The 65,547-nt window shown below is 38.7% G+C and overlaps 2 protein-coding genes and 1 pseudogene across 2 annotated transcripts; all 3 read left to right on the top strand.

Annotated features, from left to right (window-relative positions):
• The first annotated feature begins 15,596 nt into the window (after window positions 1-15,596).
• Window positions 15,597-40,886, top strand: LOC103718951 (protein YIF1B-B-like). Its single transcript, XM_008807967.4, has 5 exons — window positions 15,597-15,720; window positions 39,513-39,695; window positions 39,816-39,914; window positions 40,013-40,164; window positions 40,235-40,886. The coding sequence occupies exons 2-5, from the start codon at window positions 39,537-39,539 to the stop codon at window positions 40,614-40,616; spliced, it is 792 nt and encodes a 263-aa protein (XP_008806189.1). The 5' UTR covers window positions 15,597-15,720; window positions 39,513-39,536; the 3' UTR covers window positions 40,617-40,886.
• Window positions 40,887-50,585: 9,699 nt separating this feature from the next.
• Window positions 50,586-57,068, top strand: LOC120108628 (UDP-rhamnose/UDP-galactose transporter 2-like). Its single transcript, XM_039122284.1, has 5 exons — window positions 50,586-50,814; window positions 51,386-51,570; window positions 51,666-51,866; window positions 54,953-55,114; window positions 56,462-57,068. The coding sequence occupies exons 1-5, from the start codon at window positions 50,688-50,690 to the stop codon at window positions 56,819-56,821; spliced, it is 1,035 nt and encodes a 344-aa protein (XP_038978212.1). The 5' UTR covers window positions 50,586-50,687; the 3' UTR covers window positions 56,822-57,068.
• Window positions 57,069-61,950: 4,882 nt separating this feature from the next.
• LOC120108627 lies at window positions 61,951-63,107 on the top strand (annotated as a pseudogene).
• Window positions 63,108-65,547: the final 2,440 nt, after the last annotated feature.

The following is a 65,547-nucleotide window of genomic DNA, read 5'->3' on the forward strand; positions in this document are numbered from 1 at the left end:
ACTATGCTAGGCCCATGAGCATAATTCACACAATACCAACATTTAAACTAATCGACCTATATTAATTCTTCAATAGTTCAATTACAAATTTTCCAATTTTCGTCTGTTTTAGCAAAATAAAATAACTAACTGGTTAACTAATGACTAGCTGCACGAACTCCACATCCCTTCCATTCGAGTGTATGCCTCCTGTGACTTTGAGGAAAAAGTAAGAAGAATATGAACTTTGTCCAGCCTAGTAAGAATCCTAAACTATTACACCATAAGTAATAAAAAATAATCAATTAATAATTCCAAACGAATATTGTATCAATAGTCAAAAAACTCATAAATAATGAACACATAAGGTCTCATTATCATCTTTTCAAGAAGCATATATATACATATATATCACTAATTGTTCAATAGTAATCTTTTACATCATGTTATTCGTTTCTCATTAACTTGATTTTCAGATTTTTTATTTTTTTTTTTTCTTTCGGCTTTGGATTAACCAAGATCATGACCTAGCTCGAGACTAATACTGTATCATGTTATAGCCCATGATGGCTATCCGACCCATGTTATAGCCTGTGATGACTTTATAACCGAACTTGAGGCTAATACCACAGGTAAGCCCGTGGTGGCTTTATGACCCAGTTCGAGGCTGATACAACGTGTAAGTCCATGGTGGTTATCCAACCCACGTTATAGCATATGGTGGCTTCCCATGTGTTAGCAAGATTAGTCAAAATCATATTTTATCCGTCTGATTTGCCTGTTACTCTTGTCAAATCAATTATTACATAAACAATGATTTTTTTTTCCAAATTCAAGATATCTTTGTTCATATAATTATCTTTTCAACATTTGATGCATATAATAACCACATAAATATATTTGTACTAAAAATCATATAAAAGCATATCATCATATGCCAAACTGAAACAAATCACGATGCAATTCAACAATACAAACCAATAAATATGTATGTATGTATGTATATGTATATATATGTATATATATATATATGTATATGGTGATTCAAGTACAGAGATTCTTATCATTACCGAAGACTAACTAACACAATGATCACTGACCCACTTCAGGGTCTACAAGTGAGGGTGAAGAATACACTGATAAGAATCTTCTTGCACAGACAACTTTTTCTTTATAGAATTAAACTGGATTATCAAAAATAAGTTAAACAGCGGACTAGTAACCTAGACCACCTACTTGCATCCACTAGGGGTCCATCACCCGATTTTTCGAGTACCCGTCACTATCTACATCGTTCAACTAGAGAGAGAAAGACATCAAGAGAGAGAAAGAATGAAGAGAGAAACTAGAGAGTGAAAATAGAGAGAGAAGAGAGAAAGAGAGGAGGAGATAGGAGAAAGGAGAAGAGAGAGAAACTCTCTCTTCCGACCCTCCTCCCTTCCCTCTCGCAAGACTAAGGGGGTGGTAGCCACGGCGGCCCATCCCCACTCGATGGCGGCCACGACGGCTGCAGCCTCTGTTAGGATCTCATGCATGCCGTAGAAAAATTTCAAAAATTTTCAGATCTGCAGTGGAAGGGCATGCACAGATCCCGTTCATCGCATGAATGTATTTTAAAATTATTTGTAGATAGATTAGGATTAAATTCTTTTAAACCATTTAAAAATTAATATAAAGATCAGATCTTCACCTTGTGCGGGTAGATGGTCTCCGCAAATCTGATTTACGTGGATTTGTTGAAGGTTCGATGGAAGCCACACACGCGTCCGACCTCTACTGGTATCCACACGAAGTAATGAGTCGATCGAAGCCTTTGGATCTTCGCAGGATGCTAGCTCCCTTGCAGAGATGGCTATTGATGGCTGATATCCTCTCCCTTGAATCAACTTTTGATTGCCTTGAGAGGAGGAAGAAGAAGGAAAGATCTAGGAAGAAGAAAACAAGGCCCTTCGCAGCCTTTTCTTTTTCCTTGCGCTAGAACCAAAAAGAGGAGGAAGAAGGCCACGCCAAGGCTTCCTATTCCCCTTGTTTGCTTGCTGATCAATGGAGGAATGGGAGAGAGGTGTTCACGGCTGAAAGGAGGTGATTTTTTATCTGATTTTCGCAGCCCCTTGAAGCCCCTTTCTTATGGTGTGTGGATAGAGATGAGCTCCTAAATTTTAGGAGCTCATCTTTATCCCTTTGTGAATTCAAAATAGGAGGGGCATGGCCCCTCCTTTTTCCTTCACACCACCAGCCAAGGGAGGAGCGTAGGCCCCTCCCTCTTCTCCCATTTGGTTAGCCCCCACTTAATCTAATTAAGTGGGGAGGGTTGGGTCCAAGTGCTAGGATTTAGGCCCTGCTTGGGGGAGCTGTTGACAGTAGAGCTGTTAGAAATAGAGCTGTTGGAAGTAGAGCTGTCTGAAGTAGAGCTGTTATAAAAAGCTGTTTGCTGTTTGGTAACTACATTCGTAAAGTGCTGTGGTACTTTGTTTTGTGTTTGGTAAACAAACTGAGAAAGTACTTTTGTATGACAAAATTACCATAAAGGACATTGCATAGTATTATACAACAGAACATAATAAAACATAACATAAATTAATACATAAATATACGATATAGTATAATATTATTGTAATATAAAATAATATTATGTTGATATAGCATAATAGTAATATAATTATTAGAGTAAATTAATATTTGGTAATATAACATAATATTAAATTATTTAACATAACATATTAATGTATTATGATATAATGTAATATATATTATATTTATAGTATAATACAATAATAAAAGTATAAAATATTATAATTATTAGTATAAATTAATTTCTCATAACATAACATAATATTAAATTATTTAAAATAACATATTAATGGATGAGGTCATAGCACCGGAACATCAGACCATATTTTTGAAACTTTGATAATTGTTCCGATCCGGCCTAAGTGACAGCATTCCTTTCTATTGCGCCTAATATCTCTATTTCTGCAAATATGTCACGTGTTTCTATCCAAATCTGGATCAATACCAGCAAAAATATCTCTGAACAAGGTTAATAGGCTCTCTCTTTTGCGTCACGGGGGAGAAAGCACCCACAGTCTGGAAATATTTATATTCAATCTCCATTGTCCGTTGAACTCTGATCTTTGCCTTCCATTCATTCATCTGCCCTCTTCGCGATAAAGCTTTGCCTTACAATATAATGTAATATATTACAATATTTATAGTATAATACAATAATAAAGGTATAAAATATTATAATTATTATTATAAATTAATTTTTCATAATATAACATAATATTAAATTATTTAAAATAACATATTAATGTATTATAATGTAATGTAATATAATATAATATTTATAGTATAATACAATAATAAAGTTATAAAATATTATAATTATTAGTATAAATTAATTTTCCATAATATAACATAATATTAAATTATTTAACATAACATATTAATGTATTATGATATAATATAATATGATATTATATTTATAGTATAATACAAAAATAAAGGTATAAAATATTATAATTATTAGTATAAATTAATTTTCCATAATATAACATAATATTAAATTATTTAACATAACATATTAATATATTATGATATAATATAATATGATATTATATTTATAGTATAACACAAAAATAAAGGTATAAAATATTATAATTATTAGTATGAAATAATTTTTCATAATTTTTCATAAAATAATTTTTCGCGGTCCAGGGGCTCTTCTTCGTGGTCCATGCTCGAGGAGGACCTTAGCGTGGGCCGCGAGGTTGATGATAAAAAAAAAATAATAGATTGATTTTGGAAGGTATGGAAAAGGATTAAAATTTTTTTCTTCTAAAATGTGGTTCAAGAGATACATACAAAAATTGAAAAGAAAAATACCTTTTCTTATGGAAGGGAGTCTGACGGCTAGGGTTCTTGGCTCCAACAGATTTTTAGGTTTATAAAGGGACAAACTATGTAATTATGTTATTTTAATATGGGCATTTTTGTCAAAAATACAGCTTTCCAAAAAAGCTGAAATAGCTTCCTCCCAAAAACTCCAAATTGGAGCTTCCTTCCAAAAGCTATTTTCAGCTTCCCGCAAAAGCTGAAACAGCTTTTTGAAAAATTTACCAAACATAGTTTTTCATCTAAAAGTACTTTTGGAGGGCCAGAAAGTGCTTTCTGGCCCTCCAAAAGCTCCCCCAAACAGGGCCTTAATCCTATTCAAAATAGGATTTGCACCCATTTCAATTTTCTTCAAATTCTAATCTAATTAGGATTTAATTGAACTATGACTCAATTGAACTCTACAATCCTAATCCAATTAGGAGTCTTTTAATTAATTAGATTAAAATTAAAATTAATTAGAATTTAAGAAAATTCTAATCTAATTAGGACTTATTAAATTTCAGCCCTAAGACAATTAGGACTTTAGAAATCCTACTTCAAATAGGACTCTAATTTAATTTGAAATCCTAATCCAATTAGGACTCCAAGGATCCTACTCCAAGTAGGACTTATGATCAAGTCTAATTAATTAAATCTAATTAATTAAATTAAATTGCAATCCGATTGCAATTATTCCTTTTCCAACTCACTAACTCTTAGCGAATTAACCAATTATCAATCAAATTGATTATTTGTGATTTCTAATCATAATTCAACCATCGGATCGGTCAATACTTCTAATGTGTGTGACCCCATAGGTTCTATTCTGACTGGTAGTGAGATATATTGCGATCTCTATCATAATATCATTGAAAACTCTTTTCAATGGGTTGAAACAATTCCAACTCAACTCATCAGGGATCATCGACCATCAAGATGGTCTCTATGAGTCTCACCATCCACCAGTGACACCTAGCGGTATGTAGTGGCAACCCAGTAGAATGGAATGATGAACCTCTAGGTGCAGTTATCGTATGATACAGTCCTTCTATCGTAGATCCCTACAGAACGGAGGTCATGGATAACTCGTCAAACCCCGTCGTCTGTCATATGTCTAGATTTATTCGACTTGAGTTCGAGAGTGGAAAACTCTTTTTCCACTATATATACTGCCCTGGCCAAGGTCTTAGAACTCAGTCTTATAAATCACATAGGATCACTCCTCATCTATCAAGATCGATAGATTTCATGTAGGTGCATACCCTACTCCTACACTAAACCTACTGCAGCCAATCTACACTATAAGGACCCATATGACTAGAGACCATGTATATGTGTAGTCAAACTACAATAACCTCACTGTGAGTAGCCGAATCACTGCAGGTCAAAGGACCAGTCACACTACTGCAACATCAAGCAAGTCACTAACGAGTGGATAGACATCCAAGTGACTTCTTGTCTTGGTCACGCTCAGTACCCTTGTTCTCTAATAAGCACCTACACTATCACTTCAGTATCTCTACACTGTGAACTCGAGTCTCATCCATCCATAAGGAAAGCGATCTGTGCACTGATTTTATCGGATCGATCACCGTCCTCGTGATGATCCATTGATCAAGAGCATTTAGAAATTAATCACCAATGATACATGGCTCAAATTTTCAACTCTTGAGAATATGTATTATCATCTTATTAATTTCTTGGACGATTCACAGACACATAAACAATATGAATGAAAAAGATGCCCATTTATTATTCAATACTAATAAATTCAAGTACAAAACAATGTCCTAGAATTAATAATGTGTCAGCCAGATTGGCTTCTCGGGCATATATCTAACAGCCTCGGCCAACTGGCTGCCAGCAATGGCGAAATAGGGCGATGAAGACCGAAACAGAGGTACCTATTTTGGATGCAAATTCGGCAATTGCCGGCTCAAATTAAAGCAAAACAAAATTCAAAACATAGTTAGAAGAAGAAGGAGGGCTCTTACCTTGTTCCCGTGAAGATCTGGCGATGTTTCCAGTGAGGAATCGAGGGAAGAACTTGGAGAGAAACACTTAAATCGGAGGATTTCTAGCTTATTTTTCGATGGATCTCAAGGAGGATGGGGGATTTTAAATAGGCAAGACTTCTAGTTCGATTCACCTTGAATCGCCGGAATCGGCAAGAAGAAGACTCCGGCCGGAAGTCATCTTCCTTATTTCCTCACGGGCCGCGCACGTGAGGTATCATGGGTTGTGGGCCTAGCCACTCCGGGCCGGCCCATGATCTAGTAGGTTGGCATGACATTTTGGGTCAGGCTTGGCTGCTCTGAGCCGGCCCAGAAGCTCAAAAAAAATTGTTTATTATAAGAATAGAGAAGCTGGTGTGTGCGTGAGTGAGAGCCAGTGTGAGGGAGAGACTGACTTTGCTAATTCTCTCAATTTGTATACAGACTGATACGTGGGATATATATTTTATTATTACTATTATTTATGAATCGAATATATTATACCATACGTGACTAGATATATCTCTGAGAATCAGGATGTAAACTATTAAAAAAATAAACAGGCTGTATACTTTATAAAAAATGAAAACGGGGGACCTACCAATGTTCGCACTCGCTTCCGCGCACACCTGCTTTCGGAGAGCAATGCATGGGTTTTACGCCTTGCGTGCCGCACAAGTCGGCGGGTGGTACGATGGACCCATCCATCTGGAGATTCTGTCGGACGCCAACTTTGTCTGTTATTATAACTTCTTCGCTCGCAAAATCTAACTCCACAACTCTGGCCGACACAGCAATGGCACGATAGTGTCCGGGTTTAATTTTATGTCTTTTTAATTTTTATTTTTTTATATACATATCTCTCTAAATATTAAAATTTTTATAAAATATTTTTTTTAAAATTAATATATATATATATCCTTATAAAATATTTATTTTGCATGTATATCTTTCATTTTTCTTTTTTCTTGCATATATATCCATCCCATTTAACGTCGTTAAAAAATTAACGGTTTAAAATTTAAAATGACTGAAATATCCTTAATAGGTAGATATGCAAAAAAAAATCTAATTTTATTTTTTTTATTTCAACTCATTTTAGTTTTCAGTGAAATCTGTTAACCTGTTACCCACTTTAGAAATAAAAAGATACTTTCATAATTTTAATTAAAATTTAATTTAAATAAGTATAATTTTGGCTAATTATGTTAGCTGAATTGTTATGTCAAAAGTATTTATACAAAAATAGTATTTTGTGAAGGCAGGCAAGTAAATATCAATTTGGAGGGCATTCGTGCAAATTTTAATATTTAGAAGGGTATTTATGCAAAAATCTAAGAATTTTTTTTGCATATATACCTTCCTAAGTATATTAAATTGTACGAATACCCTTCAAAATTGCTATTTCATGTATACCCTTATGAACGTTTTTTTTTTTGGTATGTTTACCCATTAATGGTATTTTCGTTATTTTAATTTTAAACTGCTAACTTTTTAATGGCATTAGATGACATGGGTATACATACAAAACAAGTAATTGATGAGGGTATACATGTAAATATTAATTTTAGAAGGGTATTCACGTAAATTTCAATATTTAGGAGGGTATGTACGCAAAAAAATTTCTTTTTTTTTTTGTGGATAGTTAACGGCTATTATAACAGTTCGAACCTGGTTTAACACAAAATGATGGCCATCATATATATTTCTAAAGTTTTTAAGACAGAATAATACTTTTCAATTTTTTTAGCATTTTTTTCCTCTAAAAGACTAGAAGAATTATCCCTTTAAAAAATCTTTAAAGAACCCCTTCAATGTAGTCCCATCCCAATGAAAATCTCACCATGTACTAATGCTTCACAACAGCTCCAACATGAAGGTTCAACCATACTAGCTGATGTGGATGTTCTTTTCAATCCATTTCAACATTAAGCTTTTCCACAAGTTCAGAAGAGACTACATTCTCCGTTTTGTCACCATCGATAATAAGCCCACACAACTTCCCTTGACAAATCTGAATATATTCTCTCCCATAATTGATACTTTTCCATATAACTCATGTCCTTCAGTTTGCTTTCAAATACCTTGCAGGGCAACTTGGGAGTAGTCAGGCTCACTTTAGGATGACCTCTTCATGATGTGCGGTCACGGATCCTTCCTCTATTTAATTTTTCTTCTATTTTCTCGAATCATGGGCTAATAAGTTCTTGGAGTCTTATCTTCAGCCCTGAACAATTTTGAGATGCCAAGATGCCGTTAGTCTCATTGGTGCCTGTCCTGGTGGCTAATTCAAAGAACTTTTTAGCATAGACTGTGACTGTTGGTGTGGTCCCTCCTCATGGGACCCACATCGTTTGGGACAGTTTCAAACTGGTTGGCGTGGGGATGAGGCCATTGTCAAAAGAAAAAAGAAAAAAGTTTTACATTGTTAGATGCTCTCATGTTAATTTTATTTAAATTTAATTAAAATTTTAGTATATTATTTTTAATATTGAGAGCTACATATTAAACAGTTTGGATCTTTAAAAAGATTTTTTTTTTGATTATTTCGAGTATCAATACTTTGTAAGATACATCATCTATTTTGCTGCTTATTATTGAAATCCATCTTATTGGTGAAGAATGTTCTTGTTGTGGAAGCCAAGATTAAATCTTGTCGATGTTTATGCAGCCTCTAGTTGAATTAGGAAGGATCTATTATAGTCTCATTATTCTAAATAGTAAAATTTTTTAGCTCGATTAGGTTCCATAGTTTTTTTTCTTTTTATCGAAGGATTTTTCATATTAAAAAAATTATATTGTCTCTTATTTATGGATTGCTTGATTATTTTACTTGTTAATTGCTTGAGTAGATGGTAGAGATTATTGTTGATTGTTGAGTGATATCCCATTTAATTATACAAAGAGGGAAAAGAAGTTTGCGGCATCATTATTTCTTGATTGCATTTTTCCAACAAAGTGGTATCAGAGCAGGTTGCTAGTGGTTGAATTTTCCTTGTGTTGATTAAATGAAAAAACATTCATGTGGCAATATGGTTAAACTCATATATTTCAATTATTTAATTTGGAAGTCCCAAATGGAAAATTTACTAATTTGCAAAAAAATTGTTTGATTCTATTGAATGAGATAGTGCCAAACTAAGTGACAAAACTTGAAAAGAGTGGGAGAAAATGAATAAGAAGATGGTTGGATTAATCAGATAGTGGATAGATAATAGTGTTTTTAATCATATTGCTATGGAGACTAATTTTCAAAGTTTATGAAAGAAATTAGAGTCTCTATGAGCAGAAGATTGCAAATAACAAGACATTCATGATTAAAAAGCTTGTGAATATGAAGTATAAGAAAGGAAGTTCAGTGGCCGAGCATTTGAGTAGATTTCAGAATGTGGTAAATCAACCAAATACTATGAAAATGATATTAGATGATGAGTTGCAAATATTATTGTTGCTCAGCTTCTCACCTGATAGTTGGAAAATTCTAGTTGTATCACTTAGTAATTCAGCTCCTAACGGTGTGGTAACATTGAGAATGGTAAAAAATAGTATATTGAAAGAGAAGACCGAAAGAAGAGAATATGGTGTGACTGTACAATCAGAGGCATTGGTTACAGAAAGGCGAAGGAGGAGTAAAACTAGAATCTTGCAAAATTCTAACAATCATGATAAGTCAAAAAGAATGTCCAAGTTCAAAAAAAAGATCAATATTTTTATTGTGGCAAGCCAGGGCACATGAAAAGAAAGTGCAGAAAATTTAAAAAGGAGCAATCAAGAAAAAGAGGTAAAGAAAAGAAGGAAGAAAATGATATAACAACAATTGCATCTAATGGTGATGTCGGTATTATTTGTGATGATGCTTGTGTAAACCTTACAGGCCAGCATTTTACTTAAATTGTTGACCCAGATGCCTCTTTTCATGTTACTTCTTGGTGGGACTTCTTCACATCCTACACTAGTGGTGATTTTGGCAGTATCATGATGTAAAATATATGCTTTATTGTGACAGTCAAAGTGCCATCCATCTCTCAAAAAATTCAACATTTCATTTGAGATCCAAGCACATTGATGTGATATATCATTAAATTCAGGATGCTTTGGAGATAAAGTTACTGTGTCTTGGAAAAACCTATACTGATGATAATGGGTCAGATATCATGACTAAAACTTTGTCCATGAAAAAAATTGTTGCTTGTAGAGAGAAAATGGGCTTGGTGGAACCTCCTACATAACTCGGGAGGGGGAGATTTGTTGGTGTGGTCCCTCCTCATGTGGGACCCATATCATTTGAAATTTAAAAAAAGGGGATAAGAAGGCAGTTTCAAACCACATGGCTTGGGGGTGAGATAATTGCGCGAAAACTGTGAGTCTCCAAGTCTATGAAAAGCGGTGAAAAACAGAAAACCAAAGAAGAAAAGAATGTGCTACTTTATTGGATGATCGGATGGTTGATTTTATCTAGATTTGGTTGAAATTTTAGTATATTGTTTCCAACATTGAGAGCTATAGATTGAACGGTTTGGATTTTTAGAAAGCCTTCTCTATTGATTATTTGAAGCATCAACATTTGGTGAGATCTATTCTCTATTTTGTTATTTATTGTTAAAATCCGCCTTATTGGTGAAGAATCTTCTTGTTGTGAAAGCCAAAATTAAATCTTGTTGATGTTTGTGCAGCCTCTAGTTGAACTAGAGAGGATCTATTATAATTTTACTATTTTAAATAGTGAAAATTTTTGGCTGGACTAGGTCCCATGGTTTTTTTCCTTCACATCGAAGGACTTTTCACATTAAAAAAATTGTGGTCTCTTATTTCTAGATTGCTCGATTATTTTGCTTGTTAATTGTTTGAGTAGATGATAGAGATTATTGTTGCTTGGTGAGTGTTATCCCATTTAATTATATAAATAGAAAAAAGAAATTTGTGGCATCATTATTTTTTGATTGCATTTTTTCAACAATGACAGACTTCCTGTTCTGATGAAACCTAATGTATAATTTTTGGTTCCGGTCAACAAGAAGAAATCTAGTTCGTATGTGGTCTTTCATCTCCAACCAAGTTGTAGGCTCTCCTCGACCAGAGCATTGATTCTGTTGCTGGAAATTGGACCCGGGGGCGGCCGTCGGCTGAGGAGGAGGGGCTCCGGCGAACACTGACGGGCGGCGATCTGTCGGCGAGCGGTGTCCTCCGTGGGGGGGCCTGCAAAAAGCCGGTGGCCGGGGTTTCCGGCGCCGGCCCTCCGATGCTTAAGTCAGAGGGGGGCTTAGTTTTAAAAAGAAGAGAGGAGGAAGATATATTCTTGCTGAGTTTTCTGAGTCCAACCCCCTCTGGGAAGGAAGGGTCCCATTTTTATAGGGGGTCGGATTACCTGTGATGTGATAGGGCGAGGTCGCCGTACGACTTAGCACATTGCTTGAGTTGGTGCGCGATCAGGTGAATTAATGCCTTGATGTCGAAGGTGAGGCCGGGATCAGAGAGTTGTCACAGCTGACTGAACGCTGCCGAGCCGATTTGCCGTGGAGGACTGAGGATCCGTAGATAACAGGAGCCATGCACATTGATTGTTGAGTGAGCCGGCGATACACATTAATTGTTGAGTGAGTCGGAGATACATATTAATTGTTGAGTGAGTCGGGGTTTTGCAGAGGTCATGCGCATTAAATGCCGGAGGCGGTGGCAGGGTATGGCCCCTGACCAGACTTTGGCAGGATGCAACCGTAGCAGGTGGGCGGCGAGGGCAGATCTCCGAGGTCGGGAGCTCTTCGGGTCAGATGTTCCGGGGTCGGGCACCGAGCTCGGTCGGCCGTCATCCGGTCCTCTGACGGCAAGGTTCTCATGCACTCAGGGGGGGGGGGGGGGAGCTGCGCTCCCCCAACAGATTCAATTCTTTGAATCAACTTCACCAAATATGAGCAACACGTTTTAATTTTACTATAGCAAGTCGAACTTTTCTTTCCTCGGTTAATACTATGAAAATAATTGATCATAATTGGCAAGCCAATCAAGAAAGCTTTCGAGATTCATACTCTATAAAAATCTGTTGCTTCAAGCTTAGTAGGGTCTGTTGTGCTCTACACTCCAAACTTTCTAAGTAGTCATAATTATACTACAATAAATTTCATCAAGAAATTGTGGACAATAAGTTGTGATCCTCATATTTTTTGTAATTTGCAACAAATTGGCAACTGGCAGCATGAAGATCTAATTTCATAATGGAAGACTGCAGAGTTACTTGCATGCAAAACCAATCCTAGCCAAGAATTCCAACTATGTATAATTGTGAGGATCCATGCGGGCGTGTGTTTAGTCCCACATCAATTATTTACCGAGAAGATTTTGAGTATTTATATAGGACTAAGAAATCCAAAAATACCTTCTAGCTAGCCATTTTGGATGAGGTCTCGAGTTGTTATAAATGATATCAGAGCGGAGCTAGCCTATGATCTATGTGGACTAGAGAATATCGGAGCACAGATTCGTTAAAATTGACCACGGGCTGATTATGGTACTTATGATTAGATTTGAATGGAACCCTTAGCCTGATGAGGATGTTAGTGCTTAAACGAAAAAAGTATGTGAGGATCCGTGCGGACGTATATTTAGTCTCACATCGGTTATTCGTTGGAAAAATATTGGATACTTATAGAGGACTAAGGAATCCAAAAAATACATTGCAGCTAGCTATTTTGGATAAGGTCCTAGATTGTTAGGATGATATTAATCTAGCCTCAAGTCTTTGACTCAAGGGATTCAATGTCCATGACTAATAGAAACTCATAACAAGATTTCGAATGATCATGTAACCTTTTCATGGGCACCTTAAACCGGTGGCAACTCATGCTAGCCTGTAAAATATCTGGAACAGAGGCAACGTGAGCTCCCAATAGGTACAAACTGAGCTGCGCATCAGTGGAGCCACTGTGGAGGCACTAAAATAGCATAGATCCACACAGTCTTGCTTCAAGCAAAAGGTTAGTCACTTTCATGGAACTGATCTACTGATTGAGGAGGATCGTATAGTATCAAACCCATCACAAAAATTGCAGCACCAATGATGAAGTATGCATTCAAGCTTGTGCCTTGTGGGATGTAAGGTAATAGCAGCGAGAGAATATAGATGCAGGACACTAAGGGCTCGTTTGGTTCGCAGGAAAAGGAGAGGGGAAAGTGTGGTCAACGGAAAAGTAATGAAATGCCTCTTGTTTGGTTGGAGTTTTCAAAGGAGAGAGATGGGAAAGTTGTATTTCCATGGGAATATGATTCCCATATTTCATGGGAAAGTCTTTCCCATGAGAAACATGGGAAAGTTACTTTCCCATGAGGTGGGAATCACTCCTTTTTTATTTTTTCCCAAAAAGACCCTTCAACATTAAAGAAGCATTAAAGAGGCATTAAAGAACTAATTTTTATTAAGGGCATAATAGGAATTATACATAACTTTCCTAGGAAAGTAGATGGTCAACCAAACATAAGCACTTTGGAAATTTGTCACTTTCCCATGGTTAACCAAACATGCCAAAAGTACTTTTCTAGGTATCCTCTTCCTAGGAATCTGATTCTCAGGAATCATATTCCTAGGAGGGAAAATACTTCCCGCGAACCAAACGAGCCCTAAGAGGAAAACAAAACCAACCTTTTAGTCCAAGAAAGGAACTTGTTTTTTGATAGCATATCATGCCATTCAAAAAAGCCAATTCCAGTGTTTCATGTCTCGTATTTGTCTATGCAATAAGCAACCTGTTGGAGTTTTTTCTTCTTTATTTGAAAATATTTTAATTAAAAAAAACCAACCCTACCCTCTAAATTTTAAATTTTAGTTGGTTCTAATATTTTAAAATATTTTATTTATATATTTTATATTTTCTTACACTTCTCTTCATATGTGGGCCGGACTTTTCTTTAATGGGTAAGCCCAATATGTAAAATTTTTTTAATAATAGGGTTAAAGAGTGGGGAGACAGTGTTCGAACTCAAGACGTCTTCTTTGATACCATGTTGAAATCACTACTTGTCCCAAAAGCTCAAGTTGATAGGATGAGGTAGATTTATTTATATATTTTATATTTTTTACATTTTACTTAAATAAAATTTTGGATGCTTTGGGGAAGTACGCTAGTAACCGTGCACACACGCTGCGGCCAAAACAATTGCATCAATCTCTTGATTTCTTTTTATAATTTTTTTAAAATATTACTTTAAAAATATAAAAAATTCAATATAGCAATTTCTAGGTGTCCTTCCCCGAACACAATCCCCATATAAGAATATTCGTTTCATTTGAAAGTTTCATTCTTCTACAGGTGATGCACTTCACTTCTTTGGGTGACACGCACACAAACCTATAGCCTTTTTCAGCAAATTGGCTTTAGAAACCGGCAACGAGTGCATTTTTGTTCTTAGCGTATCAAATGTGTGCTTTGTGTCTGTGTGAGTGTGTTTGGAGGCAACAATGTAGTTCCTTCACAACCCGAACAACAATGTTAACAATCCGAGCCAGATAAATTTATCAAAAAAAGAAAAGGATGTCAACTAATAAATAATATAATAAATTTATTTATAATAATTAATATATGAAAATATGAATAATATTATTGATAAATAATAAATATAATTCTTATATTAAAATATTTATTAGTAAATATTAATTATTAATAAATAATTAACAAACATTTATTAATTATTAATAAATAAATCATGGAATTTATTAATAATAAGTATATTTATTTATTGATAAATAAATTTATAAAATTTATAATTAATATTTATTTATATACCAAAGAAATACTAAAATTTATTTATAATAAGATATATATTTTTTAGTATATGTACATTTAATTTAAAAATATTTATTAACTTATGTAAATATATTTTAATATTTAAAATAGTCAATATTGACCGCTTTTATGTAAGTAGACCATAGATAGCTAATAAATAGATTTAACAAAAAAATATCATTACTTAAATTATTTATTCAAAAATATTGTTGAAAATTTGGTAATATTTCTTAGAGCATTACCTCCAACTAAATATAATAATTATTTTATGGTGCTATTTTTTAGAGTAATTCTTCCATTAATCAAACATGTTAAAAATTATTTTCCTTCGCATTTATTTGCAAAGATAAATGATTTTCAAAAAATTCAAAGATTACAGGATCTGACATACTCAAATCGAACGAACCCTAAAGATCTAATCGACAGTCAGAAATTATCTTTAAAAAAAATATAATCGTTCTTTTTCTTAAAAAAATTGTTGAATTATTTTTTTTCTTAACGACACCATTAAATACTACAACTATCTACATTTTGTGTTTCCATTATTTTTCTTTAACAAAGCTGTTTGCTATGCCATTGATTTCTCACTTTCTCATTCCATTGAGAACATCAGTGCAGAAGCTAAGCAGGTTAAATCTGTTATACAGCTAAACAAGTTGACTTGATCTACTTATTAAATAAGTTAAGCAGGTTGGATCAAATTATTTGCTTATTAAACATAATAAATTTAAATTTTAAATGTTATCTATTTAATAAATAGAGCAGATTGAAATTTGGGATTTTCTGATTCAACTTTTTCACCCATATAGGATATAGCAGAGGCTGAAGATATCTGAATAGTATCTTGAAACTAACCTTTTGGGATGAGGCGTTGTTACAATTTATATGATAAATATGTAGGCCAACATTTTTATAGGCGTATATAAAAGCATACTTATACGCAAAGTCTGGAAAAAAAAGTTATTTATTAACTCGTAAAATATCAATTAAACGACCTCGTTCGAAACCGCTCTAACTATAAACGTCGGCCTCCGCTTTCCCCTTTCTTTCGGTATCATCTTTGTTAGAGCTCCGATCGGGATCTTCTTCTTCTCGAGGTATCAATCTCCCCCTGATTGTCTTACTCGCAGAAGCATTGATTCATCGAAGATCCGAGCTTCGAACAATCTTTTCTTTCTTCGATGCTCTCTTACATTTGCCTTCATCCAGATCTGCGAGCATTCTTCTTCTTATATACCGAATCTTGTTTTCAAGTTATCTTTTTGTTTATCTCCATTTCTTTCTCAACGATTTGATCAGTTCTATAACAATAAGCATGAGATTTATTATGCTGAAGGACAGAACAAGAGGAATGGTTTTTTTTTTTAACTCTTTTGGATCCAAACCGCATAAATTTCCAAGAAAAAGAGGGTTTATTGTAGCAGGTTAAGAATCTAGCAGTGGATGGAATATTCATGAATTTTGATGAATGAATTGGGTGGAAAATGGTTCATTTTATGTCATGTTATGTCTTTGAGGAACTCGGAAAAATGTGATTAGATTAATGCTAAGTCATTCAATGCCTGTCATTAGTAACTACGGTGGATGGCAGGAATACAGGATTTCTGTTCTGGCTTTTTTATGAATTATTGCATCTTGATTGTACCGTCTGAATCCCTGGGTGAACAGTCGATGCTCCGCGCATTTAGAAAGAAAAATACTTACCTGCATGTTTGTCCCTCTTGATGATAAGGTTTAAGGAGACTTCTGGTTATGTAGAAAGAATTTCTGCAGCTAAGGGCTGTCGACAGATATCCTGTTGGCATAGGCAGGAGGATGGATCACCTAATTATCCATTTAGTATTTTATTTACCTTTCAAAGGCATATATGTGTGGAGTGGTCTCCGGTCAATGTTGAAGAAGCTTCACCATTGAAATGCAAAGATGGTAAGATCTATGCCACTAATGAGATATGTATATGTGGCTAATTGATATTGAGACTTCAAAACCATATTTGATGAACTCATTGGTTTCACTCAAACCTTACATTGGAGCAAATTATTAAAAGAACATTGATGCAGTCATTCCATTTTTAACCGATTTTTTATTTGTAATAGTAATTTTCTTCTTTGGAACCATGGTTGTTCAGTTTAAGCTAGCACAGCAGACAAGGTGTGTCACTTGAGTTGAGTCCAAGATTTGGCCAAGTCAAACAGTATATCAGGGGTTATGAATCTAAGCCAAGGTGTTGCCCAAATAGACAACCCAAGAGGGGGGGGTGAATTGGGTTTTAAAATAATTTTGCAATTAAAACGTTGTGGATGACTAATTAATACTTTACCAAGATGGTTAATTAATTGCTATGTGCTGTGAATGAAATGAGAGTAAAAGAAAGAGACAAACAATCACAAACACAAGGCTTTTATAGTGGTTCGGAGCTAACCCTTGCTCCTACGTCCACTCCTCAAGTCTCACTTGGGAATTCACTATAACCCCTTGGATTACAGCCGGTTGTTTTACAAGCTCACAACCAAACTTGTTGTTTTACGAGCTCACAACGAACTCGGTCGGTTTTCCCTGGCTCACCGACTAGAACCACCCCGATTGTTTTTCCGGGATCACAATCGAACCCTTACACGTTGGTTTTACACTCGGCTCACCAACCAACCTCTACACCCTTGATTCAATCCCCCGATTGAACCAAGCAAAGACAATATGGAAAGAATAAGAAACAAACAGAAAAACTGAGCTTCTTAAAAAGCAGATTTGCTACAATATAAACTAGAGAGAAGTTAAGAGCCCTCAAACACTTTTGAGTTGGAGTAGAGTAGGGCTTCTTGAACTTTGAGTCTCCTCTGGAATGTCTGGTCGACTTGAATGCAGGAGGAGGATTCTTTAAAATGCTGGGAAGAGGAAGTTGGATGGAGTTAATGGCGCTCTTCCTTCTTTTCGTTGAAGACAAGTATGCAGAGAATGAATGTTTGATTTCTTTGAATGGAATGGTGCTTCTCTGCCTTGCTACAGTCCTCTGTGGCTATTTAAGCCATCCCCCACGGAAACTAGCCGTTAGACACCTTTTTCTGCCCGTTCTGCACACTCTGCACAACCTGACAATATGTCCGTTGGGGGTCGGAGTCGACTCGCGCGATCAGGAGTCGACTCGGCTGTAGCGGGAGTCGACTCATGCTTTTCTGGAGTCGACTCGGCAACTGTTCCGGATTTGAATTAAAGTGGCCTCTTCGACTGGGAGTCGACTCGACTTGACCCGGAGTCGACTCGCCAACTTCTGGAGCTGACTTGGCATTTTCGGAGTCGGCTCATCCCATGAAGTCCACGGAGCCAATTTTCAACCTGGCCCACTCGAGTCGACTCGACAATCCTGGGAGTCGACTCGGCGCTCAGAGCCCGAACTCCCGATCTTCTGTCTTTTGGCTCGTCCAGTCTTGGAGTCGACTCGGACTGTTCTGGAGTCGACTCGGCTCTCAGTTTCCGAAACATGGCCTTCTGCCTTTTTGGTGTAGCGCTGCCTTGGGGTCGACTCGAGCTGTCTGGGAGTCGACTCGGCTCTTAGAGACAATAATTCGGTCTTCTGTCTTTTTGGGGTCGCGCTGTCTCGGAGTCGACTCGCGCATTGCGGGAGTCGACTCGAATCTCAGAGTCCGAAAACTGCTCTCTGACTTTTGCCTTGTGAACCACTGAGAGTCGACTCTCGCTTTCTTTGGAGTCGACCTACCAACCATCGGAGTCGACTCGCGTTCCACAGGAGTCGACTCGAATCTCAGGGTCGAAATTCGCTCTCTGACTTTTCTGTCTGTAACTCCTTAGAGTCGACTCATACTACTCCGGAGTCGACTCGGTAAACATCGGAGTCGACTCGCGCACTTCAGGAGTCGACTCGCTGACAGGTTTTGAGTTGATGCTTTCTGCTCGTCTGTCTGTTCTCAGTCGGAGTCGACTCGTAATGATCCGGAGTCGACTCGAGCCCGTGCCAGTGATTCTGATACGCTTGGAGTCGACTCGTAATACTCTGGAGTCGACTCGAGTCTCAGACTTTGGTTCAAACTGACTTCTTAACTTATCCAAAATATTATGAACCAAGTCTAGAAACACTTTAGACAAGATTTTCACTGAAACACTCAATTGAATTCATTAGTAAACAAGAGATATACTCAGATGCTTTGAGCTCATCAAAATCAAATAGGGTTATGATCAATCACTCCACACAAGGCTAGGCAAAGGTTATCATGAAAGGTCTTATTAAGATAATGGGCATAGCTAGTTTCAGGACTAGGAATCTATTAAGGTGAAGTATAGGGCTTATGATGACATTTACAATAAGTTAAACAGGAAAGGGCTCATGGTAGATTTCAATCACAATGGTTGTTGCATTAGAGGAAAAAGATTTTAATCCACTGGTTGCATAAGATTGGTTGATTCTCATGATAGGGTATATGTGCTGAGGAAGATTAGATTTCCGGGAGCTGTTGAATGAGAATGATGCTATAAGCATATAAGAGGGAAAGGTTCATTATAGAAGGGGGACAATAGAGGAAATTCAACCAATTAAATTATAACAGCAGGGGGCAGATATAACATGGGGAAAACAAAACAAAATCTTTTAGCATGTTTTGGCCCATCAGACATAGTACGGAAATTAAACAAAGATATTTAGTTGACTTCATCAAAATATGTAGTAAATGAGATAACAATGACCAGGAGATTGGCAAAACATTGAGTATATGTAAAGTGAATTGCTCAATAAACAAGGAAATAAAATCCATAAATGAATTCAAGTGTCTGGTTATTTAATTTATCCAAGCTTGAAAGGTGTGAAACAATAAATTTTGGAATTAAAGCTCCCCCTTTCATTTGGAATTATATAAGCCTTCATATCATGCAATCAATTGTTTGGCTTATATATATTTAATGATTTAGCTTTCTTAAAAATTCAGATTCTCCCCCTCAACATATGCATTCAACTTTGTTTTGATTCTCTGAATTTCCTTTTAATGCATTGCAGTTTTTGAACTGAAATTTTTGGTTTTTAGAGGGAAAATCTGTCAATTTGTTCTTGAGTAGGATTCAGCTAATCTCCGAATATCCCTTGAATAGATTCTGGAGATTACTCCATTAGGAGCCCCAACAGAGAGATAATGAGCCTCGAGGTACCAAATCCACTAAGAACAAATTATGTTTTAAATTTTGATTCTCATTTTGAGTTCTTTTATGTTGATTCCATTTACATATCTACTAAATATTTCTCCCCCTTTTTGTCATCATATCAAAAAGGAGGTAAGCAGAACAAACAATCACTTAGAGATCAAATTGCACACAATTGAAGAGAATATGTCTACTCATTGTATTGATGTGTATGTAAATACATTTTAGAATACAATACGTAAAGCAAAAAAGTACATGTCAAAATAACACAAAATGATCTAAGGCTTCCTCGAGGAGGATGCGGGTCCCCGGGGCATGCGCTCTGCAAGTAGTGTGACTGCATTGGTGACGTGCTCGAGCTGTCGGATAATGGCCGAGGTGGCCCTGCTATGTGTCGTATCGAGCTCGGTCACCGACTTCTGAAGTGTGTCCAGCTTGTCGATGAGCACATTCGCCAAGCGCTCGGCCCCCTGGGTAGTGGTGCCCATATCCTGTCGGACGTTATCGCGCATCTTCCGAGTGGTGCTCGAGACTTCGCTCATGCTATGGAACTGGGCTTGGACTAGGAACCGTACATTGTCGATCTCTTCCCGCACATGGGCCGTCATCTCAGTCACGGCTGTCAAGGAAGGGACCAACGCTGAAGATGGTACAGGAGAGGGAGCAGGCACTGAACCCCGGAGCTCCCGAAGTAGATCATCCCGCAGGTCTCTAACTATCTCCTGGCGCAACTCCCGGAGCTGCTCAGGAGCGATCCGGACCTCCATGGGCTGAGGAGCTGAGGAGGAGGGTCCGGCTGAGGTGGTAGGAGCAGAAGTGGAGGGAAAGTCAGGATAATCTGAGTCTGGCTCAGGACTAGGGGAATGTCTGGTGGTATGTGTGGAGGTGGAAGACTTCCTAACCCAGGTCCCCTCTACCTTCCGAAACCCCATCCTGTGTAGGGTCCCCGGACGCATGCGATCTGTCCATCGCAATGCGCGAGAGGGTTCCCCCTCAGGAATAGGGATCTCGGCCTCCCTAAAGATAAGGGTGAACATCATGCCATAGGGGAGGGTGAGCCTAGGTCTATCTAGTGGCTCACATAGGTATCTATATATCATCTTGGGAAAGTTTATGGGGGTATCCTGAAGAATGTAGTACATGAGGGCTAGGTCCCTCTCAGACACAAAATCGAACCGTCCGGTCTTTGGGAACAAAGACCGAGAAATGATGCTCAAGAGGAGCCGCATCTCAATTGAAAGTGAGCTGGCGGACACCTCATCTAAAGGGGACTGGGGTGGATGCCCTAGAATGGCCGTAAGGGCCTCAGTCCTATCTTCGGGGTGTGTGGGAGCCACCCCTAACTGTGGAAGGTGGAGGATTTGGGCTATGAAATCCTCGGAAATAAACAATGGGACACCGGCTACGGTTCCCTCTATTCCCCCATTCCCCCTATGGACAGTACCATAGAACTCTCTAATTAGGCTAGGGTATGTGGGGAGGTCTAGGGAACAAAAGTACTCTAAACCCTGGGCCTTAAGTCTATCTCCTATAGTGAAGCCCTCCCGGGAGAGATAGTCGAAATCGACGTATCTCCCGGTGGAGACCGCCTTCCCGGTACACGGCCTCGAGGGAACGGCCCTCGGCGGGGAACGAGCCGGAGGTTGTGGCCTCACGGGGTCGTTCCGAGCCTTGGAACGCCGCTCGGCACCGGTCGCGGAATGGGGCCTCTTCCGGCTTGGGACAGTGGCTTTGCGAGGCATGGTTGACCTAGAATGGTATGAAATCCTAATGGACGATGAAGGATCAACGGGAAAAGGACCTAGGGGCGGCCGGAGACGTTCTAGGAGTCGGCTCTAGGGTTTTGAACAGTGGCGGCGGTGAAAATAAGTGTTTTCTAAACGATGGAGTTAGGGTTAAAAAGTCGGATCCCGACTGCGAGTCGACTCCACTGAGTCGCGAGTCGACTCGACCTCGAGTCGACTCCAAAATATGCGCGAGTCGACTCTCCTTAGGCGCCTGTTGACCTCGAGTCGACTCCTTACTGTATGCGAGTCGACTCCCCCTCTGCTGCCATTGTTTTCGAGTCGACTCCCGTAAATGTGCGAGTCGACTCCCCCTTACGAGCCGACTCTGAAACTTACTCGAGTCGTCTTGAACTCTGGCACGCACCTTAAAATCATGCTATGTTTGTGCCGAATGAGGGAAAATCACTAAGTTATGATCTGATTTGATGATCATTGTAAAGAAACTCTAAATTAACCACAATCTAATCATCAAAATCAATGAACTAGTGGAAAACACCACTAGCATGGATCAATCACTCCTAATCCCCTCCTAAGCACACTAAATCTCTCTTCACTTAGGAGTTTTGTAAAAATGTCAGCTAATTGATCATCAGTACAAACAAATTGTAGTGTCACATCACCATTCAGTACATGATCTCTTATGAAGTGATATCTTATCTCAATATGTTTAGTTCTTGAATGCTGAATTGGATTCTTAGTTAGATTAATGGCACTTGTATTATCACAATTAATGGGTATTTTATCTTGTTTAATGCCATAATCTTCTAATTGTTGTTTGATCCATAAGATTTAAGCACAACAACTCCCGGCTGCAACATATTCAGCTTCAGCAGTAGATAATGCAACCGAGTTTTGTTTCTTGCTAAACCATGAGATTAAGTTTTCTCCTAGAAATTGACAAGACCCGCTGGTACTTTTTCTATCAAGTTTACATCCAGCAAAGTCTGAATCTGTGTATCCTATTAATTTTAGGCTAGATTCTTTAGAATACCATAAACCTATATTCTTAGTTCCTATTAGGTATTTAAAGATTCTCTTAACTGCAATTAGATGTGATTCCTTAGGATTAGACTGATATCTAGCACACATGCAAATACTAAACATGATATCAGGTCTACTTACAGTAAGATACAATAAAGATCCTATCATACCTCTATATAGTTTCTGATCTACAGATTTACCTGATTCATCTTGGTCTAATTTGCATGATGAGCTCATGGGGGTGCTGATTGACTTGTTCCCCTCCATATCAAACTTTTTAAGCATCTCCTTGATATATTTGGCTTGATTGATGAAGATGCCTCCTTCAGACTGTTTGATTTGAAGCTCGAGGAAGTAGTTCAGCTCTCCCATCATGCTCATCTCAAATTCACTCTGCATCAAATCAGCAAATTCTTCGCAGAGGCGATTGTTAGTAGCACCGAAAATAATATCATCAACGTAAATCTGCACTAATAACATATCTTTTTTTTGCTTTTTCAGAAATAGTGTTGTATCTACATTACCCCTAGAGAACTCATGTTCTAATAGGAATTTGCTAAGCCTCTCATACCATGCTCTAGGTGCTTGTTTCAAACCATAAAGTGCTTTGTTCAATTTATATACATGATTAGGGTATTGATGATTTTCAAAACCAGGAGGTTGTTCTACATATACCTCCTCATTAATATACCCATTTAAAAATGCACTTTTTACATTCATTTGAAATAGTTTGAAGTCCTTAGAGCATGCATATGCTAATAATAATCTAATAGCCTCAAGTCTAGCTACAGGAGCAAAGGTTTCATCAAAATCTATACCTTCTTCTTGATTATAGCCCTTTGCTACTAGTCTAGCCTTATTCCTTATGACAATTCCATTTTCATCAAGTTTATTTTTATAAATCCATTTGGTACCTATAATTGGATATTCAGAAGGTCTTTCAACTAGATTCCATACTTTGTTTCTAGTAAATTGGTTTAATTCTTCTTGCATTGCATTTATCCAATTTACATCTTTTTCAGCTTCTTCTATGCGTTTAGGCTCAAAATGTGAAACGAAAGCTAGATGATTGTTTAAGTTCCTAAGGGATGCTCTAGTCCTAATAGGTTGAGACGGATCATCTAGAATTAATTCCTTAGGATGCCCGTGAGCATACCTCCAAGCTTTAGTTAGCCCATGATCTACTATAGTCTCTTGGCTTGATGATGCATCTTCAATTAATTTTTGACTGTTATCTTGTAATGTCATCTCGTCAATCTTTTCTTCAAGAATTTCCGTATCATCATCAAAATTAACTCTCTTACTAGAAGAGATATCACTAGAATCATCGAAGACAACATGTATGGATTCTTCTATAACTAGGGTTCTTTTATTAAAGACTCTATATGCTTTACTAGTTGTAGAGTACCCTAAGAATATGCCCTCATCAGATTTAGAATCAAATTTTTCTAGATTATCTTTCCCATTATTATGAACAAAACACCTACATCCAAAGATATGAAAATAGTTTACCTTTGGTTTTCTGTTTTTCCAAAGTTCATAAGGTGTTTTCTTTATAATAGGTCTCAATAAAACTCTATTTAATATATGACAAGAAGTATTAATGGCTTCTCCCCAAAAGTACTTAGGGAGGTTACTTTCACATAACATAGTTCTAGCCATTTCCTCTAGAGTTCTGTTTTTCCTCTCCACAACTCCATTTTGTTGTGGTGTCCTAGGTGCAGAAAAATTGTGTGTTATCCCCTTTTTACTACAAAACTCATCAAATAAATGATTTTCGAATTCGGTACCATGGTCACTTCTAATAGCTATTACTGAAGTATCTCTAGCATTAGTTACTTCTTTATGAAATTTCTTGAAAACTGAAAAAGCTTGATCCTTATGAGCTAAGAACATGACCCAAGTGTATCTAGAATAATCATCTACAATAACTAGACCATATTTATTTCCATCTAGGCTTGTGGTTCTAGTTGGTCCGAATAGGTCCATGTGTAGTAGTTCTAGAGGTCTAGAGGTTGAGACACAATTTATAGATTTAAAGGAGTTCTTTGATTATTTGCCAAATTGACATGCTTCACATATTTTATTCTTTTCAAACTTTAATTTTGGCAAACCTATCACCGAATCTCTTTTAACTAGGTTAGATATTGTGTCCATGCTTGCATGACCTAACTTACGGTGCCATAACCAACTAGCATCATTGTCCTTAGTTTCATTAACAACTAAGCATGGGTTGTGTTTGGCAAGATCCTCAAGGTCTACAACATACACATTTCCACGTCTTATTCCTTTAAAAACTAAACTATTGTCATTTGGGTTTGTTACGATGCATAGTGATGGTTTAAACATAACATCATAACCTTTATCACATAATTGACTAATGCTTAATAAATTATGCTTAAGACCGTCAACATATCTAACATTATCAATAAAAGTAGAAGGGGTAATTTGTACTTTACCTATACCAATGATGTGACCTTGGTTATTGTCTCCAAAAGTCACAGCACCTCCCTTCTTAGCTTCAAGGGTGAAGAATTGATCCTTGTCACCCGTCATGTGTCTTGAACAGCCACTATCCAAGTACCAACAATTTTTGTTGACCTTGGCTGCAAGACACTCCTACACAAGCAGATCATATAATTTTAGGTACCCAAGTTTTCTTGGGTCCTTCATGGTTAGTCATGTTGGTTCCTTTTGGAACCCATACCCTTTTGATTTTTCTTTTAGTTTTTCCTTTTCTATAGTCACATACATTTGCTTTATGTCCTACAGTTCCACAACAAAAATATGTTATTTTCTTAATTTTACTTTCTCCTGCTTTAACAAAGAAGTTACTAAGAAGTTTTTACTTGTTTTTAGGTTTGTATCCTAGACCTGCTCTATTGAATACAGCTCGTTGACTATTAAGTATCATATTTAATTTTTCAGAACTATATGTAAATTTTTCAACCAAGGGTTTGTATTTCTCAAGTTCTTTAGTTAGTGTCTGTTTTTCTGCTTTTAGATCATTTAGTTCTTTTGTGATACTCTCATTTATATGTTTATAGTTTTTGGGTTCTAATGTTTCTTTGTTCAGCCTTTCATTTTCTTTAGTTAAGGTATTATTCTTTTGTATCAAGATTTGGTTGCTTGTTTTAAGTTCTACATTTTCTTTGATAAGAACATCTTTATCCTTAACTAATGAATCATACTTACGGAGATGAGTTTGGTTAGTTACTTTTAGTTCTTTGTTTTTAACGTTTATCATTTTGTATTCATCCATTAATTCATTGAAAGCATCATACAGTTCATCGAAAGTAAAATCTAAATGTGGTGCGGATGTTACCTCATTTTCATTGGCCATGAAGCAGAAGTTGGCCTTTTCTACTTGTTCCTCATCCGATGAGGATGATGATGTGTCGAAGTCCAATAGGGTGGTGACAAGGGCTTTCTTCTTCTTGTACTTGCTCCCCTTCTTTGGTAGAGGACACTCAGCTCTGATGTGTCCCGGCTTCTTGAACTCATAGCATCCAATCCCCTCATTTTCCCTTTCCTTACCTTTATCCTTCCGATAGGAATTTGAGGGGCCTCTCCTCTGATGAAAGGTCTTCTTTTGATTGATGAATCTTCTGAATTTGCGCACGAGAAGAGCCTCATCATCGTCTCCCTCATGATTCTCTTCTTCACTGCTGCTACTGCAAGACAAGTCTTTGTTAGATGATGTAGATTTAAGAGCTATTACCTTTTTCTTATGGGAGGACTCTTCTTCGCTGTGCTGCTTCATTGTCAGCTCGTGCGTCATTAGGGATCCAAGAAGCTCTTCAAGTGGAAGTTTGTTCAAGTCCTTAGCTTCTTGGATTGCCGTCACCTTGGCTTCCCATGACCTTGGTAAGCAGCGAAGAATTTTCCTGACAAGATCACTGTTAGTATAGTTTTTGCCAAGGTTTTTTAGGCCATTGACAATGTCAGTGAATCTAGTGAACATGCAAGTGATTGTTTCATTAGGATCCATTTTAAATAGTTCATACTTATGAACCAATATATTTATTTTGGATTCTTTGACTTGATTCGTGCCCTCATGGGTCACTTCAAGTCTATCCCAAATCTCTTTTGCAGAATTGCAAGTAGAGACCCTATTGAATTCATTCCTATCTAATGCACAGTAAAGCACATTTATTGCTTTGGCATTGAGTTGTGCTTTCCTAAAGTCATGGTCATCCCAATCCTTTTCTAGTTTGGGTACATTGACACCCTCTACATAGATGGATGGGATGTATGGTCCATTCACTATGATGGTCCACATCTCATAATCTTAGGCTTGGATAAATATCCTCATCCTAGCCTTCCAATATGAGTAATCGGATCCATTAAAGAATGGGGGTCTTTGGGTGGACTGACCCTCGATGTGGGAAGATCCAAATGGGGTTGTCATTTTGATCTTTGACTCTTAGGGTAGAAGAGTTTAGGCTCTGATACCACTTGTTGCCCAGATAGACAACCCAAGAGGGGGGGTGAATTGGGTTTTAAAATAATTTTGCAATTAAAACGTTGTGGATGACTAATTAATGCTTTACCAAGATGGTTAATTAATTGCTATGTGCTGTGAATGAAATGAGAGTAAAAGAAAGAGACAAACAATCACAAACACAAGGCTTTTATAGTGGTTCGGAGCTAACCCTTGCTCCTACGTCCACTCCTCAAGTCTCACTTGGGAATTCACTATAACCCCTTGGATTACAGCCGGTTGTTTTATAAGCTCACAACCAAACTTGTTGTTTTACGAGCTCACAACGAACTCGGTCGGTTTTTCCTGGCTCACCGACTAGAACCACCCCGATTGTTTTTCCGGGATCACAATCGAACCCTTACACGTTGGTTTTACACTCGGCTCACCAACCAACCTCTACACCCTTGATTCAATCCCTCGATTGAACCAAGTAAAGATAATATGGAAAGAATAAGAAACAAACAGAAAAACTGAGCTTCTTAAAAAGCAGATTTGCTACAATATAAACTAGAGAGAAGTTAAAAGCCCTCAAACACTTTTGAGTTGGAGTAGAGTAGGGCTTCTTGAACTTTGAGTCTCCTCTGGAATGTCTGGTCGACTTGAATGCAGGAGGAGGCTTCTTTAAAATGCTGGAAAGAGGAAGTTGGATGGAGTTAATGGCGCTCTTCCTTCTTTTCGTTGAAGACAAGTATGCAGAGAATGAATGCTTGATTTCTTTGAATGGAATGGTGCTTCTCTGCCTTGCTACAGTCCTCTGTGGCTATTTAAGCCATCCCCCACGGAAACTAGCCGTTAGACACCTTTTTCTGCCCGTTCTGCACACTCTGCACAACCTGACAATATGTCCGTTGGGGGTCGGAGTCGACTCGCGCGATCAGGAGTCGACTCGGCTGTAGCGGGAGTCGACTCATGCTTTTCTGGAGTCGACTCGGCAACTGTTCCGGATTTGAATTAAAGTGGCCTCTTCGACTGGGAGTCGACTCGACTTGACCCGGAGTCGACTCGCCAACTTCTGGAGCTGACTTGGCATTTTCGGAGTCGGCTCATCCCATGAAGTCCACGGAGCCAATTTTCAACCTGGCCCACTCGAGTCGACTCGACAATCCTGGGAGTCGACTCGGCGCTCAGAGCCCGAACTCCCGATCTTCTGTCTTTTGGCTCGTCCAGTCTTGGAGTCGACTCGGACTGTTCTGGAGTCGACTCGGCTCTCAGTTTCCGAAACATGGCCTTCTGCCTTTTTGGTGTAGCGCTGCCTTGGGGTCGACTCGAGCTGTCTGGGAGTCGACTCGGCTCTTAGAGACAATAATTCGGTCTTCTGTCTTTTTGGGGTCGCGCTGTCTCGGAGTCGACTCGCGCATTGCGGGAGTCGACTCGAATCTCAGAGTCCGAAAACTGCTCTCTGACTTTTGCCTTGTGAACCACTGAGAGTCGACTCTCGCTTTCTTTGGAGTCGACCTACCAACCATCGGAGTCGACTCGCGTTCCACAGGAGTCGACTCGAATCTCAGGGTCGAAATTCGCTCTCTGACTTTTCTGTCTGTAACTCCTTAGAGTCGACTCATACTACTCCGGAGTCGACTCGGTAAACATCGGAGTTGACTCGCGCACTTCAGGAGTCGACTCGCTGACAGGTTTTGAGTTGATGCTTTCTGCTCGTCTGTCTGTTCTCAGTCGGAGTCGACTCGTAATGATCCGGAGTCGACTCGAGCCCGTGCCAGTGATTCTGATACGCTTGGAGTCGACTCGTAATACTCTGGAGTCGACTCGAGTCTCAGACTTTGGTTCAAACTGACTTCTTAACTTATCCAAAATATTATGAACCAAGTCTAGAAACACTTTAGACAAGATTTTCACTGAAACACTCAATTGAATTCATTAGTAAACAAGAGATATACTCAGATGCTTTGAGCTCATCAAAATCAAATAGGGTTATGATCAATCACTCCACACAAGGCTAGGCAAAGGTTATCATGAAAGGTCTTATTAAGATAATGGGCATAGCTAGTTTCAGGACTAGGAATCTATTAAGGTGAAGTATAGGGCTTATGATGACATTTACAATAAGTTAAACAGGAAAGGGCTCATGGTAGATTTCAATCACAATGGTTGTTGCATTAGAGGAAAAAGATTTTAATCCACTGGTTGCATAAGATTGGTTGATTCTCATGATAGGGTATATGTGCTGAGGAAGATTAGATTTCCGGGAGCTGTTGAATGAGAATGATGCTATAAGCATATAAGAGGGAAAGGTTCATTATAGAAGGGGGACAATAGAGGAAATTCAACCAATTAAATTATAACAGCAGGGGGCAGATATAACATGGGGAAAACAAAACAAAATCTTTTAGCATGTTTTGGCCCATCAGACATAGTACGGAAATTAAACAAAGATATTTAGTTGACTTCATCAAAATATGTAGTAAATGAGATAACAATGACCAGGAGATTGGCAAATAAATGGAGGGAAAGTAGGGCTAGTAATGAAAGCTGAGCTGAATATTGGGCTGTTTTAGCTTCACTCTAATGCTAAGAGTGTGCTCAATCCTGGCTAGGCTTTAGACAAGCTTATACATATATGTGCATGTCTAATTAATAAGATGAGCATAAAATGCGGCTTAGGTTCCTCTATTGTGATCAAACAAGCATGGTAATCTGATTTCCAAGCCAAGCCATGCTAAGAGAGCTAGCTAAGAAATGCAGTTTATTACCAAGGATTTACTAAAGTCGTATGATTAATTCATTTTTCTTTTCTTTTCAAGCTATAGAAAAATTTCCATAAGAAAATTAATACAGGTAACAAGGACTTATAAAAGCATTTTAATGGAACAATGAGTAAAGATGAAAACCTGTATATGGTTTTTCTAATATAGGAAAAGCTTATAATAGATGACCAAGAGAGATTACTTGGTGGGTAGGAGAAATAAGGAATCTCAATTGGTTATACTAGCTACATAAAACATGTATACAATAACTCTTGTGTGTTCTGTACTGCTTGTCAGCATGCTTGATGCATGAGTATTTGGTGGTGATGGGCTAACAATAGGAGTTGGCTTATGGCAGCTACCTCTTAACATTATTCTAAATCAACTTTGTGTCAATATTTGAGAGGGTGCTACTTGGTGCATGTTAGTCCTAGAACCGGTTCCAGCCCCTTACCAGCCGGAACCCATATAGAACTGGCCGGAACCGGTTACTTACCGACCAAAACCAGCCGGTAAGTGCCCGAACCGGCCGGAACTAGTCGGTTCGGTGCAGACTCGGTGCGAACTAGCTGGCTCATACTGAGCCATTCTGGTTCCAAGCCCGGTTGATACTGTAGCAGTGTACTTGATGCTTTTTAAAGCATTAGATGTGTGTTGGGAAGGCTAATGCACAATTCTTCCTACACTCGGTCGCTTCCTCTTCCCAAACTCCAAAAATAACACCGATTCAGGCTATCAGAAGAAAGATCTAAGGCTAAATAAGGTGTGCTTTCTCTCTCTTACCCATTTCCTCCTTTTTTTTAGGGGGGCTTGAAAAAATAGCACAAAAATTGCTCAAAAATAAAGGAAGATCATAGCAAAATTTTTGATTTAGGCTTATTTTTTTTATACGTTGTAGATCTATGGACAATCTACATACTTACCTAAAAATTTTTAGTTTTTGGATTATATATAATTTTTAAAAATTAAAAAAATTATTTTTAGATTAAAAATATATTTTTTTAAATAAATAGAAATTAAAAAATTGTAAATTCAGAAACATATTTAGGGGCATGCAAGTTACTCTCCATAAAAATTTGGTATCCATTTATTTAAGTTTTGATGTGATCATGTGCACAGTGGTCTAAGCCTAAATTTAGAAAAAATTAAGAAATAAGTAGCCTTTGATGCATGCCCGAGGGCCTAGAAAAATATATGCAGCATTTATTGTTGGGTTCTACATGGATCTACAGGAGCCGAAGCTTGATAAGCGAGGATCGCCTTCACGACCGCCAGTTTCGTAGCCAGCGAGGCTAGGGTCAATACAAAGCAATGGCTGAGCGCAATATTCCATGCATTCTTTCAGTTGATCAGCCATAGCCACAGAAGAGTTTGTTATCACATGACTCCTTGTCCGAGACATCCTTTCAAGAGATATGATCGAGAGATGCTTAGACGAGGCCACTGCGCTACCCAGTCGACTCGGTCAGAAGGGTGACATACATCCTTCCAACATAGCCAGACAGAGAGGGGCACGAAAGGTAAGAAGCTCAGCACACATAAAAAAAATAAAAGGCACCTGCAACTCTAATGGAGAGTGTTGAGGAGGAGTCAGTAAACTCAGATTCAGAAACCAGGAGCAGCAGTAATGACAATTCTGGTGGTCATAAATCTACCGGCCAGAGAGAGAATGGAGGATAGGACACCATTGTTTATGAGACATATCCATAGGGTGGTCTTCAATTCACCGGTGAGTTTCAGTTTATGCATACCACAGAGGATAGGAACCACGGTGCACGATCTGGTAGAGTCTGCGGGGATATGATTGCATATAGGAGATGGGCTCCTCGAGGTTATTCAGGAGGACACGATGTAGTTGGAGATAACTTCGCACGTAGAGTAGGATCCATAGATATATCGGGTTCTGAGTCGTATACTAGATCCTATTATCCACAGTCACATGTAGTCTATGATTCATACGGATACGGATTTGGATATGGTGCGTCTGAGGCATCTTCCGGTGGCTACTTCCCTATGCAGCTCGGAGCATCTTACGAGTCGGATTTTGCTGTCGACATATTCGGATAGACCCCTCCACAGCTGTATTATCAGCTAGAGGATATCTCTCAGAGCTAGAGCTTCAACAAAAAATCCAAGAGTACTTATAACTCGACGTGCGTTCCTTTTGGGATGAACGTACAAGACTACAACGCCGCTTGGTTACCAGGATGGGCTGATGTGCCTTCTGACTATGCCGATGATCCGAATATTTATGAGAGGCATTACCACTCGACCCGATTTTAGATATCAGTATGTATGTTGGACTTTAAATATATGTAATTGACTGCATTATTTTTAAATTTTTACGTCACTAGATTTGAGGATATTTTATGTTGTCCATTTTATCATTTGTATCATTTTAAAGCAATAAGATGCATCATCTAGGTTAAACCGGAATCATAGAAACATCAAACAAATATCAAAAAGAAAATTAAATTAGACTTAAATTCATAGAAAAAGTTTGAAAAGAGTGATTACCAATTAATTTTTTTTTAAAAACTCCAAAAAAAATACCGATTCCGTACAGGTCTGAACCGGTGCCGAACTGTATCGGGCGCCGACCGGTATGGATCCCGGTGGTGGTTCGGTGGACCTTGGTTCAGATAAATGTGTGGTAACTTAATAGCTGTAAATTTGTGAATGGTCACATTAGAGAATGACTGGAATAGATAGACTTAAAGGTGAGGAAAATCATTTGAGATGGTTTGAACAGGGCCAATGTAGAAATCGATGGCAAGGTGCGATTTGTGTAACCTACTCCAAATTGATGTAACAATGCCTATTTCCCATGTTTTATATGTTTATTAGTTATGTTGGTAAGCAAAAGGCAGGCTGTTTTATCTACCATAAGGACCTTGCAACGCATGCATGTTCAGTTTCTATGGAACTTAGTGCTTGAGCATCATTATATTTGTTATTCATATATAACAAAAATTACATTGTTGTTGTTAAGATACAATATTCATAGGCAAGGTGTACAAGCGAAATAAATTCAACCTTCTCATTGATTGGATGCTATGCCTTCTTTTGTAGTTATAACTTGTATACCTGATAACTTTAATAGGAAATTGGGATCAATTTATCCCTTAGAATGTTCTTTTCCAAGTCTGTTAGGAAACTTTGCAACTGGAACAATTAGCAGTTTGCTAATTGTTCTATCTTTTCCATATTCTTTTAATAGTTTTATTGTTCTATCTTTTCCTAAGGAGGGTAGGAGCCATATCTTTCAAGAAAGGCATCTGTCCTTTAATCATAACATGTGGCTTGCTGTTTGTGACATTGAATTTCTTGTACAGTTGTTCGAAGTCCAAAGGTCAATCAAGTGTAAAATGAGCCAATTTGGTACTACTGTACTTACTGATGAGGAAGCAGCTTTTTTTGTGCCTTGAAGCAGTGAAACTATAAGCCGTCCTTAGGATACATCCTTTTATGACACTAAAACAAAATTTCATGGGAAATGTCTTCATAATTTCGTATATATTTTTCAAAAACAATATGGTGAATTTCTAGTTATCTTTTCCAAGAAATAAAAAAGCTCTTTGTATATGATACATTAGTATATTTATGCTTTACAAATTTCACATTTTGTGAGAACTAGTTACCCTTAATGGAGGTTGAAACTGGAGAGGGTATTTAGGCATGGAGAGGGGAGCATCTATTAATGGAATTAGAGTGCTTGGACCTCCTAAGAAGCAATCACTTGTAGGGTCGGAGGAATCGGTACCGGGTACCATACCGGTTCTCTGGCGGAGCAAGTCAGTACGAGCCGTGTCGAGCCCGTATCGAGAGAGAAAACCTGCCAGAGCCGAAGAAGGAGAAGAGAAAGAGAGAGTGAGCAGGGGAAAGAGGGAGAAGAAGTGCTGGCAGACACTGGCAGGGGGCGGCAGAGGCTGCAGGAGGGCGGCGAAGGCCGAGGCCGTGGCTGCGGCTAAAAAAATTTAAATTTTTTTTAATTTGAAAATTTTTAAGCTGCGGCCGGTTCCTTTGTATCGAAAGAGAGAGCAATGGCCTCCGCCGCCCCCCGCGGTCTTCTGCCAGCGTCCGCCGCCGCTCCTTCTCCCCCCTCCCCCGCTCGCTCTTTCTTTTTCTTCTTCTTCTCCAGCTCCGGTAGTGAGCCATTTTTCAAGCCGGAACTGTACTACTGAGCCACCGCTATGGCTCGAAACGGGCGGAACTGTCCGGTTCTGCATTCCATGGCACATGACATATATTACATCATATTTGGATCATGGTTAAGTGGATTCCATTAGAACATCAATGTGTATAGAAAAAGCCATACCCTTGATAAGATACAATATAAATGATATATCATTTTATCTTAGTAACGTTGGGATTAAACTAAAATTTACTGAAGGCACAATCACTATAACAATTATGCTTTTTATTGAATCAAGATTGAATTTTGTATTCTCATGAAACTTGCATATGCATTATTTTGGATTTTTGATTGTATGTCCAAAACAAGGGAATTTATAAAGAATACCTTGTTTTAAAGCTATCAGGAATTATAATTTGTGACTGTGGCTCACATATTTTAAACAAAGCATTTCCTTGTCGTTGGGCAATTTGTTGCCAAAAGTTTTCTGCTTAAGAAATGTTGGTTGTGTTATCAAACTGGATTTGTGGGATGTTTGCAAAATTTTTGTAGCTAAGTTGAAAAATCTATAGCAAAGATTTTTGACACCCTATGTTAGCTAGAAAATTACATATTTTTGTCTGGATAGAAGCATATATCTTATGCATTGTAGTATGCATGGTGACATGTTTTATGGATAGGAACTCTAAATATGAGATATGTTTCTTGTTTGTTTTACATATTAGACCATGGTAACTGTGATATCTCATGGGACTCGCAAGTAATAGAATCATGTGTTTTATTTTCGTTGGTCCTAAATTACAAATAAATTGATTTTATAATCTTATAATTTTCCATTGTCAAAATGTTACCTTGAACTGTTCATTTGAACCAATATGGTAAAGATCAACTTTTGTGATTTGTAGTGGAAAATCCAATTGATATGATGTTTGCACATTCCCTTAAGAACCCACAAGTGTTTAGCTCAACCTATTCCATGACAAATAGCAAATTCCATGGAAAATAACAACAGTAGGAGCTCAAAGATTTGGTAGATCTGAATTCCAGGACTACCATTTTCTTCCTTTTGTAATATCATACGATTTCTTAATATTATAACAGGATGAAAGCCTTGTTTTGGGCTTGTCTTGTATTCTTATATACATGCACCTCAAGGTTCTTCCAATAGGTCTATATTTATGTTTGTAATGCTGGGATGCACCAGTGCTGCAGAAAATTTACTCTAGAGGTGTTTGGCTATTTGCATAGCAAACCAGCAGCTCTTGTGTCTCTATTTACATATGTACTGGGATCATTTGGTGATTTTAAATGTCTATTAGCTTATTTTCCTTTCAGGACTTGGACATTGATTGGGAAAACAGAACATTTAAATGCATTTGAAGGTTATTTACAAGCGCCACATTGGATTATGATCATGCTTTTGGTTTGAGCCTTGTGAAAAGATTTTGGTCATGGCATGCCTCAGCATCTATCCACACATTGAATCTTGTTGCAGTCACTTGGCTAAATGCGAGGCATCCATGAAATTTTAATTTTAGCTCCATGAGGGCCTTCTTTTGAAGCATCCAAGCCAAAGATTGTTTTGGACGTTTTGTTTGCAAATAGAGGACAATAGGCTTTTAATCTATTGTTTCTCCCCCTCATTTGGATTTTTTTCAATCATTCATGTCACTTTGGGGGAGGAAAGCTTGAATTGCTGGAGTGAATCTTGGCCATGCACTTTCAGATAGCTAGGGTCTGTCATGCTCTCCAATGATCTTATACCTAAACTCTGATACTACTTCTTTTATGCCCCAAACCTGACACCCGGGTCTGGAATGCGACCCGACCGCACACTTCCTAGGGCAGAACTCTAGAGAATATGTAAGGCCTGAAAAATAATGATCCGTGAACAATCTTAATATCCGTGAACAATAATAATCTTAATTCATAACAAGCAATAAAACTGATCCAATTATAGAATTTAATCATCCAACCAGTATTAGTAATGCTCTATCTATTCATTCCTTCCACTTGTGATCTCAACCATAGCCAAGTACTACGCAACCTGCAGCTCTAAAAAAGAGAAAGAGGAAAGGACTTGTTATCTTTATAGCCCTGTAAGAATTCTGAACCACTACACCATAAGTAATAAGAAAATAATCAATTAGAAATATAAAATGAATATCGATCAATACTTAGAAAGCTCAACAAATAACATGCATATAAGTTCTCATTATCATCTTTTCAAAGAAGCATATATATATATATATACATATATATCTCAAATATAACCAACTGTTCAATAATAATTTCTGATGTCATTTCATCCGTTTTTATTAATTTAATTTTTATGTTTCTCATTGATTAACTTTCCACTTTGGACAATCCAATATCAGGACTCAGTCCAAGACTATACTACCATGCGTAAGCTCGTGGAGGCTATTCCTATATGTCAGCCCATGACGCTACAAAAATCCACGTGTAAACTCGTGGAGCCTATCCTATGCATAAGCTCGTGGAGGCTATTCCATGCATTAGCCCATGGGTGCTATCCCATGATGAGATTAGTCCAAATCATATCTTGTCCGTTTGATTTACATGCTCCTCTTGTCAAATCAGTTATCACTTATATAACGATTTTTTTTCGAATTCAAGATATCTTTGTTCATATAATCATGTTCTCAATATCTGAGAGTATAATAATCATACGAATATATTTGTACTGAAAATCATATAAAACATATTATCACATGCCAAACCAAATTTATCGATGTAAATCTTATGATGCCAATCCAGCGGTACAAACCAATAAACATATATATATATATATAGTGATGAAGTATAGAGATTCTTACCTCTATCGCAATCTAACGCAACTACAAGACTATCAATCCGCATCTAACATGTTCAGTCAATTTAATATCAATATTACACTAACTTATCCCTTATCAATTACTCACTATATTAATGAATCACTTATTCAATAATTACCTAATTTTAGAGTTCTAATATTTGAATTATCGATATTTTCTCTATTCTTCTCTAATTGAAATAAATAAAAGGCTAGTAGGATCTTACCTCAATTTAGATACTAGAGTATAAGATCTTGTTGGTCTTCTTTCTATCCGGATGATTGTAGCCACATACAAAACCAGAGCTGACTATAAAAATAGATTTGTATAGGAAGATATACGAGGTTGGCTAGATGACAACGCTCAATTGTTCGCTTCAGTTAGTACAACGTAATCCAATTCATCTGATCAAGAAATTTATATCCAATCAAGAAAAAGGTAATAGATCAAGGGTTATCAATTATGGATCCAATGGTAGCTGACAACAGTCGGGTGCAGGACGGACAAGGTCAACTAGGTAGCAGTGTTCGATGATCCAGGTCGGTCCGCTTTGGCCAATCAAATCAGTCAACTCATGAAACAAAAATCAGACCATGGTATAGATAACACAATAGGGACTAATGATGGTAGAATCCAACGGTACTTGGTGATGGTCAGGTTAAGGCTAGCGCGACGGGTGGTTGCAGTGACACTGGTCCAGGACCGTTTACTGGGGTTAACCCGAGTCTACAATTAAAACATCTAGAACCCTTTTGCTGGATCCATAGAATCATGCGAAGAGAGAAACAGAGAAAAAGATCAAGAGAGAGAGGAGAGAGAAAGAAGAGAGGAGAGAGGAGAGAGAAAGAAGAGGCTCTCTTCTTCCCCAAAATAGGGGAGAGACGTTCTCTCCCTTTCTTCTCGGATCAGTGGGTGGTAGTCACCAAGGCGGCCCAACCCTTGGCGACGACGACCACGGGCGGCCCTTCAGCTGCGGCACCACCAATGACGGTGGTCGGCCGGTGCGAAGAAAGAAAGAAGAAGAAGATAAATCATGGAAGAACTTAGCCTAGATCACGGCCGATCTTCTTGAATGACTTCCGCCCAAACATAGAGGTCTTGGGAGGTGGCAAAACTCGGCCAATTCCGGCGGCCAGCAGCGACAGAACACAGAAGAAGCCGAAACTGGGCACCCCTATTTCGGATGGTATTCCGGTGATCACCGGCCTAATCGGAACAATCCCGAAAGAAAGAGAGAAAAGGTAGTTCAAGGGGGTCGGGTCCTTACCTAGTTTTCCAGCGGCATTCGGCCGTGGCAACGGTGCGGACAACGACCAACAATCGGAGAGGAATTTGAAGAAATCCGGCGAGGATTGTTTGGGATCCGCGAGCAAGGGATTTGAGGGAAGAGGGGAGGGGCTTTATAAGTTGAGTCATAGGGCTTTCACCGTAGTCCAGTGAGTCTTAGGATTCCTCTTCCACGAGGAACTCGGGGAGGAAGAGGACTCATCGGAAGTCCTCCTCCCCCTGTTGCACGTTCCAGCGCACGTTGGGTGACCCAAGCGGCCGGTCCAGACCACTCCAGGCCAGACCAGACTGGCCCAAGCTCACCTTAATATGGGCTCTTTCCAAATTTGTTGTACCGATTTTATCCAGTGGAGTACCCCAAATACTGTGATATCAGTTATTATTTATTTCACAAAGAATTAGGTCCAAAACTATATAATTGACTCTGGTATACACAAAACCTGCCAAGGTGATTCAATAAGCTAATGTTATGACGATATTAATTTCAGATGTGAGGTTTGTTTATCCTTTAACTCTTTGTAGTGAATGTAATTCCAGAACTATTATCTAGTTTCAATGTCTCCAGGAAAGCTTTTTGAGGCTAATATGAAAATCTAACAGATGTCTGTGCATTCCATCCTGCTGAGTAAAGCAAGCAGCTCATCTGCTGCTAATTGCCTGGACATCCTGTAGGAAGAATCTATTTACTAACCATATAAGAACTGATGATTTCTGTGTCCCTGTAAGGCACTCTTCTAGGAGAAAATCTGCTAAAATGTGTAAACTAAGCACTGTTGGATTAACAGATTATAGATTACTGGTTCACAGTACATGTTTCAAGATCAAGTGTCTCCTTGTAGTGAAATGGATACTGTTTCCGGACCAAAGCTAACAAAATTGTAGTTAAATGGGCAATGTCAATTTCATCATTTCTTCTACCGAACTTTGATGCAAGTTTTAGTGTTAATTGGGGTAGGCTGTTGCATAAGGCCAAAAAGAATTATACACTCTGATGCATTATCTGGTACTGGATATTGAGAATCCTGGTAACCTAAAGGCCTTTGAATGAGAAGGAGATTCTTCTAAACATGAATAGAACATTCTTACAAAGAGTATACCAAGTAGTTTCTTGCTTGTGCTTAAACTACTACAAAATGAACTTTCTTCCTTTCTCTTTTCATACAATTTCTGAACTTTAATGTTCAGTTTCATCATGTTCATAAGAAATGTAGTGAAACTGCTGGCATGCAGTATAAATTTTAGAAACCTAAAGGGTTTGATTTACTTTCCATAAATAATACTTGTGTAGCTTTCATAGTGTTCATGTGCACAGAATTATTGCAGATATTTTAATGCAATATGACTTTCTATAAAAATTATTCTGATGTCCACTTTCCTGGAAATCTATAAATATTATATCCGTAAACATAATTCTTAAGGTTTTGTGTATAAAATTATAGATTCAGCTGCTATTGTTCGGGCTGTTCTGATTATTCTCAAACTTGAGGAACATGTGTGCTTCCAAATGGAGCGATTTTACGCTGTTTGTTTTTATTCAGGTAATTTTCAGCTATTTGACAGCAATGAATGGCAGTCTTGGTAACCAGTCTGGCATGCAAAGATCCCCACCGAACCCATTCGGAAATGCTTTCTATGGGACTGGATCTGGACTCATCCGTGGTGGACTAGGAGCATATGGGGAGAAATTCCTAGGCTCAAGCTCTGAATTTATGCAAAGCAATGTATGCTGAGGATAAAACATTCATATAGTAAAACAAATCAGTCAGTCTTTTTCTCCACTGGGTAGCAGTGCATTTACATAAAGCAAGGGGCTCACAATCACCTTCATGATTTGTGAACAGATTAGTCAATATTTGTCTGATCCTCAGTATTACTTTCAAGTGAATGGCCAGTATGTGAGGAATAAATTGAAAGTGATCCTTTTCCCATTCCTACACAGGGTAAGGATGCTTAATTTACTTCTTTTCCTCCTGTATCTGGTCAGCTAGCTCCTTGTACTATAACTATTGTCACATGTCCTTTGATTTCCTTCATCCAGGGACATTGGACTAGAATTACAGAGCCAGTTGGAGGTAGGCTTGCCTACAAACCTCCAGTTCATGATATAAATGCCCCAGATTTATACATCCCCCTCATGGCCTTTGGTACTTATGTTGTGCTCTCAGGATTCTCATTGGGTGTTTTTGGAAGGTAAGACAAGTCTTAGACACATCTACAATCTTTCATCATTGTGCCATTAACATGTTCTTATCCAGTGCAGATTTACACCAGAAGCATTGAGTCTACAGTTTACAAAAGGATTAGCAGGCTGGTTCTTCCACATCCTCCTCCTAAAAGGGTTGTTGTATTCCTTAGGCAGTGGTGAGGCACCATTGCTGGACATTGTGGCCTATGCCGGGTATGGATTTGCTGGCTTGTCCCTTGCTGTTCTGGCAAGGATCTTTTGGAGCTTCTCATATTATTTTCTGCTGCCGTGGATATGTGTGTGCATGGCTGTGTTCCTTGTAAAGACCATGAAGAGGGTCCTTCTTGGAGGAACTAGGGGGTATGAGAAGCATTCCACCAGGCATCATTATCTTCTGCTCTTCATGGCTGCAGTTCAGTTCCCCTTGCTGTTCTGGCTTGGTAATGTCAGTGGGTAATAATTTGCTTTTCCTGGCTCTTCTGCTGATCCATGGTTTGAATGAGATATCACTTTGGTATGTGGATTCAAACTTTTATGCAATCTTTGCCATTGCATCTATACTTTTGCCTCATCATGCTCTGATGCTCATTTCATTTACTTGGGGTGGGGATATCATTCTTATTTTTTTCGATTGTACTCATCATTGGAGAGCTGAATTGAATGCCAAATACGAGTTAATGGCAGGAAACATTTAAGACAAGAATGGGGTGTGTTCTTAGTTTGCGTTTGGGTTCTGAACTATGATTTAGTATAGTCAGTGAATTCATTTGCCTTCTTCTGTTATCCAAAAATATCATGAGATCTAGCTCCCAGACTGTTTCTGTTCTGTGAAGAGCCTCAGACAAAAAAACAGGGTAAATTGAAGTTAATCGGTTAACTTTTCTGTTTTTCAAAAACTGATATTCTATGCCATAAATAGAGTATGCCGTATTTTATTGAATAACAAATAAAAAGTATGAAGTTAGAAGCTAAATTTTAAAATTCTAAATATTGCACTGATTAAGGTGATTGCTGGTGTTCATCATATTACCAGTACTCTTTTGTTTTGAAGCAGTTATATCCATTATGCATGATTGAATTGCCATATACACTTTCTCCTTGATTAAGGCACATGAATTTTACTAGCCTATTTTATACCAGAACACTCTGATGTCCTTTTTTTTTTGTTGAAGTCCCTATTGTTTCATTGTTTTGAGAAGATCAGTTTACTCATTTTATATGCCGAGCTCATGATACCATAGTTGATATGCTCATTACATACTGAAGCAGGTATTCAATACACTTGCAACAAAAACAAAATATACTTCCAATGTGATACCAGAACTTGTTAATCTCGTGGGAGTATTAATATGTTGATGAGAAATAAGCTTTAATATTTGATATTTCTGAACAAGGACTTCAAGATTACTAATGCTCATGGGAGTCTTGGTAAGTGTTTGAACCGGCTTCCATTGGTTGCCCTTCCCAAAACCTTGGGACTCGTTTTTGCAAGAAAGTTTTTCTCACTAGAATGTTTTTTTTTGAAAGCTGATATATAATGCTTGATTATAAAAAGTGACACATTGTATAGTGGCTTATATTTGGTTGAGCATCTACTCTTGAAAAAGCTATGTAAAATATCTGTTATGCCCTTAATAAAAAAAATATCTTACTCATTCTATTTAAAAGCTTTAGAATATTTTTGGAAAAAAATTCTAATTTTTAGCGGGTGGAAATTGATTTTTTTTTTTAATATCCTATGTGGATTTATTTTTCACGAAACGTGAAACTCTTATTTTTATGAAAAAATTATTTTTTAAAAAATAATTAAATATAAAATATTTTTTTTATTTTTTTGTTGACAATTAAACGAGACCTTAGATCTCAACCCAAAACTTTTTTATTGCTAGCTATGCTGCAAGCTTGAGTACATGGGTTATAGCTCGATTGATTTCTGGCGTGCTTTGCCCTCTGATTTTACCAAACTGCGCGATAACAGTTTGTCGGTCATCAGCATTTTGGTACGTGCCATGCATGTTGCTGCGAAGAGAAAATAATTTGCAAGGGAATCAACTCTAACTCCGACATTTCGTTTCTTTTTTTTTTTGGGAGGTTTTTGCAGGGATATTTTTCTAAAAATTCAAATTTGTGCGAATATTTTCCTTAAAAATTTTTATTTATTTTTGTGCCCTCATAGAACACTAGTTTTGCACAAATGCCTCTAACATAATGATTTTTCTAACACCGTTAATAAAAATCATATTTATTTTAATTAAAAATAAAATAAAATTTTGAAATTACTTTTTTGTCCTTCATCGCAATCATCTTGTAAATGTTTATTTTTATACTCTATCCATTAAAGGTATTTTAGTTATTTTAATTTGAAATCATTAATATTTTTAACGGCGTTAGATGGCATAGGTACATATGCAGAAACAAGGATAAAAAAAGGTAGAATAGCAAAACAAGTGTTTTTTATGAGGGTATACATGCAAATATCAATTTTGGAAGGGTATTTAATCCAAAATTTGATATTTAGAAGGGTATTCATGCTTTTTTTTTTTTTTTTACTTTTTGGTGTGGCTTTACACTCTTGATTTTGTTGAAACAAAATGTGAAGCGTAGCAAGTAAGAGATGTGGGAACATACTTTTTATCTTAGTTCTCCTAGAGAGAAAACCAAGAAAATTGCTTCTTCGAGTGGAAATTCAAAGGAAACGCGACTTCACACGAGTCAGTTTTGCATGAGTCGATACTAAGTTTCTCTTTATCGCCAATGATGCATGCAAATTATAGGTAAAGCTCCTAAGAGAACCCAAGCATGCAAGAAGAAATTTTTCCGGTGATATAGTGGGGCTAGGGCATGCAAGAAAAAAAAATGATTTATAATTTTTGTTTGACCAGTTTGGGTGTTTTCTTTCCTTTCGTTGTACAACTCCAAGGCTTCCGAGGTTGGCCGCATGAACCCAGAAACTTACCCATTATATGCAGCCCAGCAAGATTGGAAGCAGCAGAAATGATAGAATCACAATAACTAGTAGTGATAGCCAATCCCTAAATAATTGTGACAAAAAGCTTCTCTGATGCTGGTAATGGTAAAATAAACTCAACCATCATTTTTTTAAAACTGACCCATCATTAATTACGTGATGAAGCAAGGTAAAAATTATTTTATCAATAAAATAGAGATTATTTCATCTATCAACTGCATAGCTAATCTCAACATTAATTTTGTGATCAAATAAAGTAATTTATAAATACAAACAAGGGCATGTTAGATATTTTCACGAGGACAACCAAAGTATGATCTTATTTACTTTTTAAATACTGTAGCTGCTGGGACTAGCTCGACCAAGATGTCGAGCTGATAGGATTGTTGGAGTGTTCAGCTCATTCGTCGTCTAGATTAGAAAGATCAGATGAGGGTTACTGCACCATTTTCATGGTGATGATCTGGTGGCCGTTGAACTCGGTTGGCGATGGCTTCAACAAAGCGTGCCTTTAAGTTAATATTGGATGGTGGAGGTGCTGCTCTAATCAGTGCTCCGATGCTGGATTCGTCATGAATAACAAATATAAGAAAGTTCATCCATCAGAGCATATTCGGTGGGATCCTTTGATGCCTAACTCAAATACGGCTTTTAGAAAATAGGAGAAGGCCTAAGAGTAGTAGAGAGGTAGCATAAGAAAAACCAAATAAAACTTATCTGGAGCATATTCCCTCGGAATGTAATATATAGGCGACGGCTAGAACTCGTCACCCGATGTATATATAGGCGACAACTAGAGCTCATCGTTGAGTAGTTAGGGCCTGTTCGCTGGCCGTTATGGTAACAACCTATGTATTTTGCCCGTAAATTATACTCATGTGGTGCGGACACCAGTGCCAGGTCAGCCGGTCGCCACAGGATTCAGCCAGCTCAGCGGATTCCAGCCGATTCAGCCAGTCCTGATTTTATTTTAGATTGATTTATTTTAGTTGGATTTATTTTATGTTGATTGGGTTTGTTTGCATATTGTCATTTGGGCTTATTTGCATATTGTCATTTAGGATTTTTTTGAAATTATTTTATTTGTAGGGGTTTATTTGTTATTTTGTAACCTATATATATGGGTTCATCCTCATGTTTAGGGTTTTGATGTATGATGAATGAAAATTAGCCTCCTTGTCTTCTCTCTCCCTTCTCTTCTCCTCCTCTTCTTCTTCCCCTCCTCTTTTTCCCCCTTCCCTCTTCCTTCCTGCAGTTGTCCCTGCATCAGCTTTGGTATCAAAGCAGCCGCGGCTTTGCCCCTGCTTCCAAAGCCCACGATTTAGTCTCGTCTTCCCTCTATCACACCACAACCAGTTCCCTCCCCGACACCACCACGAGTCTGTGAAGGCCCAGATCACCGCCCGTACCGCGTCCAACCCTCCCTCTCTCTCGGTTTGTGTTTTCACCAAGAAAACGGGACATAACCCCTTTGCAGGTTCCTGTTCCGTGGCACCCGTCACCACGCTCGCGGCCACCGCTTCCATCCCTCGCCGCCGACAACACCAGCGCCACCGCTTTGATTCGCTACCGGAGGTCGCCGTGACCCCACGGAAACCCGCCATCTTGGTGTCCAACCACGTGGCAACCATCCTGACGGAGGAAGCTTTCTGCCACGACCCCTGTGGCCACCGTCCGTGGCCAGATCTGGGAGTGGGACACCGCTCTTCCTCTCCGTCGCCGCCGCAACGCCTCCCTCCCCCGCTAGAACCCGAGCCGCCCGCATCTGCCGCCGACCGCCTGCATCGGGCCCACAGAGGAGACCGCCGCCGGGAAACCCGAGATCGACTGCTACCGTCACCCCGCAGAGCGCGGCCCGCGACCTCCACCCCGCTCGTAGCCACCGCCACGAAGGGCGGCACATCCTCCCGAAACTGCCGGGAGGTTGAAGAAAGGATTAACGGGTAAGTCACAAACCCTTTAACCCGATCCAGTAGCCCCGGATCAAAAAAAAAAAACAACGCACGTGACTTGCACGTGATGGACCCTTAATGGGTTTTTCGGAGCGGGTCACTCTCGATAACCCGGATCCTAACGAGTCTGAGTTAAAAAGAAAAAAAAAAAGAAAAAAGAAAAAAAGAAAAAAAAGAAAGGAAAAAAAACCGTACCTCTGTTCATCTCCCCAACCGCACGCTGCGCCGCTGCCCTCGTAGCGCTGCTCCGCTCGTGCCGCCGCCGTCTTCGCTGCTTCGTCGTCGCCATTCCACCTCCGCCGCCTCACGCACTTGCCCGCTTCCCCTCCGCCTGACAAGCAGCGCCGCCCGCACGCAGCGCCGCCCCCTGCTGCGACCGCCTCCATTGCAGCGCCCGCCCGCACGCAGCGCCACCCCCGCGCTGCGACCACCTCCGCCTTCACTGCAGTGCCGCCTTATCTCCCCGCCTCCGCCCTCCGCCCTCGCCCTTCCTCTTCCTCCATCGCGCTCGCTGCTTCCGTCTCCTCTGCTGCCTGCCTGAGTCCGACCGCCCGTCGCCTCATCCGCCGCCCGCCGCCTTCTCTTTCCGTCCCTTCTTCATCTGTCCCGACCACTCCTCACGGCACCTTGTCCATCGCCAACTCTCCCTCCCTCTTTCATTTCATCAAGGTTTCAACAGTGAAACCCTCTCCACACTCATCTGGCTCATTCCCCCTTCTTCCCTCTCTTTCTTGTGGGCTCGAAAACCTATCAGGCCCATCCGGCCCACCACAGGCCGTACTTCTTTATTTTGGTTCGACAGGGCCCATTTTCACAGCAGCCCAATGAGTTGCTGCGCACAGATCCAATTGGAGCTCTTTGACGAGTCTACTTGCTACGCCTCACTTTTGGGTCGTCGCCCTCAGCCCAGGTCAGGTTTCTTCCCTTACTGTAAATTCTATTTGTTTGTCTAAATTTAGTATCAATTAACTCTTAAGTGCTTTATTGATATTACTTTTTGAAAATTTCACAACACCCCACTCCAGACAATACAAAATCCTAGTAGTGGCCTATCTTTGTTATTGATTGTAGGGCTACCTAATCTTTGGGAGTTCTTTAGGGCCTCTGTGCTATCCTGCAACACACTGAAAACTAGTACTATTTGACTGCAACTACTTACCAGAATTTATTACGTAATTTTTAAGCTGATTTTCAATTGCTACGAGCTAGCTTTCGTTTTATTGCGCATATACTTTGCAATTTCAAATTATTTCATGCATTAGGTCTACTTAGGAACCTCTATAGTTGGTAGGATCATACGTATCTTCATCATATTACGCATCTACATAGTGGTCGTGTCGCATCTCATTCTGAGTCCCAATTAGACATGGATTCCAAATCGAAGCCCTATTAAAGGCTATCCAAGACACTAATGCTCAAGTCCAAAACACCATTGCTAAGTCCCACGCAATAATGCCGAATTCATGACCTAACTACATGTCCACCAGGTTAATGCCTGACTTGATTCAATTGAGGCTTCACTTCAGAGGGTTATTTCAACCCAAGGAAGCTAGTGCCTCCCATTTATCGGGTCTTGAAGGGAACGAAACCCTAGAACAAATTCTAGAAACAACAGGCTCTGTTTGGGCAGGGCAATTTTGGTAATAGGTCTGTTCCAGGTCATCATCATGGCCTACCCTCGCCTAGAGGACCTGGTCCCTTCTCTAATATTGATAGAGGTTACCGACATAATGTAGAGCCCAGAGAACTTGTGACCCATGTTAAAGATGTGATGAAAGGCATCCGGGTTGAAGCCCTACTTTTGATGGTCCGCAATGATCCAAAGTTCTTTTCAGACTGGTTGCATGAAATGGACACTTCTTTGAGTGGTATAAATTTGTCTGAAGAAAGAAGGTTCGGTTTCACCAGAATGAAGCTCAATCGGTCGATGCTAACTTTTTTGGCAAAGCACCGAACATCTGTTAGCTAGGAGACATCAACATGAAATAAACTGATTGGGTAGAGATGAAAGAGAGATTTTAAAGAAAAATACCTACTCCTTAACTACCAAGACGATCTCCTTAACCGATGGACACTAAGTCCACTTTGTAAGGCGCCCTGACATATGGAGCACTTCCACGGGCCTTAATTCTTTAGGGTCCAAACCTTCTGTAGGGTCCACTACTCCTAGGCCCCTCCTACTGCCATGTCTCAGGCCGAGACACTAATGGCAAGGGAATCCTTGGTGAGCCTCCCAAACCACATTCCAAAATTCGTGTTATAAATACCAAGGTTTTGGTCACGTTACCTCCCAATGTGCTAACAAATTTTCGTTATTGCTCAGCAAGAGCAGGGAGGTGACATAGATGACTTAGAGGGAGCAAATCATGAACCAAACCTCGATGACATTCGGACATTGAGGAACTGTGTGATGACAAACCTGAAACCCTAGGATGCACCCACACTACGCCTAGCTCGCTTGCACAGTCAGATAGCAAGTCTGACCAGTCTACCATGAGTGTAGTTGGATATGCCCTCGCACAACCCATCGAAACTGATGTTAGGATTCTGAGCCTGCATATGTATTTGCACAACACATTTATAAGTTGCATCAGGAAATCCATAAGGGCATTAATGCATGTACTGCTCAATATAAGATGCAAGCTGATTTCTATGCTAAAGAATTTCAAACTTGGGGTTACGTAATGATCCGTCTTAAGAAATTGCAGTTTCTTAGTATTGGACCATTCAGGGTGTTGCACAAGGATGACACTGACGTCTATACCATTGACTTTCCATTTGATTTTGGTCATAGCCTTACTCTTAATATTAAAGATTTGGTTGCAATCTCTGTTGGCTCTTTTGCTGCACACTCTCCTGCGCTTGATGTTTATCCTATTATTGATTTCATGCCATCTACATTTCCTTTTCTCCTCCATCGAGCACAAAAAGAGTATATTGATTCTATTTTAGCTGAGCAAATAGTTTTTGACAGTGATGGAGGCATCCAGCATTTTCTGGTTCGTTGGCGTGGACGACCAAAGTCCGGTTCCACTTGGATCCAGCACGAGGAGAGATCGCCGATTGACCCGGACTTGTTGGAGTATTACCGGGGCTTTACCGAGCCACTTTCGTCAAGATCGACTTCTTTCCAACCGGGGAGAGTTGGTGTGAACACCAATGCCAGGTCAGCCAGTCGCCACAGGATTCAGCCAGCTCAGCGGGTTCCAGCCGATTCAGCCAGCCTGATTTTATTTTAGATTGATTTATTTTATGTTAATTGGGTTTGTTTGCATATTGTCATTTGGGTTTATTTGCATATTGTCATTTTAGGATCTTTTTGTAATTATTTTATTTTGTGACCCTATATATATGAATCCATCCTCATGTTTAGGATTTTGATGAATGATGAATGAAAATTAGCCTCCTTGTCTTCTTCTCTCTCCTCTTCTTCTCCTCCTCTTCTTCTTCCCCTTCCCTCTCCTTCCTGCAGTTGTCCTGCATCATGCTTCTGGTCGTGCGGACTACTAGGGAATCGTGTATGTTTGGAAATAGTCTACAATATAAGCCGGACTACTGTTAGCTCAGAGAGAGAGTTTGAAACATAAAGGACCCTCCGTGCACCATCTAGGTCGACCATGTAGCAAGCTTTGCGTAGTCAATCTATAGCTAAGTGGCGAGTTTTTATTGGTCGATTGCCCCGATCTATTCCATAGTGTATCAAATACTATATAAGAATTGAATTCCATACGTGTAACTACTTTTGGTGGGACCTTTTGTTGGAAGACTACTGTGCAGCAAAAATCCTAACGATATTTTGGTTACGAAAGGCCAACGACGTTGGACCTTTGAGGTGCTGCTCTCTCCTGTCGGGGCAATATAGAAAACTAGAGACAGGGCGCAGGGTTTCAACTTCCAAGATGGTAAAGTTTATTTAGATCCACGGGGACCGTTGCAAGATGCTTTACATTACCATCCACATTTAATCCTATTTAATCCACTCTTATATGAAAAAACTGAACATAAATATGGAAATCGAAATGAAACACTTACTAAGAAGAATTTAATCCCACCTAATCAACTGTTAAATAAAAAATAAATATGAATATTGTAATCGAAAAAAAACTCGGAGGATTCAATCTCATTTAATCCACTCTTAAATTAGAAATGAATAAGGATATAATAATTGAAAAACAACTCCTGCCGAGAAGAAGAATTCAATTCCTCTTAATCAACTTTTTAATACAAAAATAAACATGAATACGGTAACCGAAAAGAAACTCTTGCACCATTTAATCCATTCTTTATTTCATTTTCACATATATTTTTTTTAAAGTAAGAATTTATAATTTGTATAAGATCATTCTAGTTAATTCTACAAGGCCGTTTTAGGAATGCTCTATTTATAGATGAATAAACTTTTGAAACAACAATCAATTGCTTTGAAATTAAAAAAAAATAATATTATCTTTGTATATGCCCTAAAATTTGCAGAACTCTTTGATTTGTAGTAAAACTGTTTATAGCAAGATGGATACTAACTCTCCTCTGATTGCTGAGCTTGATACACTCCACTGAAATTCAGATGTGAATTTGGTAGACAAAATCTATCTAAGATATTTCTGCGTCAGAATGCCCTACAGTGGATGGGATAATTCCCCCCCTTACCATATTTGGATAAATGTTGGGATCTAATCGTGATGCCACTGCTCCTTATCCGTGGATTCCATACCCTATTCCAACCTTTGAGCGAAAGCCCGTGACGCCGAGGGGTACTTGGCTTCAGTGATCACATGGATTCGGGGATGCAGTCGCGTCATTGAGAGGCCGATGCTCGGTAACATTTACAAACTTTTAAGAGAGTGCCGCATCTATGAGGCCATGCATGTATACAAGAAGGCGAATGGTGCCGTGACTAGGACTGGGTTGCCTATTTTTTTGCTGGCCATTTGGAAGGCTTTGGGTGGACCACGCATCGTTGTCAGAGAATTTATTGGCCGCATTTATACTCGTCCTATATGAGCCGCTGTTGTTGTTGTAAAATAAAATAAAAATAAAAATAAAAATAAAAATAATAATAATAATAATAATAATAATAATAATCCGAAGGCCCGTGCTATGCTCTGGCAAAATGGCTAACGGCCTTGTACGTTTCCCTATCCCGGATAGCTTAGACCGAACGGCTTATCCGCACTAGTCCGGTGCATCCAGCCCGGTACACGTAACCCGCGAACTCTCTCTCTTGTCCCGCGTTCCTTCTTCCTCCCTTCCCTCCCTCCCTCTCCGATCCTTCGGGGACCTATTAATTCCCTCCGCAATTCTCCCCCATCTCTCTCTCTCTCTCTCTCTCTCTCTCTCTCTCTCTCTCTTTTCTAGGGGTTGAATCCTTCTCCTTGACGCCGGCGTCAAGGCGTGGAAAGACGAATCTTTCCACCTATATTCTTTATATAATTCTTGTCCCAAAACCCTCGGTCTCACCCCCAATCGTTGATTTCTTCTCCCACTCGCCGTCCCAATTTTTCTCCTTGGAGGATTTATTTATATCAGATTCGGGATCCGGGAGGTGGGAGAAGGGAGCAGGGATTGGTTTTTCGTTGAGAAGGGAGGATTGGGAGAAGGCGGATTGGCGATGAAAATGGAGAAGAAGGTCGTCGTCTCGGATACGGGGGCGTGGGCGATGAATGTGGTCAGCTCGGTGGGGCTTATCATGGCCAACAAGCAGCTCATGTCTGCTGGTGGCTATGGATTCAGCTTTGGTACACCCTCTTTGCTTCCCTCCTCCTCCTTTTTTTCTCTCTCTCTCTCTCTACCTTTCTATCTTGCTGTGTTATGATGGAATTAATGTATAAAGATTCAATTTTTATCTTGAAAAACATGATTGATCCTGGTTTATTGGTGTTATTTTTTAAAAAAATATTCAAGATGCTATATATCCCATTGTGGGTTTGTATTATGAATGATAACTTAAATGATCTCGGATTTATGCGTAAACCTGTCTGTCAAAATCTTTGAATTACTATAAGTCACTTGAAATGATTATAGAAGCACAAAATATTGGGCGCTAAGAATCGTTTCTTGGAAATCTTGAATTTGGATAGTTGATTAAGGTTTTTGTAGGAGTTTGTATGGATGCAATTTTATTTGGATCATAAAAACTGCATCTTGGGGCGATTTCTGGTGATACTGAAATTAACTGATTTTTTTAGTTGCTAGAAATTATGGGTTAACTCAGATTCACACAACCCATGCTATATAGAATTTTGGATTTTTTTGATTGATTTTTCTAAATTTAAATGAACTTTACTGATGGTACGTGAATTTCTGCAGCAACTACGCTCACAGGGTTTCATTTTACCCTGACGGGAATTATTGGATATGTTTCAAATGCATCTGGCTTGTCTATGTCCAAGCATGTTCCTTTTTGGGAGCTCTTGTGGTTTTCCATCGTTGCTAATCTATCAATTACAGGGATGAACCTTAGTCTCATGCTGAACTCAGTGGGGTTTTACCAGGTCTGTTGTTTTATGCCTGGTTTATCTAGAAATATATGATTTATTGTGTTGGAACAATATATTTGTCAGCCTGAATTCTGCTGTGAAACTTGCAGATCTCTAAGTTGAGCATGATACCAGTGGTTTGCATGATGGAATGGTTACTCAACAGCAAAAACTACTCCCCGAGAGTGATAATGTCTGTAATTGTGGTAGCCTTTGGTGTTGGTGTTTGCACGGTCACTGATGTGGAAATTAATGCTAAGGGTTTCCTTTGTGCATGCGTGGCTGTGTTCTGCACATCGCTGCAGCAGATTGTGAGCATCTTAACATTCTTTCTTCTTTGAACATAGATCTTTAAATTGAATCAGAAATAATTATGACTTTCACTTTTGAATTCTTTCTGCTGGTATCATATGGCAGAGACTTAAAATTTATATGAAGTTGAAGGTAGGAAACGGGTGTTTTATATCATTTAACAATTGCATAGCTTTTGTGATGAATGCTTCATTTTTGTAAAGTAAAATTTGTTTCCTATCTAATAGTTGATTATTTAAGAAACTGGTTTTTCTCAATAATAGATTTCTTCTTCTCTGGTTTGCGCATCTAAAAGGTTTGTGCTTGGAATCTCATACGCCAGTTGTGGTAATTAGGTAATTACACGATTATGCTTCTGAGCATTCGGGGTCCTAGGAGGGTCGAATTGGGAATAGACCTACTAGCCTTCTTTTTACACAAAGTAGTTGCCTGAGGACTCGAACCCACCAAGCTCCAGTTGCAGTAATTATCACAAATTATAAAGTTAGAATGAAACAGATGTTGATATAAAGTCTACATTGTTATAATTGTATCATTTGAGACCCCTGGATGTATTTAGTACTTTTACACTGAAACATGTAAAACTTTAATTTTCAAAAAAAAATAATGAAAACTCATCTGTTATATCGTTTGAGAATAATACTATATATTTGGGCATGTATATTTACATTTTATAATTTGATGATTGTATAACACATGGTAGTCTAAATTCTGTGTGAGATTAAGGCTCTAGGTAAGCACATTTGTCAACGAGTTTGTTTTTCTAGTTCTTTCCATATTGGCAAATTTCAAGCTTGATTGACACCAGATGCTTCTCAAAATTTGAAGAAATGAAGGAGTGATGAAAGTGAGATTCTTGGCCTTGAACTAATAGTTGTAGATGCTGACTGGGTGAGATATAGGGCCTTTACTCATTGGATTTATTTGGACACAGCTTGAGGCTTTTCATTTCGGAATCATGGTTCCATCCTTTTCGTGCATTTAAAGTTGTTGAATATTGAGAGTCGAGATTCTTTAGGAGGTGCTTGTCTGTTGAAAAGAGAAGGTTTATAAATAGAAAATATGTAAGATGATTCACAGTGAAACATGGGTTTAGAAAATTTTACTCCAGTAGATTTTCAGTTTCATAATTTTACTTTGGAAAATAACATGAATATCAAAATGCAAGTATTTTGGGTGTTGTATTGTGTTTTTTCAAGGGAAACTGCATGCGCTTGTAGATTGTCCATCACATTAGTGTGGTGAATATCCGAGAGGAGGGTTTAAAATGGATTCCATGCCATTGGTTCATCTATGGACAACATGCAAAACCAGCTATAGTCTTGCTAGGTGACAACCACTAAATGCACAGAAACTGGCAGTACAGTTAAACAGAGTTTGATCAACTTAAGCAATGAACTTGATGTATAATAAGATGTTGACTTTTAAATGTTGTTAACTGCTAAAGCTTGTTTAAGAGTCCATGTTTCATCAAATCAGGTTGATAAAATTCAATCACATTTGCTAAGTAGTTGCTTGCGATGAACACTGAAATATTGCAGAAGCCAGAAACAGAGATTTTGATGAATGAGGTCAGAGTGCAAAGGGTTTATTTGGAAAAATAACTATTGACGAATTAGAATTTCAAAATAGCCGAACTCGAGCTTTGTTTTAGATTTTAGTCTATCAGGAGTTCTAAATACAAAGGAGGCTGCTGGTGTACTTTAGCTAGAGAAAAATGGAAAAAAAATGGAAAGGTGCCTCATAATCTGAAAAGGCTGAAATGTCTTTGTATGACCAAAAATGTCATGCATTTATTTGAAAGAGAAGATGAATGTGAATATTAGGAAGAATTATTGTGAAATAGGGGGTTAATAAATAAACATTTAGCAGAACATAACATCCCTTTATTCCGAGCAAAACAAGCAATAGTTTTACTATGAATCTCTTCAACCAACAAATGATTGCATGGATGATAGAGGTATTATTTCAGGTAACTCATGATGGGTTTTGGGCTCCACAGAGGTTTACTATATTTATTTTTATAAATTGGGTACTTTTTCTATGTAGTAAGTTGGAAGAAATTTAGAATGAGGTTCTGCTGATAGGACATTTGGATGCTCTCCAAATATTTATTGCAGTGTCTGCTTGTCTTTTTCATGCCTATGCAATTAAAGCGTTTTCAAATCTAGAGAAATGAATAAAGAATGGGTTGCTAGCTTTTTATTCCTTACTCTCTTTGCCAGCTTCTTTTTTCTGACCTTGTTGGCTATACTCGCGCATGTCGTGTGAGGCGCCGATATACAAAAAAAAAACTATAACTTGAATCCTTCATAGTTTCTCCTAGTGAAAAATATGATATAATTTTAGTCTTTTTAATCTTTAGCAAATTGTAGTCCATTTGGCATGCCTGTTTAACTGCTTTAGCTAAGGGCAGTTCTCTTCCACAATGTGGGCTGTGGAAGTCTTGTTTAGACAGAACCTGTAATTGTGCTAAGATGCTTACTGTATTGGTACTATTTGTCTGGGTTAAGGCTTGTTGGTTAAGGTTTAGAATATACTTAAATTCTTATTATGTATAGGGAAGTCTTCCTGTATCAAAGATCGTATCGCGGCAAAAAGAGTAGCCTGGTTCATGTGATCACATTCTGTCAATTGAGTTAGTTTGTATGTAGGATAAAGTTCTGCACTAAGGTTTCCTAGTTTTTTCTATTTTTTGATGGAACTCTCCATAGAATTCCTCAAAGTAATGGCCACCTAGGAATCTTTTTAAATACTTTCATGTTGTACTGCTGTATATTACTGCTGTTGGGATTTTAGTTGCAGAAAATGCTATGCTGCTTGCCTTCATTTATTCCCCTAACTGTAATGATGGTCATTGATATGCTGATGTTGAATGCTTAATTTTTCAAAATATAAAGGATGGTCATTTTATTGATTCTGTTTAATCTTTGCTTTCTATATCGAATATTGGAATACAGTTAGTATACTCTTGCCTATGTTAGATGTTGCATACCACAATACTTTGGAAATAGTTTGCTGATTCTACATACATTCTCCAGTCTCTGTGTGAATAAACAATCTAATGCTACTTTCATCTTTCTAGACCATTGGGTCTTTTCAGAAAAAGTACAACATCGGTTCTTTTGAGCTGCTGAGCCAAACTGCTCCGGTTCAGGCTATCTCTCTTCTTTTATTTGGCCCTTTTGCAGACTACTACCTCAACGGGCAGTCCCTCTTGAAGTACCATTTCTCTACAGGAGCAACTGTAAGTTCTAAAATTTCCCTTAGAATTGGACCACTTCCTATGAAATTTTACCCAAGAGTTGATATCTTTTTATTGCTGGTTAAATACTTTATCCCCTAATATTATGCAAAATATCATCATGCCATCAATTTTCCATATTCAGCATACACTAAATGATGACCAGTAAAAGTAATGCAAAATAGCGTCCATAATAAAAGACTTGATAGCTTGGCAGAAAAAAATAGGTGCATAAAGAGCAAAGATTGGTTCTTGAAAAGATGGTACAGTTGTGATGGGGACTGCTGTGAGGGAGTAGGATATCAAGTTTTTTTGAAAAATGGGTGCTGTAGAAAATTAAACAGGATTGCTGGTTGCTTGCAGTTATACAAAAGGTGTTGCATCAGTTGCATAACCTAGTCTTCACCCACCCATTCATTTTACGAATGTATATTAATGATATTAAGTTATTCTTGACTTTGGACTAGCTATAGTCACGTTTCCTATCTGTGATGGGGCAATAATTACATATCCGATTTAACCGATGGATGAATGTGCAAGCATACATTTCATGCTTATTTGAGTAATAGCAATGAGATTCTCCAATATCATGCTAAGAATAGTTAGGATTTTCAGAAAAAAATGCTATTCATTTGGTGAGAAATAAAAAGGAATAGCAAAAATTCGCGTGGCTAAAACTGAAGCAGCTACTTTTGAAGTAACAGAAAGAAAAGCAACGACTGGAGTGGGTGAGTCAGAGTTGAAATGAGGATTCCTCACTTTTTTCTCTCATTCAAAACCATGCATGAGACGTTCATCTCGCACGGATCCTAAGTGATAAAAGGAAGAAGAACTCTGTCTTTCTTTTTTGATTACCTTCCTCGCGTATGTATAAGACCGAATCCATTCGATTTCTAAAAAGAATTGCTAATCCTTAACTTTTCGAGGGATAATGCCATATTTCTAGTTTGTGATAGGGGAATCAATAATAATGAGGCTAGTCCAAAGTACCATGCCTAACCATCCAGTTATGCAAGTCTCAATTTTATTAATTGAATATACTAACATGCTCTCATTATAGAATGCAAAAATATTATCACTTTTTTATACACAATCGAGTTCATTATTTTCTATAATATACATGCACATTGACTTATACATTTATACAAGTTTATACGTAAAAGGGATTCTTACCTGTAACCGGCAATAGAACTCAAGCAAGGTGCATGGTAAGCTGTATAATTGCACATAGGAAAGGCTCCTGCCCATGCACATCAACATGCATGTTTTACTTGTTTCTATTTTTAGCTGCCCAAATCAAATATTTTTGGGCTATTCATGATTAAACCTCTCCTTTCCACTCTCTTGCAGTTGTTCATACTCCTCTCCTGTTCCCTATCTGTCTTCTGCAACATGAGCCAATACCTCTGCATCGGCCGGTTTTCTGCAACGTCCTTCCAAGTCTTGGGTCACATGAAGACCGTATGCGTGCTAATATTAGGATGGATACTGTTTGACTCGGCGCTTACTGTCAAGAATGTACTAGGGATGTTGCTTGCTGTGGTGGGAATGATAGTTTACAGTTGGGCTGTGGAGCATGAGAAACAGGCTAAATTGGCTTCCCATGTCAAGGGTGATAGAGCATTGGATGAGGAGGATGTAAGTCTCCTAAAGGAGAAAGTAAACAGTCTTTCTGAGTCAGATCTCGAGCTTGCACAGACGAGGAGTTGATTCTTTGATTTTTTGATTTGTTCTTTATTATTTAGTCAAAATCAGTTCTTTTTTTGCCCCTTCCATAGTGTTAATTACTCAAGTCTTCTCACATCGATCAAAGCTCCCAATTGACTGTGTTGTAGGGGAGTTTTTCTTTCATACCCAATTTATCCAGGATCAGCATGTTCATTTGTGTTATACATAAGACGAGGGTGAATCCCATGGTAATGATAATTGCTCATCAGGAAGACTCATTTTTCATAAAGCTTCTTGTGTTCCCATTTGATCAGATGGTGATTTCCTATGATGATTTGGTACCTTGCAGCTTTAAATTCCAAGTTCTGAAGTCCCAACTATGTTTGTCAACTGCAGACCATCTTAGCAGCATGGTATCTGCATATAAAAACCGAGAAAATTATGGGACCATTGTAGGACTTGTTTGGTTTGCAGGAGGAGGGAAAATGTAGCCGATGGGAATATACAGAATTGTTGCATGTTTGGTTGGAGTTTTCAAAAAAAAGAGATAAGAAAGTGGCTTTTTCATAAAAATAAGATTTTCATATTTTATAAAAAGAAAAGTCTATATGGAATATGGGAAAGTCTAATTTTCATCGGTTGGAAATTAGGGTTTCTAAAGGTTTTCTTAAGCTCTTAAATAGAATAAGATAGGTTTTTGCCTTTATTAAGCGTATAACATGTGCTTTACACAACTTTTCAAAAAAAAAGAGAAAAAGATGCTTAATCAAATATAAGCCACTCTGAAATGTGTCACTTTTCTATGGTCAATCAAACATCTAAAAATCACTTTTTCAGGCGTTATATATTCAAACATCGGTTTCCTAGGAAAAAAATTCCAATAAGATTTTTTTTTTTCATGCGAACCAAAGTGTTTTCAAGCCAAACTCTCCATTTTGCATCCCAGATATTATGCTGGTTTCAAACTTTTTGGGGAAAAATTTGTATGGCAGTTTGCAGTCTATCTATATTGCTATCTTAATCAGGAACCAAGTTTAGCCCTTGGAAGAGTGGAAATGTAGAAGCACAACTCACCTAGAACTTAAACCTAAAGCCACCTGGTAATGATAAGAACCCAAGCAGCGAATATTAAATTATTTTACTTAGTTTGTCAATACAGTTCTGCAATCAAATAGGTGCCATCGTAGTCTAATATTTTTGGCTTTCATGCAACAGTGTTTGAAGAATAAAATGGCGGGATTTTGAAGTGTTTGTCCCCCTTTCCAACCCTAACATCCTGACTTCAACTGAAACAAAACAGTTAATATTTTTCAACTAATGACTGATTTGGTTGATCATTATTTATTTACGATAATTACGGTCTTTATTTTTCTATTATTGAAATACAAACTCTCTAAAAGGAAAAGAGATACCAGAGCAAATATCTCTCTTTGCAGAGCATTATAATTCCAAAAAATGAAGTATAGTAATTATCAAAAATAGTGATCAATATAACCAACTATTAGTTGAACAATAGAGTCTATTTTGTTGCAATGACCAAATATCAGATTATATCATTTTAGTTTTTAGAAGAAAATTAGAATGTTTTGGACTTTCTTTAGAAAAAGAGGTCTGACTAATCAAAAATCCTATGGTGGCTAGTAGGGTTCAAGGGCCCTTAGGTTCATAAACTTGAGGTCAAATGGTCCGACTTATAGTTCTAGAACAATTTGTGCCTAATATGGTTAGGTTTGAACTAGTAGATGTTGGTGGCGATGCTAGTTGTTTCTCTAAAAGCGGAGTTTGCTATGTGTTAGATCCTTGAATGATCCATTTAGGCTTGAATTTAGTAAATGTAAGCTGAGTTGGCATTGATTATCTCAAAAAAGTGGAGTTTGCTTAATGTTAAAATCTTAAATTATCTAAATTTAGATGAGTGTAACACATAAAATAACTTTGGTATTAACTTATGACTCTCAAATAGGGTTCCAATGTACTCCAACTTAATTCAGTCCTCACTTGAATCTTATCATATTTATGATCGAAATCATAGATACAACAAGACTAGCTTGACTTGAGTGCAGAACTGCAGATCAATTGGGGACCAAAACCTATGGCCTCCTATGTGCCTATGCGGCAATTGGTTGGTGTAGAGTGGGTCATAGAATGTGATTATAGTGCTGATGAGTTTGTCTAGTCAATGGTTACCTAATTAGTATAAATCGTATTGATTCTTAATACAATCTAGTATAATACAAAAAAAGCAATTTAGGAATTCTATACAAGAAAATAACTCTATTTCATTCGCTCTCCTTTATCTTGTTATCTTGATACTTTTCACTAAAAACGTTACGACATTACGTATCTTATATATCTTTAGTAATTCCAACTAATTTACAAAATGGCTTTCCATAAATCACACAAACGAAATTGAATTAATGAATAAAAATAAATTTCCTTGCCCTACTCTAGTGATCTTTTTTTTTGTTTTAGAAAAAGCAAATCACAAATCTGAACATGAACTTTAACCAAGTAAACTAATGAATTAGACAGCCATGGTCCGGGTTTTAGCAAGCTTAGATTTCCTTTATTATCCTTACCATATGAGCTAATTCACCAAGGAGACAAAGAACTAAAGAGAATATGTATGTGCTTGAGTAACTTAGCCTAAATTGATCTAATTTGAACCATATTTTAAGATCCTGATGGATTGATCTATTCAGCTTGTGACTGGAGTATCTATCTACATTAGTTAATCCAAATCCTCAAATCCATTTGAATGGTTCAATCGCTTGACCTCTTCAGTGTTGAAATTTTATAATTATTATTTTTTTGTTTTTTAATTTTTTTGTGATTCAAAATTCTAATCATTTTATGCTTAATATCAATTTTATTTTGAGGATGTTTGGAACTCTTGATGAATGATAATTATTTCTCCAAATAACACTGAGGCACTCTTGGTGAAAGTGTGTCTCCCTTGATTAAAGAGTTGCGCGGATGGATATTTCTTAAACATTATCCTTCTTGGCTTGTACCATTTTGAAACCTATAAATAAGTGTCATAAGGTAGCATAAGTAAGGGCCAATTAGAGATAGAGAAGAACAAGTGAATTTCCATTATGCCATTCCTTATTTTAGAGTTTTATATATATATTATTCTGTCAAAATTTGCACTCAAACTAGTTTAGGTTCATCCTTGATTCATTTTAATGGAATGCACCGTAAGATTATTATGAAATAGTTCGCCGAATCTTCGGAGTAGACCCTTATTAATTATTTACACCGCAACAAGACAAATCTACTCTAAAGAGCGTGCCATCCAATAGCATGCCCCGAACCCGATTATATTTTCTAAATTATGTTTATTCTTACTTTCTTATTTCATGTTGTCTTATATTAGTTATTTTATTCTATTTGATAGTTAAAAATATCACCTAGTATTTCTAATCATGAAATATAACATAAAGCTCGAAAAGTATGCTATCTTCCTTAGGTAAGATGCATTGACCGAATAGACAATAGTATTTTCATATTTGTTTGATCTTTAATTATATACAAATTGAATATAATACTACTAATTTGTTGCTAATTATTTTTTCAGTCTCGGCAATTTTTTCAAGTTATCATCCAAGGAGTCACTAACGAACTTTTAACTCTACCTCTAGCAAAAATAACTTTTAACTCTACCCATAGACTTGAATTTTTAAAAGGGAATGATGATAGGACAAATACGTATGAATAAATTTTTAGATATTATTGAAAAGATAGCATATTACAAAGAGGGGGACATAAAAAATAAAATAAAATAAAATAAAAACAAATGTCGAATACATGGTCCATCTGACACACGACACCCACGTATAACAGTAAGATTTTTTTAATACAATAACGACACACACTAAATGCATGTAAGTACATCCAAAAAATCAAAAAAATAATTGATGGGGCAGAAAAAGGAACGGATTCGAGACCCTTCCAGAAAAACTCTTTTGAATGATGCGTAATATAGAAGAAACCCAGTCAGCAGTACTGTTTGCCTTCGATAAATATGAGCCTGAAAGAAGCCAAACCCTTTTACGAGCTTGCTCCAAAACACCAGGTGTTGTCGACATGGTTGTGCTGGCCTTGAATCTAGTTGGTCACCGTGGCTGAGTCATCTTCAAGATAGATACTATCTGCATCCAAAATTAATTAAGTTTGGAGTCATAATTTCTAATCATAAAGCCTACTCTCTTTCTGCTTCTATTTTTAAAAATACTGCTATTCAAGTTAACCTTAGTAAAGCTAGAAGGTGGGAACTTCCGTATGACAAAAACGGTCATCATCGTTTATACTTGGTTCAGGCAAACACTTTAGGTTCAAATTCATGAAGCGTACCCACTCACTGGGCAAAGCCGTCCTTTACCCCACCAAGAAGTTTCCCAACTTCTTCCGCGCCGTCCATTCGATCATCCCTGGCCTCATCACCGTCCTTTCCACTGCCCCTACGCTACGGTCCGAATGCGAACAACGTGCCGTCCGTTGCTTCTGACGATCACGCCCGATCACCATCCCACCCCACACCGGCCCCCAATTCAAACCACGGGCCCCACCTCAAAATCATCTACGTGTTAACTTTTCATCGGCCACTACACGTACCTCCCTGTTTGCCATTCGCCCCCCGACTCCTCCCTCATCCCATCCGTCCATGGTGACTTGCGGTGCTCCCCGCAATGTGTACATCAGCGTGGACGCCTGTCACCTCTCTCTCTCTCTCTCCTCTCTCTCTCTCTTTCTCGGTGCTCCAACGTGTATCTCAATATACACAGCTTCAGTTACCCCGGTTGCGTGTAGAAATTATAACGCATAGTTCAAACCTTATAAAGGGATAACGAACGGGAAGCCTATCATTACCCCACTCTATCCCTTCCTCTTCCTCACTCCGCTCTCCGCTTGTCTCCCTCTTCCCTTATCTAGCCCCTCATCCATTCCTAAACCCTTCCATAATTAATACCCTTGCATAAATTTCGCCCAATCCTTCGTCTCCACCACCTGCTATTCTCTACTTATCCCCTCCTCCCCCGCTTTCCGTGAAAATTACACAATCTCTTAATTCCCCCTATTCCATACCGCTAATTCCTTTCCTTAAAGTTTCCCAATTGTTTTATTCCGCATATCATATCGCTCATTGCCATTTTTTTAATTGCTCCTCCCGGTCGACGATAAGGAAGGAACGAGAAAGACGAAGAATAACAAAATGGCTTCCTTCGCTCATCTCCTCTGCAACCCGGTGGGCTCCTGGGCCCACCTCTCCACCCGCTCCTCCTCCTTCCTCTCCCCGTCCTTCCCGTTCCTGCCCTCCTCCGCCTCTGCCCCCTCCGCCCGCCGCCGCCGCGCCCCGCCTGTGCAGCGATGGAGGTCAAACGCCGCCGCGTCCGCCGCGGTGCCGTCGGCTGTGGAGTTCAACTTCAAGGGGTACATGCTCCAGAAGGCCGCCGCCGTGAACCGGGCCCTCGACGCCGCCGTTCCTCTCGCTTACCCGGAGCGGATTCACGAGGCGATGCGCTACTCCCTCCTCGGCGGGGGCAAGCGCGTCCGCCCCGTTCTCTGCCTCGCCGCCTGCGAGATCGTCGGCGGCCGCGAGCGCCAGGCTGTGCCTCCCGCCAGCGCCGTGGAGATGATCCACACCATGTCCCTCATGCACGACGACCTCCCCTGCATGGACAACGACGATCTCCGCCGCGGCCAGCCTACCTGCCACCGCGTCTTCGGCGAGCCCGTTGCCGTACTCGCCGGCGACGCCCTCCTGGCCCTCGCCTTTGGCCACCTCGCGGACCCTCCTTCTACCCCGCTGACGACCCTGTCCCCCCCGCTCGTGTTGTCCGCGCCGTCGCGGAGCTCTCCCGCTGGCCGTCGGCGCCGAGGGCCTCGCCTCGCGGGCCAGTGGTCGACCTCGAGAGTCCACGGGGCTGGGAACCCCGGTCGGCCTCGAGCGCCTCGAGTTCATCCACCTTCACAAGACCGCCGCCCTTCTGGAGGCCTCGTGGTGACAGGAGCGATTGTCGGCGGGGGATCGGACGACCAGATCGAGCGGCTAAGGCGCTATGCTAGGTGTGTTGGATTGCTGTTCCAAGTGGTGGCATGACATCCTCGATGGGACCAAGTCGTCGCAGGAGCTCGGAAGACGGCCGGGAAGGACCTGGCCAGCGATAAGACCACTTATGCGAAGCTCATGGGCTGGAGAAGTCGAGGAGAATTCGCCGAGGAGCTGCTCAAGGAATGCAACGGGAGCAGCTTTGGGAGTTTGATCCCATGAAGGTGGCACCTTTGCTTCATTTGGCCCGATTACATTGCCCACCGCAGAAAGTAGAGCTATGGAAGCAGTGACAGATGGCGGGCATGTAGTCACAGAAGTAGCTACATATGGGATAATTGATCTATCAGTGAAGCAACCTTCTTCTCCTCTTTCTCCTCTCGGTACAGGTCAATGTTCTGTTCTGTTGTTGTTTAATCTTCGTACTATATTTGCCCCGTTCTTTCTAAGATGTATTGGAACTTGATAATTATGGCTGTTGCTTTGGTGATTAGCATGTTGATTATTACCATCAATGCAGGGATCCAACACCCGAATCGAGTTACTTTATGGTCATACGAATATGTCTGCAATTATTTCATAAAGTTGTACTGCAACAAGTTCTTTTCTACTTCCTCTGTTCTCATTCTTTACTTAATTGCTTCTTTTTTATGTCAAAGGTTCTGCTACTTTGTGCACAATAATTGGTAGCCTATTTCTTGAGTGTTAATGAATAAATTTGTTCAATGCATGTTTGACTAGGTGAGTGTGCTTTTATCGGTAACATATCATTCATTACAGGGGTAAAAATTTTGATAAGTTTGATCTGGGATTGATACTAGGTGAGAATTCAAATGGTGAATCAATGATAATGCAAAGCTCAAGAGTTAAACATACCTTTGAGATTATAGAAATGGCGGACAAGACATCTTTAGAATGCTTTGTCATCATTTTTTGCTGGACAGCTGACCTAATCAAGTTATAATTTTCCTAGCGATTTTGCCATAAGAATGCACCAAAGCCACCAAATCTCTATGGTGCAGTGCACTGCATATAAGTGCGCACTATAGAACATCCTTGTCCTAGTGATTTTGCCATATTTCATGAATAAATGAATGATGGCAGCATTTGAGGATCTCATCAATTGATTTATTACCTGTCCAGTGAGGATTAGCAATGTGGTTAGTTGCTTGCAAGTTTGCACAGGAAGTGAATATATGCAGTTTATAGTCCAAAAGAAAATATAGCTAACAGCAGAGGAAGTCTTGAGGCCTCCTGAATGAATGGGGTTGCAGATTCTCGATTTAGCAATCATTTATATGGAATCAAGAGGATCATGAAGAGGAAGGGGAGAGGAATCATTTTACTTTCAATGCGCTTCAATACAAATGAAACCCTATTTGGACTTATTGACAGGAAAAGTGAAATGGGCAAAGAAAATAACTTTTCTTTTATAAGGTTTTTGGGCGTTATTGCTATTTTTGTAGGAGTGACGGTAGCAAAGTTCTCTCTAAGCAAGTTAGAGTGATGTAGATTAGTTGAGGGGAGAGACCATTAGGGTTTCGAAAAAGGGCTGAAATCTATGGGTTGCTGGATTTCATGTTTAGGCGTTGAGATTTCAATAAATTTGAACTATGAAAGTTGGAATTTCATCGCAAAACTGATAGTGAGTTCTGGTAAATCTAAACGAAGGCTCATAGAAGGAGGCAAAAGGGTCTTGGAGGTGTCTGGGAATAAATTCACTACCTTGCCGTTCCATCACTTATCAAATTTTAGTTTTCATATCAATGAACTAGCTTGGTAAGTGAAAGAAGAATTGATTAAATATAATTTAACACAAGGATCTGCGATTTAGACTCGAGGGATAGAGGAAAGACTGTATCGGAGTCACTTCAAAACCTAGTAATCATATCTAGAGTTGCAAGCCTCATGCTAATTCTACAATAGTACACCATAGGAGAAGAAGATATTACATCCATATTCTGTATAAAAACCTTATTGGATAACTAAGATTTTAAGTTTGGGCGACGGGAGGTGTGTCCGACCATTTTGTCTTGTTTCTGTGAGAAAACGGTACTGGGACAAGGTCGGGACACCACAACCCGCCATGCGGGGAAGAAGAAGAAAAAGAAAGAAAGGAAAGAAAGATGATGAGGAGAGGAAAAAGTGAAATTAAAGAAGAAGAAAAAGGAAAGAAAGAAAGGAAGGAGGAGAGAAGAATAAAGGAGGAAAACAAGGAAGAAGGGAAAGAGAAATAAAAAAAGGAAGGAAAGAAAGAAGAAAAGGAAGGACAAGAAAAAAAAGAAGAAGAAAAAGGAAAGAAAGGAAGGTAGGCGGAAAGGAAGAAAGGAAAGAAAGAAGAAAAGAAAAAACTAAAATCTCTTAGATTTCTTCATGCTGAGCTTTTTTGGATGCTATCAGTTGCGTCATGAGATATCAAATTTGTTATGGCACAGACAAAAGTATGCATTGTGACGAATCTTCTGGCCTTTTTATAAACTCCAAACAAATTAAATTACAATATTTTCATTCATCATAACACTAAATCACTTGGTTGGCATAAGCGTGTAACTTTTATTCTTTGCCTAGATTCAAATTTTTTGGAAAGGTTTAGGCGTGACATAGACTAGTTTTCTTGGATACGAGCCTAGCTCAACCATTGCTGAGCGTAGTGATGGAGTCGAGCTATAACTAGTGCAAATTTGGTAAGAAAAGGTGGTTGGGCAATTGAAGCTAG

Source organism: Phoenix dactylifera, unplaced genomic scaffold (genome assembly GCF_009389715.1).
Source record: "Phoenix dactylifera cultivar Barhee BC4 unplaced genomic scaffold, palm_55x_up_171113_PBpolish2nd_filt_p 001445F, whole genome shotgun sequence".
Lineage (NCBI taxonomy): Eukaryota > Viridiplantae > Streptophyta > Magnoliopsida > Arecales > Arecaceae > Phoenix > Phoenix dactylifera.

Bases quoted from the DNA above. Each gene is read 5' to 3' on its own strand.
- LOC103718951 (XM_008807967.4), top strand. From the start codon at position 39,537: ATGAATGGCAGTCTTGGTAACCAGTCTGGCATGCAAAGATCCCCACCG. The intron at 39,915-40,012 runs GTAAGGATGCTT...TCCTTCATCCAG, and splicing joins TTTTCCCATTCCTACACAGG to GGACATTGGACTAGAATTAC. The intron at 40,165-40,234 runs GTAAGACAAGTC...TATCCAGTGCAG, and splicing joins TCATTGGGTGTTTTTGGAAG to ATTTACACCAGAAGCATTGA.
- LOC120108628 (XM_039122284.1), top strand. From the start codon at position 50,688: ATGAAAATGGAGAAGAAGGTCGTCGTCTCGGATACGGGGGCGTGGGCG. The intron at 50,815-51,385 runs GTACACCCTCTT...GAATTTCTGCAG, and splicing joins TGGCTATGGATTCAGCTTTG to CAACTACGCTCACAGGGTTT. The intron at 51,571-51,665 runs GTCTGTTGTTTT...TGAAACTTGCAG, and splicing joins ACTCAGTGGGGTTTTACCAG to ATCTCTAAGTTGAGCATGAT.